This window comes from Castor canadensis, chromosome 1, assembly GCF_047511655.1.
Source record: "Castor canadensis chromosome 1, mCasCan1.hap1v2, whole genome shotgun sequence".
In the NCBI taxonomy this organism is placed as follows: Eukaryota; Metazoa; Chordata; class Mammalia; order Rodentia; family Castoridae; genus Castor; species Castor canadensis.
In genome coordinates, this window is record NC_133386.1 from 118,216,349 (window position 1) to 118,278,087 (window position 61,739).

General features: G+C 36.1%; 1 protein-coding gene across 1 annotated transcript; it reads left to right on the forward strand.

The window, feature by feature from the left end:
* The first annotated feature begins 36,057 nt into the window (after positions 1–36,057).
* Chordc1 (cysteine and histidine rich domain containing 1) lies at positions 36,058–60,493 on the forward strand. Its single transcript, XM_020184548.2, has 11 exons — positions 36,058–36,270; positions 39,183–39,232; positions 48,048–48,104; positions 48,766–48,923; positions 50,430–50,533; positions 51,460–51,518; positions 55,513–55,583; positions 56,595–56,700; positions 58,498–58,617; positions 59,074–59,136; positions 59,387–60,493. Exons 1-11 carry the CDS (start codon positions 36,207–36,209, stop codon positions 59,531–59,533), a joined length of 999 nt encoding a protein of 332 aa, XP_020040137.1. The 5' UTR covers positions 36,058–36,206; the 3' UTR covers positions 59,534–60,493.
* The last annotated feature ends 1,246 nt before the right edge of the window (positions 60,494–61,739 follow it).

Consider the following 61,739-nt stretch of genomic DNA (forward strand, 5'->3'; position numbering starts at 1 on the left):
CACAATGCTGGAGTTTGAATTAGATCTTTGCAATCTACCAGCTATGATAACTTAAGCAAGTTGATTGAATATTATGCCTCACCTTCCTAACCTAAAATAATCAGGGTAATTATGTATTTGTGCCAGCTTTTGTGAGGGTTAGATGCAGAGCATGGACAATGGTATGCACTGAATTTTCCTTTTTTTTCTTTGTTATTAGTCTATATTAATTGTACAAAGGGGTTTCGTTGTGGTATTTCTTTTTCTCCTTCCCTTTTCTTAAAAGAATTTTGAACAGGCTTCATTATCTATTTTCACACATGAGTATAAATTACTTCTATCATGTTCACACCCCCTTTGCCCTCTCCTTTCACTCTCCCTCCTGCTGGTCTCCATTCCCAGACAACCCCTCCCCCACCTCCTGTCTTATCCTCATATCATTCTTGTGTGTGTGTGTGTGTGTGTGTGTGTGTGTGTGTGTGTGTGTATGTGATACTGGAGTTTGAACTCAAGGCCTCACACTCTACCACTTTAGTCATACCCTCAATCCTTTTTTGCTTCAATTATTTTTTTTTGTATAGGGTCTCAAGTTTTTGCCCACAGCCAGCTTGGATGGAGATCCTCTTACCTAGGACTCCCCAGTAGCTTGGATCACAGGTACATGCCACCAAGCCTACCTTGTTTGTTGAGATGGGGACTCTGATTTTTTGAATGGGCTGGTCTTGGACTGTAATTCTGTCTCTGACTCCTGAGTAGCTGAGATTACAGATGTGAACCACCACAGCTAGCAATCATTTAAAAATTATTTTCAGTTATAGATTCCACATATGAGAGAAAACATACACTATTTTTTTCTCAGTCTGGCTTATTTCACTTAACATGATGATTTCCAGTTCCATCTATTTTCTGCAAATGACACAATTTCATTCTTTCTGATTGAATAATACCCCACCAAGTATATATACTCTATTTGCTTCATTCATTCATCAGTTGATGGGCACCTAGGCTGATTCCATATTTTGGCTACTGTGAATACTATTAGAGTAAACATGGGTATATAGGCTTCTTTACGGTATGTTGAAATACATTCCTGTGGAGATAAGCCCAGGGTGCATTGAGTTTTTCTTGTTTTCACATATAGTAATAAATATAAATGAAAAGAATAGTCTTATGTTCTCAGCTATTATTAATATATATATTTACATTACATTATAATCATATTATGTATTATAATATTATATATTATTCTTATAGTATAGATTCAATAATATAGGACAATATGCAACATAATTACTTGGAAATAACTTTAAATGATCAAGTGAATCATACACATGTATGTATTTAGACATTTCAGTTGACTTGCTTTTAAAGTGCTCTCTATTTTTATTTTTTTCAAGTGTAAAAACCAGAAATATTATAGAAAGATATGTTGATTAAACTATCTTTAACTTTTGAAGTTGTAGTTTACATCACTATCTTTCAGAGACATTTGCTTATTTTGATGTCAAAAAACTAAACAAATATTATGAAGCAGGTGTCCAAGAGTTTAATGAAGGAAGCGCTCATCACCTGAGTCCTTGAAACTTGCAATGCTGCCGGGATTCAGAAAGACAGCAAGAGTCAACTTAAGCTTCTTTACACTTTTGCAACAGAAACATCTGGAATTCTTTCCTATTTTAACGTGAATGAATGCTTCTTGAGCTGGTCTTGGTAAAGCCTGATGCCCTTTACACTACTGAGCAGATGTTTTCTGCTTTTCCTCCATGCACACTTTTTTTCATTATATTAGCCCCCTTCCTTTCCCACTTTTCATTTGTAGAATTATTTTCCCAGAGAAGTAATATGTGTGAATAAAGTATGTAACAGAGCCTGACAACACTTCATAACACTTTTTATTTTCAAAATTCTTTGCAAGTCATCATTACTTCTATTGCTTGATAGGTTAGCCAAACGTGAGTGTGTTTTATTAAAAGAGAATCATGTTTCCTGCACTAGTCACATTATTTTTGAATTTCTTCTTTCCAATGGCAAATACTATATAAAATTGCCATTTTGCTTCAGTGCTACAAAGTAGATGTGGTAAAAGCCTATTAGGCTCCTAGTTCATTCTGCCATGTGTAATATTACTCCCAAGAGTAGAGTTTTTAATGCTATTTCCAGGCTGGGTTTGAAGACCTGAAATTTTCACACTTCCAATGGGACTATATTTCATAGCTTGATTTTAGTAGCACATTCTTCCTGAAACTATACTTATTTAAAATTTCTTATGTTACAATATAACATCTATTCAGTCCTTTAAACACACTGTCCACTGTTTTCATGAATTCTTCATCCATGTATCTGTGACCATCACATGAGTGTTTTGTCACTATTTCCCATGAAATAATTTAAAATAACTCAATTAGTCAAAGCAATAGAGGAAAACCTAAGCATATTTTATTCCAATCACAGGTAACTGACCAAATATGTGATTTCTTCATTCCTATTTAAGTGGTATTTATTATGCTGCCTAATTTTGAATGGATTATGAGAAGAAAATGTACATAATAATTATAAGAAATAAAAATGCTTGAATTGAAAACATTGCTAGGACACGGAATTATTGATAAAACAAGGAATAATCAACCATACAACAAATCAAGCCTTTGTATTAGCAAAATCCTAAATTATCTCAAAGCAATTGCTCTAACTTATTTCCTAAGTTAGTTAACAAATAAATATGAATATTCACTGATGAATATCACTTATACAAATAATCAAAAAATTTATTGACAAATAAAACAATTTGTAGAAATACATAAGCAGTCTCATGCAAGCACATTGAATTTGGTAGAAACAGTTGTCACCAAAGAAAATTCCCAGTAGTTATAAATTATTATATTTTACAGAGCTAAAGTAGATCAATGGACCAAATCTTAGTTAAGAACTTAATAATGAGAAGCTGGTGGAGTGGCTCAAGTGGTAAGAGCACCTGCCTAGCAACTGTGAGGCCCTCAGCTCAATCCCCAGTGCCACCAAAAAAAAAAGAAAAACTTAATAAGAAAAAAGTTTATATTGATGAAAATATTTTTAGTAAATTTAAAATGAAAAGAGTAAGAATGAATAACTCTGTAGGGAAAATTAATGAATAGATTAGGTAACCATTTATTCCTACAAATATTATTTTCATGAAAAATAATCAATTTTGTTATACTTCTGATTAAAATATTTTATATGCATGAAGAAACAGCAAAATGGCCTTAGGAATAAAACCCAAAGTTAAAGTCCATTAACTAAAAACAGTGAGATCAAAATACCCTATACCTATATTTAAAACAATGAAGACCTTCTGATATTTAAAACTAAATTAGTTTGGAATGATCCATTATTCACTATTCATTCGTTTAGCAAACACTTACTGATGGAGTGTTAGTAACCAAATTGTGCTTAGTAATTATGACCAAATTGAGTCAACATGAAGATCAAAATTTGTGAAATTTACAGAAGACTGTATATTGTAATTACAGTAAACCTTCTTAAATAAAAGGCATGACTGATATACTTTAATATGCATGCTTCTGAAAAGTTTACTGATATTTTTAATTGTCTGTGACTCACAAAACACTTTCACAAATGGACATTTTCAACTGATATTCCTAACAATCTGTTTTTAGGCACATGGGTCAGGGAAGTTAGTTTATGCTCCAAATTACACACTTGTATTCAGGGCTAATTCTTATTTCAAATTCTGGCTGTTCTCATTACTTGGTTTTTCTTGTCACATTAATACATGACTGCTTTTATCATGTTTTCTAAGTTTATTCTTCTTTTATATTAATAAAAATTCACATGAAATTTACCATCAGCAAACTCAAACAAAAATAAAAATTAAACACCCATTTCCTTAATGACAACTCTAATATACATCTTGCTTTCAATAAGAGGGGAGACTTCAAATGATGAAGGAGTAAATGACACTAACCTTCATCCCCCTTTAAAAAGCAACAACTAGCAATCTGTAAATGAAAATAGCACTGAGATGCTTCAGGAGTGCAGTTAAGACATTGTGGCAGCAAACACTGGGGGTGTAGCTCAAGTGGTACAGGTCTTGCCTGGCAAGCAGGAGGCCCGAGTTCAATCCTCAGTACCACTAAAAGAAGAAGCAGCAACAAAATGAAGAGAAAGGAGAAAAAAAGAGAATAACCTCACAGAAAATACACAAAAAGTATTTGCTTTTTTTTCACCAATCCATTCCACAGGTCAACACCAAGAAGAATCTCCTAGGTCCTGGAATCCCCCTCAGGAAAAAAAGGAGCGCAGCATGAGTGACCAGCCACCCACCCAATGAGGGCACTGCTTGAAGGGCTATGTTTTTCATCACATCAGGATCAGTGAGGAGACAGGCATAGAAAAGAGCCACTTCTGAGCAAAAGAAGAAGGAAAGTACTTCAATAGAACCCGACATGCCAAAGAACATCATAGAACCATAAAAGTATAAATCTCACTGAAAAAGGTAAACATGCAGGAAAATAATAATATTAATGGTGGTACACAAATTAACTACAGTCCTAATATAACAAAAAAGACAAAAACATTACCTATAAACACATAAATTTAAAAAATGATTTATGATATAGAAAAAAGTAGTAAACTCTGACTCAACACATAATGTGCAGCAGAGTGTAAAAGTGCAGAGTTTTTGGTGCAATTGAACTTAAGTTGTTGTAAATTAAAGCAGACTACTGCAAACAGAATAGAGAGACTCCAAGTAAACCCACACATCCACAGCCTACCAATCTGACAAAAGTGAGGAAGGTGCTAAGAATATGCATTAGAGAAAGGACAGTCTTGTCATTGCTGACACTGAAACAGTTGGATAGAGTCATGCAAAAGGATGAAACTAGACCTTGGTCTCTCAACAGTAAGAAAGATCAGCTCAAAATAAAAAGAGCTAAATGTGAACTTGAAACTGACCCTTGTGTCTTCTCATGAAAACCTAGGAGAAATACTTCAGAATGTTGGAATTGGCAAGAGTATTTTGGATAACCCCACGAGCAAAGGAAGCAAAAGCAAAAGTAGACCAGTAGGATAAGGTCAAACTAAAAATTTCTGTATAGAAAAGAAACAATTAATGGAGTGAGAAAAACTGGTAAAATGAGAAAAAACATTTGCAAACTGTATATCTGACAATTGGTTAATATTTAGAATGTATAAGAAACTCAACTCAAAAGGAAAAAAAAATCCACAAATAATCTGATGAAAAATGGCCAATAGATCTAAATAGATAATTCTCCAAGAAAGACATGCAAATGACCAAATGACCAACAGATCCAGGAAAAAAAAAGTTTTGATATCAATATATTCATCAGGGAAATGCTAACGAAAATCGCAGTGAAATATGACTTCACTCCAGTAAAAATGGCTGTTACCAAGAGGACAAAAGAACAATGGGATATGATCTCACCCCAGTGAGAATGACTACTATTAAAAAAAATACTAAGGATAACAAGTGCTGGTGAGGATGTAGAGGAAAGGAAACTGTTGTTGACAATGTAAATTAGTGCAGTTGTTAAGGATAACATTATAGAAGTTATTAAAAATTAAAAATAGAAGCACATATGATTTTGTAATCTATTCCTGGGTATATATCCAAAAGAAATAAAATCATTATATTAAAAAGACATCTGCACTCCCATGTTCATTGTGGCACTATTCACAACAGCCAAGAAATGGAAGCATCCTAAGTGCCTATCAACTGAGGAATGGATAAAAAAGACATTCTGCATAAGCACAACAGAATATGATTTAGATATGAAACACAGTCACTGTGACAATGGGATTGGAGATCATTGCATTAAATGAAATAAGCAAGGCACAGAGAGACTAGAACTGTCTAACCTCACTCGTGTGGAATCTAAAAAAATTGCCCTCACTGAAGTTAGAGTAGAGTGGTGGTCACAGGATGCCAAGAAGAGCCAGTAGGGAGAGGGGAAAGGTTAATTGATGGGCATTAAATTGAAATTAAGTCAGAGAAAGAAGTTCTAGTGTTCTATTGCACAGGAGGGTAACTATAAATAATGATAATGTACTATATAGTTTTAAAAAGCTAGAAGAAATGATTTTGAGTGCTTTTACCATAATGAACTAACAAATGTTTGAGGGGATAAACACATTTACCCTGGTTTGAACATTATACAATGATATATACACATCAAAACACAAGATACCTCATAAATATGTACAAGTTTTATACATTAGTTCAAAATTTTAAGTTAGTCCATTATAACTACATGATATATTCAAGCCTCAGGAAAAATATACATTAGGTACACAAAAGGAAAAGTGACAGTACCACCAAAAAAAAATGAAAAGGTGAATCAATCTAAATCCCTATGAAAAATCAGCAAGTACCAAAACTGAAAGAAAGGGAAAAAAAAGAGCTGCAATTTAAAAAAAAAGAAAACAATTAACAAAATGGCAATAGTAAGTATTTACAAAATAGAAATATGTCTTTACCTGTTAATCATTATTTGATACAAATGAATTAAAATCCCAATCAAAAACATAAATTGGTCAAATTGCCAGAAACCAGTGGCCACTCAGGAGGCAGAGATCAGGAAGATCATGGTTCAAAGCCAGCCCTGGCAAATAGTTCTCAAGACCCTATCTCGTAAAGACCCATCACAAAAAAGGGCTGGTGAAATGGCTCAAAGTGAAGGCCCTGAATTCAAATCCCAGTATGGAAAAAAAAAGACATAAATTGTCCAAATGGAGTCCCAAATCCAGCTATATACTATATGCAAAGGACTCATTTTAGACATAAGGACATACATAGCCTGAAAGTACAGGAACAGAAAAAGATACTCCATGCAAATAGTAATCATAAGGGATTAGGGTGATGGTATCTACATCAGACAAAATAAATTTCATGTACAAAAATTACTAGAAATTAAAAAGTTAATTATATGATGATAAAATGTTTAATTCAACATGAAAACAACAATTGTAAGCACCTAAATATATATAAAACAAAAAGGACATATCTGAAAAGAAAAATTGACACAATACACCACTTGCAATTATGGATAAAATATTCAAGTAGCAAGGAAAGAGCTAATTAACCTCTAGAGCTAACAATCTAACCCTACCTGCAGCAGAATATAAGCTCTACTCAAGCACATACAGGATGTGTTTCCAGACAGGTCACATGTAAGGTCACAGCACAAGTATTAGAAAACTTAAGAAGACTGAAATAATACTAATTATCTTCTCAGACCACAGAGGAATGAAGCCAGAAATTAATAACAAAAATATAATGGAAAATTCACAAACATGGAATTAAACAATATACTCTCAGTCACTTGAAAAGAGAGGAAACACCTCAAGACAAACAAAACTGAAATGACAGTTTATCCAAACTTACGGGCTGCAGCAAAAGTAGTAGCAAGAGGAAAATTTATTGTGTAAAATGTAATGTCAACAATGAAAAAAGAAAGACTCAAGTGAACTCTCTACCTTTATAACTCCAGGAAAAAGAAACAGATGAAACTAAACCCAAAACTAGAAAAAGAAATGATAAAAATCTGAGCAAAAATAAAACAGAAACTAGAAAAACAACAGAAATAATGAAACTGAGCTGATTTTTGGAAAAGATAACAAATTTGACAAACCATTGGTTAAAATAAGAAAAAAAGACTAATTATAAAGTCAGAAATGAAAAAGAAGATAAAAATGATGATAAGGGACTATAACATATAATTACATGTGAAAAAATTTGATAACCTAGAAATAGATATATTCCTAGAAACATAAGACCTACCAAGGCTGAATTAAGAAGTAATAACCTGAATAAACCACTAACAAACAAGGAGATTGAATCAGCAATCAGATTACTTCTAGCAAGTGAAAGCTGAATACCAGATGGTTTAACAGGTAAATTCAAACAGACATTCAAGTAAGAACTAATGCCAACCCTTCCTGAAGGCTTCCAAAAAGTAGAAGCGATTACTTCCAGTAATTCTATGAGGCCAGGCAAAGACAATACAAGAAATCTCAGATTCATGACAAACCTAGATGTGAAAGTTCTCAAGAAAATATTATCAAGGGCCAGCCAAGTGGCTCAAGTAGTGGAGTGCTTGCTTAGCAAGCATGAGGCCCTGAGTTCCAACCCCAGTACCACCAACACCCCCCAATAAAAGGACCATACATCACAATCAATTGTAATTTATCCCAGGAATCAAAAGAGAGTTCAACATATGAGACTCATGTAAGGTGATACACTACAATTAACAGAATGGAAGAACAGAAAGAAAAATAAAAGATCATCTCAACTGATACAGAAAAATTTGGTGTCTTCTCATACTAGAAACTCTCAACAAAATAGATACAAGAAGCTTGCCTCAACACTATAAAAATCATATATGAAAATCCTGCAGATAACACCATAAACAATGGAGAAAAACTAAAGACTTTTCTCTAAAATCTGAAAAAAAGCAGGAATACCAGCTCTCATCACAGCTATTCACTATAGTACTAGAAGTTCTATCCAGAGCAAACAGGTAAGAAAATGATATCTAGACTCAGTGGCTTATATCTGGAATCCCAGCTACTCAGGAGGTGGAGATTATGAGGATCATAGTTCAAGGCCAGCCTAGGCAAAAAGTTATTAAGACACCCTCTCAGTAAACAAGCCAGGTGTGGTGGTACATATCTATGATCCCAGGTATGCAGGAGCATATGTAGGAAGATTGCAGGGTGACCCCAGCAAAAACCAAGATGTATCTGAAAAATAATCAAAAGCAAAAGGGCTAGAGTATGGCCCATGTGATAGAATGCCCGTCTAAGCAAGTACAAGGCTCTGAGTACAAACCCTGTACTTGGAAGGAAGGAAGGAAGGAAGGAAGTACTCAAATTGGAAGAGAAAAAGTAAAATTATCCATGTTTGCAGATGATATGATGACATGGAAAACTTAAAGACTCCACAAAAACTGTAAGTACTGATTAAAAAAAAAACAAACAATAACATTTCAGGATACAAACTAGACAAACAAAAATTGCTACTAATAAACTATCAGAAAGAGAAAGTAAGAAATTTTAAAACTGGTGTAGTATACACCTATAATCTCAGCACTCATGATTCTGAAGTAGAAGGATCCTACAGTCTGGGCTACATACCCAAAATATGTAAAAGTCTCATACAACTCTATACCAAAAATACAGATAACAGGATTTAAAAATGGCAAAAAAATTTAAATATACATGTCTCAAATAAATTCCAATGGCCAACAGACATATTTAAAAGTGTTCAACATCTTTAGGCTTTAGGGAAATGTAAGTAAAAACCACAATGATATATGTACCTCATGCCTGTTAGGATGGCTGTTATTAAAAAGACAAGGCATGGTGGTGCACACCTGTACTCTCAGCAGTTGGTAAGCTAAGGCAGGAAGATCACAAGTTTGAGGCCAGCCTGAATTATGTATCATGACCCTGTCAGAGAAAGAGAGAGAGAGAGAGGGAAGGAGGAGGGAAAAGGGGAAGGAAGGGAGGAAAGAAGGAAGGAAGGAAAGGAGGGAAGGAGGAAGGGAGGAAAGAAAGAAAGAAAACTACATAAGGCATTGGTGAGAATGTGGAGAAATGGGACGCTCATGGGTTGTCTTTTCAAAAGGACATTTCCATGGAAGCAGTCCACAAGTATTGCCACCTTTGTTTTTCTCTTTGCTGACTCCAGCAGCTGGATTTGTCCCTGTTGTGCCACTGAAGCTATTCTGTCAGAGGTCACCTCTGGGATACCAATTGCCAAATCCAACTGGTTGTGCTGAGTTCACTGAACAGTTAATAACTCAGCTTCATTGGACACTAAATTTTTCCATTCTTAAAAGTCTTTCGATTCTTTTCATATGTGGTACTGTTCCCCCAACTGTTATCCAGAGTCATGACCATTCTTTTTCAGTCTCATTTGCTGTCCCCTCCTCCTCCTCCTTCCTGACTTCCTATCTTGCAGTTACAAAAACAGGATGCACTATGTGATCTATATGTTATGAGGCAGTGGAGATAATTTGGATGAATTTCACTTTAACTATTTCTGTGGTTTCTAATTTTTTTTTTTACAATTATCCCATGTAAATTTAAAGCCAAAGAAACACTGGAGGTGTGGCTCAAGTGATAGAGCCCCTGACTAGCAAGCACAAAACCCTGAATTCAAACTCCAGTACTAAAAACAAACAAAAAATGGTCAATAAAACTGAAGAGTTAATAATAAATTCACCAGTTGTGCTCATCCACTCTTTATATTATATATTGTTAACTCCCAAAACTCTGGGTTCAAGCCCTGGTCTTTGCCCTAATATCCAGATCCAGATGCTCCATAATCAAATTCACCTTTCACATCATCCTTCTCTCAGTTTCCAAAGCATACTTTCCCTAGGTAAGTACTTTGTTGTAGTTGTATCTTTACAAGTTTATAATTCTCCAATGGAAAGATCCATGAATTATTCATGCTCTTAATCCTAGTGCCAATCTTATATAGTGTCTTGTAAACAGAACGTAGTTACTGATTTTAGTTGAGTGAATAAACTAAAGGAATTATTCTTTCTTCCTTATGGTTTATAGACTTGTTAAAGTATTTCTAAGTAAGGGAGTAGCCTGTTTGGGTTTTTAATTTAAGACATTTGTATGAACAGTCATGTGCCACTTAGCAATGGGGACACAGCCTGAGAAATGTGACACTAGGTGATTTCCTGGGTGTACTACCTAAGCCTAGGTGGCATAATCAACCTCTTGATGTGGCCTCTTGGTGCAAACAAGAGACATAGTAAGCCAAGATGTACAACACTGCTGCACACATAAAAGAACACTGTAAACATTGTTTCTAAGCAGAAGTCCATTCTAGGATATCGAAAAACACAATAGTAAGTGCATGAGCCAGTGTCATAGTTACTTCTATCACTGTCAAGTGCTATGTACTGCACACAATTGCCGACACTAGGCAGCTCACGTGTGTTTACGTCAGCATCGCTACAAGCTTGTGAGTGCTGTACTGCATTTCAGTGACATCATTGGAGAACAGGAACTTTTCTTCTTCATTATGGGTCTACTCTAACGTACATTATCCAAAATACTATTATGCAGTGCAGGCTATGTTTAAAGAATGAAACAGAAGTATTTAAAAGAGAGGGGGCAAGTACAAAAAGTCAGAAATTATAAGCATTGATGACAGAAACTTTCTTTTTTATAATGAAGAAAAGAAACCTTCAATATAATGCTGATAGCATAATTTTTTAAAAAGTGAGTGTGGGAAGTAAATATATGGAAACATTGAATGGGAAGATACTCACCAAATGTATGAGAGTGATGACCTTTGAAGAGAGAGAGGAGGGAAATCAACAGGATGGGACCATCTGTGATATTACATTTTTCTGTATTCTTCCACATTTAAAAATTTTAATGGAACTACAACAATTTTTTCATCATTATCTATTTCTCCAGATCTGATCTGTTGATTTCCTGGTCCAATCCAGGGAAATAGAAAACTGTTCTTTTCTCCATCTGATCAATCACCAGTCCTTCCAAACCAGCCCTTCAGAATCTCTAGATTTTATTTGACTTTTTTCTTGCTTTTAATCTTACTCCTCCTCCTATCTACAAAGCTATTTTCAAAGCTGAAGCAGAAATAACCTTTTAAAGGAACTATACCTGACATGTGGCTTCCCCACCTTAGCCTTGAGTCCTACTTCTGCCATCCTGATGGTCCCCTCCAGAATGGCAGAACCTATCTAATTTTTTTTAAAAAGTTTTTATTAGCATATGATACTTACACAAGGGGTTTCACTGTGACATTTCCATGTATTGCACCTTAGTTTGAGAACCTTTCTGATGAAATGGTACCTCTAAGAAACAGTGAAAAAAATCCTCCCTATTCCTTATACAGCTTTTAATGTTATATACGTGTACCAGGTACTAGTGGCTCACATCTATAATCCTAGCTTCTCAGGAGGCAGAGATCAGAAGGATCACAGTTTTAGGTCAGCCCAGGCAAAAAATAGACCCCATCTTAAAAACACCCAACACACATAGAAAAAAGGGCTGGCAGAATGGCTCAGGTGGTAGAACAGCTGTCCAGCAACTGTGAGGACCTGAGTTCAAACCCTAGAACTATCCCCCCCAAAAAAATCCCAAAAGAAAAATAAGATATTCATAATTTGGTATAATGACTGAAGTTGTTTAGTTACTCTAAAATAGATCTTTGCTGCCATCATGTGGAAAGAAATAATATTTATATTTTGTGTCAATGTTACAACTTTGCAAGATTTACTAAGTAAATAATTATTTCTACTCAGTTCTACACTTTTAAAGGAGACTTCAATTTACTGCTCACATCTGAAAGTACACTGCTGCTGTTTTCATGAACTTAGTCTTCAAGCCACATAGACTTTTAGCTATATACATTGGGACTCTAATATTGTTTTATTAATTACAACTATTTCTAAACTAATTTCTTTATTTAAGTATTTTGCTAAATGTTGCTCCAAATTCTACAAGCTGAAAAAAACTTTCAGTGACAATTGTGAATTTATCTCTTGTGAATTTACCTATTGAGTCTTGAATATTCCTGCTGAATATTCAACACATATTTATTGTTGTCTTTCTTTGTCAGTCATTACTCTATGTGCTAAGGATATGATAACATAATAATAATGAAGTAAAGAAAAAGAGAGAGAAACATTCCAGCCTTCTAGAAGGTACATTTTAATGAGAAATATAAAATAGTTTTGTATGTCCTGATATTCTATTTTGTTTCCCACTATAACAAAATGTGAAAGTTCCTAGTTTGGAAAATACAAAGAAACATTCTCTAAAGTAGGATTCTTTTGAGAAACATAGTTCAGAATATCAAAATTAGGATCTCACATACAATTTCTTTTTTACAAACTGCAAGACAATAATTTTCTGTATTGATGGGATCCCAGAAAAGCATAGTATAAGCAAATGAGTCAATAATAATTTTCAAATTTTGGGTAGTTTATTCTAATCTGAAGTTTAAAATTCATTTAGTATTACTATGTACCATCTAAAGAGTTGAAATTTAATGAAAACTGAAATGGTTTAGAAAAGCTAGCATTTTAGACAATAAGGAAATGTCATTTTGGAAAATATTGCACAAGGAAGTCATTCTTTCTAATCCATACTTCAAACACTATGTAAAGTGGTATTTTTTAGTAGAACTTGTAGTCAATTAAATCCTGAAATATGAAAAATTTCACTTTTTGAAGCTTTAAATTTAAAAAAGGATGTTCAATAAGAATGCATAACCTTGAACATACTTCAATTTGTCTTTGTCTGGTTCCTCTCTAAGCATAGCTGCAGACAAAAGCATGTAAGCAAATGATTTATTTTAAGAAATGATCTCAATGAAGAATGAAAAACTGGGAAGAAAAAGAAAGGAAGAAAAATCAAATCCTGGGATGTACCTGAGGCTTAGTCCTAAGTCTTATAGAAATCTTCTAAGGCTTATAGAAGTTGTTTAGCTATCGCCTTATGTACATTGTCCAGTTGGGACACAGAATCAGGGAGCACTTCTCTGCCTGTTCCTCACCCTAAGTTGGTGGAGGATTGCACCATTTTATATTTTCTCTTTTCACTTCCAGGTTGAAATAATAGGAAAGACTAGCTGGATTCTACCAGGCATTTTACATATTGACACCAGAGAAGTCTGGGAATACGAAAAGAAAGTTCATGATGCAGATGAAATGAGATGTCACACTCCACACAGATAGGAGGAAAGTTGTGGGTCACGAGAATGGGGGCTGGCTCAAAATGTGCGTGATTCCCACGTCTATTGTGAAGCTATTAAAACTAATAATAGGGCAAGAATTGTGGCTCAAGTGAGCACTTTCTTTGCCAGTACAAAGCCCTGAATTCAAATCCCAGTCTCACAAAAACCAGAAAACAAAAAACTAATAATGGGATGGAAAATTAAGCTCTTACTCACTATGTAGCCCAGTATGGATCCAAATTCATGATGTCCTACCTCCACTTCACAAGTGCTGGGATTATGTCTGGTCATAAGTGAGATTTTTATCATGAGAAAACATATTTCAAATTTTTGACATGAGGATTTAATAAATTACAGCTATCAGGATGTCTATGTATGATGGAAATTCAAATATGGTAACAGAAAAAGTTGTATTCTTCAATTACCACATGTATGCTTCTGTGAAGGTACAGGTACATGTGCTAACAAGTACATATTAAATTTTTAGCATACAGCAACACCACCTCTAGTTTAAATTTCAGTTTCTTCATTTCTTCAAGGGATAAATTTCAAAGTAGTCTTATTTGTAATCCTTAGCTTTAAAAATTGCAACTTTAAAAAATTTGTGAAAGTTGAAGGTGTTCTGGCAATCCAAATTATTTGAACATGTTAAGCATTTAAAAAAACATGCAACCAAATTTTGGCAGAGTCATTTATAAAATATTCAAGAATACCACTAATGCAAGTAACAAGTGGAAGACATGCAAATGTCCAGCAGCTGCTCAAAGAAGCTCAGCATCAATTGCCACAAGGGAAATGCAACTTAAAACCTTATGCTATCACTTCACATCTCCTAGAACTGCGACTGCCAAAACTGCCACAAGATAACAAGTGCTGGTATGGGTTTGGAAAAATTAGAACCCTCATAAACTAATGGGGGAAATGCAAACTGGGGCAGCTGCAGTAGAAAACAGTATGGAGGTCCCCCAAAATTAAAACCAGAACCACTTTATGATCCATCAATCCCACTTCCATGGGTATAGCCACAGGAAATAAAATCACTGTATCAAAAACATACCTGTAGTTCCCATTTTACTGTAGCACTCACTATTCACAATAGCAAGAAATGATAAATTAAGGGTCCATTAACAACTGAATATATAAATAATAAACACACATACACACAATGGAGAATTATTTAGCCTTTGGATAAAAAGGAAATCTTGTCACTCATGGCAACATAAATGAACCTAAAGGATGTTACATTAAAAGAACAAATAAGGGAGGAAATCAAAAAGTTCCTTGAACTTAATGAAAATGAAAACACAACCTATCAGAACCTATGGGACACAGCAAAGGCAGTCCTAAGAGGAAAGTTTATAGCCAGGAGTGCATATATTAAAAACACAGAAAGATCTCAAATAAATGACCTAAGACTGCATCTCAAACTCCTAGAAAAAAAACACAACAAGCTAAACTAAACACAAGCAGAAGGAGAGAAATAATAAAGATAATCAATTATACAGAGATAAAAAGAATACAAAGAATCAACAAAACAAAAAACTGATTCTTTGAAAAAATAAATCAAATTGACAAACCCCTAGCAAATCTGATTAATATAAGGAGGAAAAGACCTAAATTAATAAAACCAGAAACAAAAAAGGGGAGATAGCAGCAAATACCAAGGAAATCCAGAGAATCATCAGGGACTACCTTGAAAACCTATATTCAAATAAACTGGAAAATCTAGAATTAATGGACAAATTTCTAGATACATATGACCATCAAAAACTGAAACAAGAGGATAGCAATCACCTAAACAGATCTATAACACTCAATGAAATTGAAGAAGCAATACTCTCCCAAAAAAGAAATGTCCAGGACCTGATGGATTCTCCACTGAATTCCACCAGACACATAAAGAAGAACTCATACCAATACTCCTTAAACTTTTCCAAGATATAGAAAGGAAAGGAACACTGCCTAATTCATTTTATGAAACCAGTGCTACACTCATCCCAAAACTGGACAAGGACACACCCAAAAAAGAGAACTACAGGCCAATCCCTTTAATGAACATCGATGCAAAAATCCTCAATAAAATAATGGCAAACTGAATTCAACAACATATCAGAAAGATCATACATCATGACCAAGTCGGCTTCATCCCAGGGATACAGGAACGGTTCAACATATTTAAATCACTAAATGTAATACAGAATATTAACAGAAATAAAGACAAAAACCACTTGATCATCTCAATAGATGCAGAAAGAGTCTTCTATAAAATTCGACACCATTTCATGATAAAACTTCTGATGCAACTAGGAATAGAAAGAATGTACCTCAACATAATAAAGGCTATATATGACAAATTTATAGCCAACATCACACTTAATGGGGAAAAACTGAAACCATATACCCTAAAGTCAGGAATGAGAAAAGGATGCCCACTCTCTCCACTCTTATTCAACATAGTCTTGGAATTCCAAGCCAGAACAATAAGACAGGAAGAACAAATAAAAGGAATACAAATAGATAAGAAAGAAGTCAAATGATCCCTATTCACAGATGACATGATCTTATACCTTAAAGACCCAAAAACATTCTACCCAAAAACTCCTAGACACTATAAACACCTTCAACAAAGTAGCAGGATACAAAATCAACTTAAAAAATAGTAGCCTTTCTTTACACCAACAATGAACAAATTGAGAAAGAATAGAGGAAAACAATTCCATTTAGAATAGCTTCAAAAAAAAAATCAAATACTTGGAGTAAATTTAACAAAGGATGTGAATGACCTCTACAAAGAAAACTACAAATCATTGTAGAAAGAAATTGAAGAAAACTACAGAAGGTAGAAAGATCTGCCATGATCATGGACTGGCAGAATCAACATAGTAAAAATGGCTATACTACCAAGAGCAATCTACATGTTCAACACAATTCTAATCAAAATCCCAATGACATTCATCACAGAGATTGAAAATCAACCCTAAAGTTCATCTGAAAGCACAAAGGCCACAAATAGCCAAAGCAATTCTGAGCAAAAAGAACAATGCTAGAGGTATCACAATACCTGACTTCAAACTATTATACAGAGCCATAGCAATAAAAACAGCATGGTACTGTCACAAAAACAGATAGGAAAACCAGTGGAACAGAATAGAAGACCCAGATATGAATCCACAAAGCTACACCCATGTAATTTTTGACAAAAGCGCCAAAAACATACGATGGAGAAATGACAGCCTCTTTGACAAATGTTGCTGGGAAAACTGGATATCTGCCTGCAGAAAACTAAACTGAATCCATGTTTGTCATTCTGAACAAGTACCAACTCAAAGCAGACTAAAGACCTTAATATAGGACCTGAAACCTTGACGCTCGTACAAGAAAGAGCAGGGAAAATACTGGAAGCAGTAGGTATAGGCAAGGACTTCTTCAGTAGAACTCAAGTGACTCAGCAACTAAAAGAAAGGATCGACAAATGAGACTACAGGAAATAAAAAAGCTTCTGCACAACAAAAGAAATGGTCTCTAAATTGAAGAGACCACCCACAGAATGGGAAAAAATCTCTGCCAGCTATACATCTGACCAGGGGTTCATAACCAGAATACATAGGAAGCTGAAAAAACTAAACTCCCCAAAAATCAATGACCCAATGAAGAAATGGGCAAATGAACTGAACAGATGCTTTTTAAAGGAAGAATTTCAAATAGCTAAAAAACACATGAAAAAAATGCTCACTCTCCCTGACCATAAAGGAAAGGCAAATCAAAACCACATTAAGATTCCACCTTACTCCTATTACAATGGCTACCATCAGGAACACAAATGACAACAAATGTTTGTGAGAATGCAGGGGGAAAGAAGCCCTCATACGCAGCTGGTAGAAATGTAAGCTAGTACAACTACTGTGGAAAACAGTATGGTGGCTTCTTAAATAACTAAAAATAGACTTGCCATATGACCCAGCTACCACTCCGAGCAATACCACGACTAGGATTGTGAGTCAACTTACAACAAAACACCTGTACACCCATGTTTATTGCAGCACCATTTACAATAGCTAAGTTATGAAAACAGCCAAGATGCCCCACTACTGATGAATGGATTAAGAAAACATGTATTTATATACAATGGAATTTTACTCAGCCACAAAGAAGAGTGAAATTTTGTCATTCGCAGGTAAATGGATGGAACTGGAGAACATCAGCTTAAGTGATGGTAGCCAGACTCAGAAGGTCAAAAGTTGCATGTTCTTATATGTGGAATATAGACCTAACAGAAATGCAGTAATATTATGAAACACTGGCCATTTAAAGGGAGGTCACATACAAGGAAACTAAGAACTTGAATATGGTTGATATACTTTTTATACAAGAATGAATACAGAAATCTTAAATCGACTGAAACTACCATTTAAAAAGGGACTAAGGTAAAATGAAGAAAATTAGAGTAGATAAGCCAATTGGGGTTATAATACGTATATACACAAAAATATCACAAGGAAACTCCCTGTGTAGCCGCCTTTATCTCAAACAAGCTAAAATGACATGCTTTTTTGTTTTATCTTTTCCTTTTTTTCTTCTACAAAATCAGAGAACAGGAGGGTGGAACAGGTCCTGCCCAGGGTGGAGTGCTGGTACCAGTGGGAGGGAGAAGGTGTTGAGGAAAGGGGTGAATATGGTGCAAAAAATGTGTACACATGTATGTAATGCAAAAATGATAACTTGAAACTACTCTAGAAGTTGTGGCGGGGGAGAAGGAAGAAGAATAGGAGAGGAGGTAAATTCATGTATAGAATAAAATAAAAATAATAAAAAAGAATGTTACATCAAAGTAAAACAAGAAAAGAATATTACATTAAAAGAAATTTTAAAAGCACAAAAAGACAAATATTGGGGCTAGGGCAATGGCTCAGTAGTAGAGCACTTGCCTCGCAAACAAAAGGCCTTGGATTTAATCTCCAGCACTACAAAAACAAACAAACAGTACAAAAACTGCATGATCTAACATGTGGAATGTTATGTGGTGAAACTCTCAGAAGCAGAAAGTAGGATGGCAGATATTAGGGGCTGGGGTTGAGGGAAGTGAAGGAGTGTTGGTCAAAAAGTGCAGTTTCAGATATGCAAGATTGATTTCTGAAAACTGGGGATGTAGTTCAAATGGTAGGTAAGCACAAGGACTTAAGTTCAATACCTAGTACCAGAAAAAAAAAAGATAAATTTCTGAGCTTTAATGTACAGCATGGTGGCTATATTTAGCAATATTGTGATGCATACTTGAAACTTGCTCACACATAATGATATGTATATACCATGTTGCTGGACGTGGTGCTACATTTCTGTAATCCCAGCACCTGAGAGGCAAGGCAGGAAGATATTATTTATTTTTACATTTTTTTATTGTTGTGCTGGGGGTACATTGTAGCATAAAAGTTTTTACAATATGTCAAATATATCGTACTTGAATCCACTCCCCATCAGCATTCTCCTTTATTCTCTCCTCTCCCCATTCCTGGAATAGTTTCAACAGATCTCATTTTTCTATTTACATGCATGTGTACACCGTATTTGTACCATATTCACCCTCCTACACCTTTTCACCACCTCCTCCTGCCTCCCACTGGTATGAATGCCCCCCAGGCAGGACCTGTTCTGCCCTCCTTTTCTCTTATTTTGTAAAAGAAAAAAAATGACATTTTTGTTTGTTTATGATAGTTTAAGTTTGAGGTCAGGGTGGGCTACATAACAAGACTCTGTCTCAAAAACAAAACAAAACAAAACAAAACAAAAAAACCAGGGCTGTAGGTGTGGCTCAGGTGGTAGACTGCCTACTAAGTGCAAGGTCCTGAGTTCAAACCCAAGTACTGCTAAGAAAAAATACTGTTCACTTTAAATACATAAAATTTTTATTTGGCAAGTAAGCCTTAATAAAAGTGATTTTAAAAAATTCCTAAAAAGTGAACTTCAGACCCAGAAGACTTCATTGGTGAAGTCTACAAAACATTTCAGAATGAATTAAGGCCAATTGTTATAAACCCTTCCAAAACTGGAATACTTTCAACTCATTCTGTACGTTTACTATTACCCAATTAGGAAAACAGAACACATTATAAGAAAATAAGACTATAGATCAATATCCCTCATGTACATAAATACAATAATTGTTCAACACGTTAGTGAATCACGTTCAAATACATATAAAAGAGGACCAAGAGACATTTATCCTAGGAAATTGGAGTTTATCATAAGATGAAAGGTTGGTATAACATTCAAAAATCGCCAGTGATTTTGGAGGTATAGCTCAGAGATGGAGCACTTGCCTAGTATATGGTTAAGGTGTGCATTTTAAGGGGAAAAAGTTTCAGCAACAATAAATCACTGACATCACCATACTCACAAATGAGAAAAGCAAATCCAGATGGTCATGTCAATATATGCAGAAAGGCATTTCACACAATGCAGTATCCATTCACAATAAAGTCTCTGACAAATAAGGGCTGCTGGAGAGAAATTCCTCAACTTGTTAAAGAATAACTACCAACAACCTACAGTAAATATGGTAATCAACAATGAAAGATTAAAGTTTTCATTAAGACCATAATGAAGTAAGTGTTATCAGGTCTTGCCACTTTTTTTCAACATTAAGATAGAGATTTTAGCTTGTGAGATAGCAGAAGAGAAGTAAAAGGACATCCATATTAGGAGAAAAGATACTTTTCTCTATTTGCAAATGATACAATTGTTAAAGAAGAAAATCCAATCCAACAGAATGTATAAAAAGTAACTGCAATTAATGAGTGAGGTGAGGTTTCAGGACAACAGATCAAACCACAAAAATCAATTACATTTCTAATTCTATCAAAAAATAATTAGAAATGGAAATTATAAAAAATTTATCTTTATAATGACATTCAAAAATTTGGAATACTCGGGAATAAATCTTACCAAAAATACACAAGATTTGTCAAATGAGAACTTCAAAATGTTGCTAAGAGTAATTAAAGACTACCTAAATAAATGGAGGGCTATAGCCTCCACTTATGGAGGAAGTCTACTGATGTTATGGTATTAACTCACTCCAAGTTGATCCAAGATTGAACACAGCCAATTAAAAATCTCAGCAGGCTACTTTGTAGTCATTGAAATCAAATTCTCAAATTTATGTGAAAATGTAACAGATCTAGATTAGGCAAAATCATTCATAAGGAAAAACATTAAAGAACTAACATTATGTGATTCAAAATGTATTATAATTGCATAGGTATCAGAATGGCTAAAATTTTAAAAATATAGTGAGAACATATAATGCTGGCAATGATGTGGAGAAACCAAATTACTTATTTGTGTAGGAATATAAAATGGTCCAGTACTCTTGAAAAGTGTGGCACTTTCTTACTTAACTAAATGTGTGCTTACCATATGACCCAGGAACTGCATTCCTAGCCATTTATTCTAGAGAAATAAAAACCTGTGTTCACACAAATACCTGTATTTAAATGTGCATAGCAGCTTATTTGTAACAACCAAAAAGTAAAATAATCCCAGATATATTTCAACAGATGACAGGTTAAATGCACTTCAATGTGAGCATACCGTGGTATACAACTTAGAAATGAAAGGACATGGACACATAAATTGGATTATTTCCAGGAAATTATGACCATTATATAATTATGTTATATTCAGGGAATCATTTCCAATGAAAAAGCCAGTTTCAAAAGGTTAATTATTACATAATTCCAAATATTTATGATTCAATTTACATAATGTTAAAAATTTAGAAATAAAGTAGTTCCTTGCGTGTGGGAACAGTGGGGAGGGTAGACAAGCAGGTGTGGTTATAAAATCTCTTTTATAACCTTGAGGAATGCTTGAGATGCTGAAGCCATTCCGTGTCTTGACTGTAGTGGTAAATAAAAATGCCCAGCTATTAAATTGCATAGAACTTAATACACTTGTGAATGTACCCCAAGTACAACCATAATATGATAATGTGCAATGATAATAAAAAATTAATTAAAAAAAAGAAAATTTGCAGAAGGAAAAATAAGGGGGAATTTACAAGAAATGTATGACTAGAATAGTGATAATGAAAACACAATAAGATATGTTAGAATGTACAAAACAGCTCTAGAGAAATAAACAGCAATTTAATGTAAGCAAAAATGTGGGGAAAGAATGATTTTTTTAAACTGGGAAAATGGTCATTCATTCAGAAAAAATAAAATTAGATTCCAAAATCACACCATACTAACAAAACATTCCTAATCTATTAAGTAACACAAAATTTAAATATGTAGAAGAACCAGGAAACATAAGGGACTATTCTATAACCTTGTGATTAAGGAAAGCCTTTCCCAGCATGAAGCTCAACACAGATAACATAAAGAGAAAGACTAACAGTTAATTATAATTAAAGATGTCACTAATAGAATTAGAAAACAAGTGACACAAAATGGAAGAAGTTGCAATGGGTTAATATTCACAACTAATTAAGTGTTCTGGTAAAAAAAATAATAAATCCATCTGGAAAAATCATCAAATGATATGAACAGGCAAGCCACAGAAGAAAAAAATGAAAATGTCAAACAAATATAAGCAAAAAAGAACTACCAAACTAGTAGAAAATAAAAGAAAATTGTTAAAGAAGAGAGAAACCATGTTCTATCCAAACAATGAGAAAAGATTAACATTTAGTGTTAAGAGAACAGGAAAATGTGCAGTTATATACTATTGATGAAAATGTAAGTACAACAAACCTTGGAGGAAAGTAATTTATCATTATCGAAAAAAAATTCACTTGCCACACATTATGATCCAGAAATTTTACTTCAAAGACCTTCCCACAGCAATAGTAATAACAAAAGCTTAAGAATATGTGTGCACATACATGTTACAAGGCATGTGGGTGTTGCAACCAATCAAACCCAGGGCCTTAAACATCTACTGAGCTACATCCTCAGCCCTAAAATGAAGATCTCTATGCATAACTTAGCTTATTTATTTATTTAAAGTAAATAACTGGAAATAGGATTACTGTTTTCATTTTTTTTTTCTTTTTGCAGTACTGGAGCTTAAACTCAGGTGCCTACACCTTGAGCCACTCCACCAGCCCTTTTTCATGTTGGGGTTTTTTGAGATAGGGTCTCACAAACTATTTGCCCAGGCTGGCTTCAAACTGCAATCCTCTGATCTCTGCCTCCTGAGTAGCTAGGATTACAGGCATGAGCCACCAGTGCCTGGCTGTTTTCAATTCTTGATGCAAATTGTGCCAAATTGCCTTCCAGAAAAATGTCCTTACCATCATTTCTGTAGAAGAGGATAGCATTAAAGTATCCTGAAGACTCGGTAAGTTCAAATATTACTAGAATGGTACACATTAAACATGGAAAATCCTCATGTTCAGTCAATAGTTACTATTAATGGCTGTAATAAATAATAAAACTTTAAAAAAGAATATGTGTGCACAAAGCCTGTGTCACACTGCTTTTAGTAACCGTGTGGAAATCCCTAGTATCCATCAATAGGTTTAAAGAAATTATGTTACAAAATCTAAAAAAAAATACGTTTGTGAATGCAAACACACACAATGTATAAGTAAAACTGGAGAAATTTAAATATGATCAATGGATTGTATCAATATCAATATCCTGATTGTGATGCTATAATTTTGTGAAAATTTGGGGAAATGGGGAAAAACTGAAAAGTTTAGAAAGGACTATTCTATATATTTCTTACAACTGCCTGTGAATCTAGAATTACCTCAATAATAATTTCAATTAAAAATACCATGCAGCTGCACTAACCAACATAGTTTGAACTTTGCCATGCTTATCTAAAGTTAGGTAAACAGATCAATGTAACTCTTTTAATGTACAACATATACACTATTTATAGTCAATTTAATTAGAAATATAGTTTTTATCATCTCTATGTTTCTACTTGCCTCATCTGCTGTAGGTTTTATTTTCTCCCCTTCTTGCATTCTTCTGGATTTTTTGTATTATTTCAATTTTCCTTCTCTGAAGAAGTTGGATACTCTTTTATAATTCTTTAGTGGTCATTCTAGAACCTTTATCTCCAACTTTTCAAAGTACTTTACCCTCACTTAGAGTGTGCAGGGGGCTGAGATGGTGTTAACTCCCTTCTGATGTATATGTTATTCTTATCTGGAATGCTAATTCAATACACTTATTTTATGCTTCACAAGACTATGTAATTATTTCTTCATGATCAATACTCATTTTGTTTACTCATGAGATTGTTATTTGATTGCTCTTCTTTGTGCAGATCTGATGTTCCCCAGGAATGCATTGATTCTGTCTCAGGGCCTCCTTCCCTTTATTTTAGTATGGAACTGCTTTTACTAAAGAGCAGAACATGCATTTGCAGGGCACCAATAACATTTGTTGTGGATGTTGTGAACATTATTTTATGTTTCATGTTTCTCTGAGGTACGCTTTTAATATGGAGCTTCTATGTGGTACATGTCTTCATCTTCAAGTTGACTTCATAAACTCAAATACTTTTGAAATTATTTGTATGAATTTATTTCCACCAGCAGCTGGTAAGTATTCCAATTGTTCCATATTCTCCCAAAATATATTGTAGATTTGATTTTTTCAAATTAAATCAAACAAGTAAGTCAATGTGATTTTAATTTCCCTTGCCATAAACAAGCTGAAAACCTTTTACTGAACTCTATCTTGGCATTGCTTATTACAAATCCTTTCATAGGTAGACAAGCTGCTCTTTCCATTTGCTTAAAATCCCTGTTCCCTTTCTAATTCAGGAAACTTTTCTGGAACTGCAAGTTTTAGCTTTATTTCTATTCCCTTGGTTGGGGTTTTCTTTTCTGGAAATTTTGTTCTTATCTTTAATATTGGACAGTTTCTCACAAATTGTTTGAATGTCTTCTTTCACTTTTTTATTTTTAAGTTTTTTCATCTTTTCAACTTTTATTTTCTTAAGGCATTATTAGTTCTGTTTACTTGTTTATGAGTTCCTTCTTGTTAAGTGTGGAGGGGTTTTATTTGTTTTTGTTTGTTTGTTTCATTTTGTTTTGCAGTGCTAGGGCTCCAACCTAGGGCCTCACACACACTAGGTTAATGTTCTACCACTAAGCATTTGTTGTGGATGTTCACAACATCATTAGCCCTCATTAAGTGTTTTAAAATGTTATTTTCAATTTCTCTGTGTCTGTGTGTGTGTGTGTGTGTTACACTGGGACTTGAACTCAGGGCCCCACACTTGCTAGGCATGTGTTCTACCACTTGAGCCACTCCACCAGCCCTTCAATTCTTAACAATCATCAAATCCCTCAGTTTTATGGTTCTGATTTTTGTTGCTTTGTTGCTTTGAAATATACTAAAGTTTTCTTCATTTCTAATGTCTTTCCACTTAGTAAGGATATTTTGCTTCTTCACATTTTTTTTTCTCATGGTAGCTTTATATGAGATTTGGTCTTGATAGCTTTGATATTTGTTTTCATGAAAAATTAATTTTCCTAGACTATGAGAAAGGATCTTGATTTAGAAAGTTGCTAAAACTTTACAGTATAGTGTCTTGCATTATCTTTTGGTTTTGTTAAAGAATCGACAGTTTGGTTCTGGAATTCTCCAGCTCTAACACTTTTATGGAGACTGTCTTCTTTATTGTGTTCTGTCATCCTGTCATCCAATTTTAATTCTACTCCAAGCAGTTCCTACTCCCATCAGTTGTAGTTCTGCATTGTCCAACTGTGCTTCTCAGCTAATATATGTTGCTTATCTTACGGTTCTCCTAGTCTCAGGTCTGTCAGTATCTCGTCACTTCCCTCTGCACACAGGCTGATAGCACACAGATCTTATGGGTTTTAATGGTTTGCCCTGTCCCACCTATATTTTGGGGTTCATAAGGATATATCATCACCTAAGGTATTTTTTTGCTTTGTTTTTGCTAAGTATCATCCATAGGATTTTGATTTTCCTGTCTAAATGTCCTGTGTTCCATGTGGTGATTTGGGAAGACACAAAATCTATCCTGCCATCAATGCCACCATGTTCTTCCAGTCCGTCTAGCCTTCATTTTTGGAGAATTCTCCCTCTCCTTTGACAGCTCTAAAAATGTCACTGTATTGTTTTCTGACATCCAGTGTTCTACTTCAAACTACGTTGAACATCAAATAGCAAAGGACTAATCACATTAATTCAATCATGAATTTAGCTGATACATGGATATAAGTAGTCTCTTTTGTCAAATGTTTCAAAGATAAATTTTGTCTTGTATTTTTTGATTTGTTTGTTTTTCTGACCATTTCCTGTAGTGGGACTTTGAATTACAAGTATTGTGAGACCACAGGAACCCTTTACTCTGCCTTTCTGGTTTAGTTCCAAGATTCTTGTTCCACCTTACCACTTCGTGCCTTGGGGAAACATGAATGTGTGTCTTTGGCTTCTCTATGTTCCAATTTGGCAAGCCAGCTCATGCAGTAGCTTTTAAAAAACTCTGCTAGATGCCTTACTGCACCTGAAAAAGAAGGTTAATTAGCAGATCAACTAAGAGAGTTCTTTCAAATTTGGTGTCTACACCCGTCCAATGTCTTCAAAATGTAATCATGTAACATTCCTTTTTATACTTGTTAAAATAATAGAAATGGCTTGCCACTACTATATCTTAGTACAGAATAAGAAGTAAAATTTTCTATGACCCTTCTTTTCTGTTAATTTTAGGAGCGTTCTATTTTATTAACATGTATTAATTATACAAATGAATGAGGTTCAGTGTGGTATTTCAATGCACGCAGACACCGCATGTACTGATCAAATCCAGTCTCCCTTTATCCACACTCTGCTCCCATTTTTCAACTTCTAGTAGTTGTCATTCTACTATTTCATCTGTCAAAGCTGAGGGATGTACTAATGTAATCCACCATTCATGTGCTTCTGTTGATAGCATGTTTATAAACATTTTGGGTTAATTTGTTTTGATGTATTTTGGAGCATATAAATGTAATGAGAAAGTAAATAATTTTTTTCAGCCATTATTAGTAAAATGTACTATTTACAGGTTTTCCTTGTCATATGCTAGGTATTCTGTACTTTCTCTATGGCTCCTTTTAAGGGCTCCTCTCTGGTTTGGTACTTTACAAGTTTTTTTTAAAAAATGCATCTTGGATTCATTGAGAATGTTGAATCTGAACCTAGCTATCATTCCTGGAAAAGTTTCAGCAACTATACTCCGTTGTCCTCTACTTCTTCTCTCATTGAACAAATGTTTGACTTTTTTCATTGTTTTTTACTTCTTTTCTATATTTTCAATTTATCATCCATTAAGCTCATTTCCAAAATTTTAAATTTTAACTGTATTATTTCTGGAGGTTCAAATTCTTTTTCAAATTGTTTGTTCATTTCTAAAATTTGTTTTTCTTATGTTATCAGCCCTTTTCAATTTCTTTAAATACATCGAACCTGATAAATTTAAACCCTTTTCAGATTTAGCTTTCAATGTTTTGTTTACTTTCTTTCATGGTACTTTCTTTTGTGGCATGGAGGTTTGAACTCAGGGCTTCATGAGTTCATGCTTGCTAGGTAGGTGCTCTTATCACTTGAGCCACTCTGCCAGCCTTCTTTCATTATTACTTGGTTTTGTTACTGTGAGCTCACATTTCTTACAATTGTATGAATTTGGTATTTATTAAGGTCTAGGACTAAAGTAGATGAATCTAACAAGAATGTATTTTGTTTTTATTCAGGCAATAAGAACAGTACTTTAAATTCTTACTTCAATGGTTTGTTGTTACTATGTTGCTGTTGTTGGTGGTGTTAACATATCCTGGTTAGTGTGAATCTGAACTACAAGTTTGGCTTTTTTTCTTCTACACTCACCCAAAATTTTAGGCAACTTTTGAAAATTGCCATACCCAGAAAAAATTATAGCTGCAAAATTATGATGAAGTTGAGCTCATTCCTGCCCATCAATAATATATCAAGGTCTTTCTAAAAACACCACAAGACATCTCTTCATGTTCTAAACATACCTCGTACTTTTCACGCTTTGCCTGTATATACATGGTATTCCTTTGTGACAAATACTTAAGAGAAACAACTTAAAGGAAGGAAAGATTTCTTTTGTTTCACATTTCAGAGGTTTCAGCCCATAGTTCGGTTTTCTGGCTCCATTGCCTTGGAACTAAGGTGAAGCAGAAAGTCATCATGGCAAGAGTATGTGGTGGAACCAGGCAGCTTTCCTCATGGTGGCCAGGAAGCAGAGAAAAGAGACAGGAATTGGAAGATTCAAGTATACATACCCTTCAAAGCATGCCTCTGTGACCTACTATGTCCAGGTACACCCAACCACCTGAAGTTTCCACCACCTCCCAATAGCTCCACCAGCTGGGAATACCACTATTCAACACATGAGCCTGTGGGGAGCATCGCATAGTCAAACCATAACACATATTTCTAAGCAAAGATTATCTTTAACATTCTTTAATACTGCAACAATTAAATAAGATGCTCTTCACAAGAACGCTAGCCCAACAATGGTACTTCCATCAGTGAGATGCCAACTTCTGCCCCCCATCTCCAAGACCAATGAACTCTGTATATAGTTTAAGCATGTTATGTGAATTTCTTTCTACCCACCCATCTTCTGGGTAATAAAAATTTCTTCTTGCTAAACCTCTTTGAACACACCCTACACAGGAAGCCATAGGAAGGAGGATGTGAGACTCTATTTGAAAAATAATTAAAGCAAAAAAGAGTTGGGGATGTGGCTCAAGTGGTAGAGCACCTGTCTAACAAGCACAGGCCCTGAGTTCAAATCCCATACAAACAAAAAATGGGTAAAATATGGCAGATTATCAAAGCAAGTAATACATTTTCTTTACACATTCTGCAATTGATGAGCACTTGAGTTGATTTCTTATCTTGGCTATTGTGGTTAATGCTGCAATAACATGGGAGTGCAAATATCTTTTGGGCATTAATTTGCTTTGGCTATTCAGCAGTAAGAATGCTGAATCATATGGAGATTCTATTTTTTAAAAACCACCATGCAAGTTTTCATGAAGTTATACTAATTTACATTCACACCAACAGTGTACAAGGGTTCTCTTCTATATTTCACCAGACTTTCATATTTTGATAAAATATACAATAGGTATGAAAGGTAGATATTTAATTGTGGTTTTACTTTGTAGTTCCTTAATGGTCAATGGTATGGACATTTTTGTGAATCTGTTAGACATTCATATGTTTTATTTTGAGGAATTTCTAGTAAGTTTCTTTATTTTAATCAGGTTATTTTTTCTTCCCTCTAAATTCTTTAAGTATGTTGTGTATTTTAGATTTTAATCTTTTATGGCATGTATGATTTAAAAATACTTTTATTCTTCATTCTGTTGTTTTCTTTGCTATACACAAGCATTTTTGGTTTGGTACAGCCCTGTTTGTAAATTTTGGTTTTATAGCCTGTGCTTATAGTGTTAAACAATCATGTTACTTACCAATGGAAAAAGAAAATATATAGAAATATTGAAAATGTGATTATTTTCAATGTCCATTTTAGTATTAAATTCCTTATATTAACATGAGAGGTAGAAAGATAAATCAGAGGAATATGAATTTCCTGTCACTGGGCTGAAAGCAGTATGTACAATATTTTAATTTAATCCTTGTAACAACCCTATTAAGGTGTATTTTCTCTCATTGCTCTATTATCTCAATCACAGTGGCTTGAAAACACACAAATTTATTATCTGACTGTATGGGTCTATATGCCAAAACACTGCTCCAACACTGAGCAACACTGGTCTCACTGTGCTCAATTCAATGTGCGAGAGGACTATACCCTTTCTGGAGATGCTAGAGAAAAATCTGACTTTGTTGATTCTCTGGTTGTTTTTCCTTCACTCACTTTCCCCCCCCTGTTCTTAGGCACACTACTGACATATTTTCAAATTCACTGATTTTTTTTTTAAACCAGGTCTAATCTGCTTTCAAACCTCTATAGTTAATATTCCTATTATTGTGCTTCTTATCCAAGAATTTTTACATGACTTTCAAAAATAATTGTATCCTCTTACTGATATTTCCTATGATATCAGTCACATCTTTTCTATTAGTTCTTTAGACATGGTTTCCTCCATTTCTGTGAATATTTCTATAATTTTTGTTTCAATGACTTTGTCTAGCAAGTCCAATGTCTTCCTCAAGGTCAGTTTGTAATTCATGCTTCCTACCCCCTGAATATGGGCCATTCTTCCTATTCACTTACATTTCATAATTTCTTATTGAAAACTATGTATTTGTATAATAAAATGTGTCAACTCTAGAAATCAGATCCTTCCCTCCTAGGGTTTCTTTTGATTGTCGTTTGTTGTAGCTGCTGCTGCTACCATTTCGTTTCTTTCCTGGACTAATTCTATAGTCTTCATTTTGTTATGTGTAGTCACTGTGTCCTCTTCTCAGTGAGCTTTGAAATTAGTTGTTGATTGGACAGAGATTACCTCATATGGCCTGAATGAATAAGCCTTGCATTCTTTGCTGAGACACTATCTATGTACACAACATGTGGTGGCAAATCGGGACTTTGTTTAAACTCTCTTTCACAAACACATAGTTCTGTCCAAGCTTGTAGCTTGTTTAGAGTTCCTCAGGAATATGTCAGTGCTCCTCATATTCCTGAGTAATCTCACTCCTTATGCCTGTTTTCTACTGGCTAGCCTCTTACTTGTTTGAACTAGTACAGTCTCCTCAGGAAGTATCATGTAAAACAATCACTTCTTACTATAGACAGCAAGCATCTGGAGTCAGGATTTTTCCTCATCAGTGAGCTTTGAGTAAGTCAGAAAATCCTAAGCATAGAATTGGAGTTTGTCCAAGGAGTTGTGAGACAGTGACAATGACTGGGGGTGTAGCTTTGAGAGGAGCTCTAAAGCCATTTTAGGCTGCTGAATTTCGAAGCTATTGTGAGGGCTAATTTTGTCAACTTGACTACATGAAGAAATGCCCAGGAGATTAGTAAACTACACTTCTAGGAGTGTCTGTGGAGGAGTTTCCAGAAACAATGAGATCACAAGGGCTCTGACCCACTGAATGGTTAATCCACTGATGGATTCGAACTTTGAATAGATTGTTGGGTGGTGGTGGAAGATCCTGCTTGGTTGGAAGAAGTAGGTCAGTGAGGATATGTCCCTGGGGATTATTTCTCACCTTAGCTTCTTCCTGTATTCCATTTTCTCTGCTTCCTGGCTGCCATAATGTGAACTACTTGTCTGTCCTGCCTGCCCACCATGATGGATTGAGCCTCAGAAACTGTGAGCCAAAACATATCTTTCCTCTTTTAAGTTATTATGACAAGCATTATCACAATGACACAAATGCCTTACTGTACAGCTACAATTTCACTATAGAGAATGAAAATAGGGCAAACTAATATGTCACACATCTTATTGTTCTTACCAACATTTAGCTCTTATTTATTTTTTGTGTAGCACTAGGGATTCAACAGAGGCCTCATGCATGCTAGGCAAGCATTCTACCCTTTGAGCTATGCCATCAGCCCTTTGTTTGTATTTTGTTTTTGAGATAGGGTTTTGTCTTCATCTCCAGCCTCATCTGGCATTTCCTTTTACTGAGCTATGGAGTTTTAATTTCCTTAATGTTATACCACCTTCCATCTTAGGACCTTTGTCTACACAATTACCTATGCCTGCACTCCCATAGCAGGTAAATTCTCTTCTGCCCTAACTTAGCATAATGTACTTTCTATTCATAGCACTTATAGCAATTACCAGAGACTGAATTAACATGTGGGTGGTATTTGATTCATGCCTAATTTTTTCACAGAGTTTAAACATAATCAGAACAGGTGAAGTATCATTTTGGTTGCCAAGTCTACCCTGCATTTAATGTATTACCATCATACCTTTACTACTTAATATTTGCTAAAATGAATTATAACAAAGATGCATATTTTGAAAATAACAATTAAAAAATTTAAAACCATGTTACCTCACAAATAGTATAAAATAAGGAAGCAGGCACAGCCCAATACACACAAAAGGAAAACATAACTGAGAGTATAAACTAAATATTTTATTCTTGATCATTTTATGGTAATGTTTTATGTGTGTTGCTTATACTATAGTATGTATTTTATGTGCATTGTTTAATCTTCGAAACACCCTACTATTATCAATGTTTTACAGTTAAGAAAACAGGTTTGTATACTCCTGGAATCAAAGTCAACATACAATATAAATAACTGAACACCCATGTTAATTGTGGTACTATTTACAATAGCCAAGAAATGGAGTCAGCTAAGGTGCCTACCAAAGGATATATGGATGAAGAGAATGTGATACACACACACACACAAGTATTATTTAGAATTATGTCATTTGCAGGAAAATGGATGAAACTAGTAATCATATTAAGCACAATAGGTCAGACTCAGAACGAGAATATCCCATATTTTCTCTCATATGTGGAATCTAGATATTTAAATACATGAAAATAAAAGGAGGACTATCTAGGATGAGGAAGGGGACCAGTGGTGGGGGGGTGGGGGACAGAGAAGATAACAGGGGAAAAAAGAAAACTGAGGCTTATAGATGTTAAGTAACTTTAAAAGTCATTTTCTGGGCACTTGGGAATTAAACTTTCAGTTACTAATCAAAAGGAAAAAGAGAGCATGGAGATATGTCTCAAGTGGTAGAGCTCCTGCCTAGCAAGCCTGAAGCCCCGAGTTCAAACGCCAGCACTACCAGAAAAAAAGGAAGAAAAAGTTAAAGTTCTCTACAAAAAAAAAAAATTCTCATATTTGAGTCATAAAAAAACAAAACAAAACAAAACAAAACATGAAACAACCCATCCGCTCCTAACAAAAGAAACCCTCAACAAAATGACCCAGGTTAAATATAAATGGATGGCCTAAGGTTTATTAGGCAAAATCAAAACCAAACCAAAACAAAATTACAGTAAAAGTTAAAGCATTAACATAAGAAGAAGGTAACATTCTAAATGATACAAAAAACCTTTTCTTAGGCTGAAACATAAGCTATATAATTATAAAAGCCATATACCTTTATAGGATGAATGTAAAGTCAAAATACATAAACCACCAACTGCTAAAAACATAATGAGTGAAATGACACACCTTTATAAGGATTAAATAGATCATATAAAAAAGGTCTTCATATTCAGTTACATAATAAATATGTGCTAATATTTTAAGAAATCTGTGTATAGAATAAAAACTAAAATATTAACTCTGCTGCTTTAAATTCATCTGTCATTACAAGGTCACTGTTATCAAAGATTAGTGCATTATCTTTTCAAACATCTTATGTATTTACACAGACACATGTATAACATATTCATAACTGATTTTAAGGAAATGAAGCTTAAACTTACATTTTCACTTTTTTCTAACATACATATTTTTCTAGGTCGATCACCCTTACTATAATAGATCTACATTTATATTCACTTTTAATGGCTTATTAATTCATTCAGTCACTTTAAAAATAACTGTCTCGGTAAAAAATAATCTGACTGATTGGCAGCCTAATTTTGCCCAATATGGTATCCACTAGCAACCTGTGACTATTATGCAACTAAAATGTGGCTAGGCCAAGCTGTAAGTCTAAAATATACACCACATTCTGGATACTGTGCAAAAATGCAAAATATCTCATCAATAATTTTGTATCGATTATATTAAAATATTTTTGGCTCATTGCAATAATATTTCATTAATTTTACCCATATCTTTTTATTTTAGTATAAGTCCTTGTATTTGTAGCTCATATTATGTTTCTAGAATAATGCTGTCCTAGTTCAGAAAGATACAGAAGTGACCCACAGCCCAGCACTCAAGGAGGGGAATACTTAGTCTGGTGAGTGAAAACAATGAACATAAAACCATGTATGTTCACATACAGACACACATGAACAATACTACCACATATAAGTATTTCGTTTGCTTAGAAAACAAACCACTCAAGTGATTTTTTTTCTATTGATGGAAACTTTATTCATAAAATACTGCTACAAAATTTAAGTAATGTTGAATTCATTTTATAGATGGATGCAACTTTGTCTGTTATTTACTTTGACAAGTACTTTAAAATGAGAAATGTAATGAGAGTATTATAGTAATTACCAACTTCCCTTCAAGAAGAATTGACAATTGTAGTGTGTTAAAATGTTTAAGTCTTTTGGTAATAACAAATAACATATTCAAAGTTAAAGCACCTTTTGATATGTTTGGGGCTGGGAGAGAAAGTGAAGCTGGATTTAACTTCTGTGTAAGTTATACACCTGAGTAAGTTTGTTAGATGATGGCATTTGGCACTCAAGCAGGAATGGGCATGGAAGTAGAGTGCACTGTTTCTGTACTGATTTTTTTTAATCACAAGAACGATTAAATTTTATAGTTTATTAAGACACACGAACATTAACTTCCACAAATACTTGACTCTACTTTCTCTTTCTCTTATTCTCTTTTAAACATCTATATTTATTAATGCTTGGGGGGAACATTGAAAATAAATTCACCAGTTATTTTAACTATTCATTATTTACTGCTGGGTAATAGAATTACTGATTGTTACTTTTGCTTTTAACATGTTTCTACATTTTCAATTTCTCAACTATAAGCAATTATTTTCTGACACTAAACTTTGAAACTATTTAAAATATTTTGCTTAATAACAATCCTTGTAATATGGCAGTGATGCTAGCTATTGAGACAATGGATTTGGCCATTACAAAGCTTTTTAGAGCTCTTAACCCTTCCATTTTTAATTATGTTTGGTTAATTGCCAAGGTATGTTACATCCATGGCTTGTGAAAGCAAAAATTAGTGACATTTGGAAAGTGGTTGGCATATATTGTCTCTAAAAGCTTAAAATTATTTAAAACGTCTTATGCCCTTTGCCCCCAGTATTGCCCCTTCTTATAAAGAAGAAAACATATAGTAAGTTGATCACTGAATCTTAACTATAGTTGAGAAAGATGGTGAGATTAGAAAAAGGTTCAAATTACAGTGCATTAGTCAACAGAATACTCTTATTTGTAACAATGATTGTGAAATAAAAAAGCATTCATGTTAGGTTAAATAAAGAGTACAACATTGTATACATCTATGTTGGGACTGGTATATAAAACTTTGGTATTTCTAGGCATAAGGATAGGAAGGATATATAGAAAAATAAGTCTTTTTTTATTTAGGTATGAGAGGATTGTGAGTAGAACTCTCATTAACAAACGAGGTCACTAGAAACATTGTACAACTTTTTAATTTTACTTACCAGCTGCTGGTAGTATTATTTAAGACTATTTAGTGTATCTATTATTAAAAGCGTTGCTTTTATTTCAAACGCCCCGCCTTTTGGGAAATACACAAGTTGGGGCCAGTGTTGTTTGCACACACCTGCTCATGTAATACTGTACTTTTTATAGTGCACTTGTAATTCTACTAGAAGTTCCAGAATTAAAGAACTCAGTATCGACAAACTAGTTAAGTGGTGGCTAATACGAAATGTCAACTATTCCCCCACGATCTTAAAGCAATTATGACCATTTCTACAATGTTTTTTATTCATAATTTTTTTTGGTAATCCAAGTTTTAAGAGCCATATATTTCCAAAGTAGTGCTTCATATTTTCAAAGTGATTAGACCGCAAATTACTGAATTATTTAAAATTCCTCAGATGCCTGCACTTTTTTTTTTTTCTGTGCCGCAGATGCAGCAGTGGAGGGACAGGCAGACAGACAGACGGACACACCCCCTTCCCCCCCCTTGCTCTAGACGCCTCCACTTCTTCCGTGCCGCAGATGCAGCAGTGCAAGGACAGGCAGACACACAGACAGACGGATACAGCCCCCTTCCCCCCCTTGCTCTAGACGCCTGCACTTCTTCCGTGCTGTAGATGCAGCAGTACAAGGACAGACAGACACACAGCCCCTTCCCCCCTTGCTCTAGACGCCCGTACTTCTGCAGCGCCGCAGCGGCGGGCAGTGGGGACCGCGCGGGTCCTCACGGTCTCCGAGGCCCGCGGGGGCGGGAACCGCACGCCTCTGCAGCCCGGCGGTGTACGGACGCCGCCGCGTCTGACTGCCCCGGAGGAAGGGTGCGGGGCGCCGGGGCTCGGGAGGCCGCGGCGGACGGTGGGCAGTGACCCTACGCCGTCGCGTCCCACTCTTTGCTTATTCCCCGCAGGATCCGGGCTCTGTCCCCGCTTCCGGGGTCCCTCCGCGACCCCGCCAGTCCCCGGCGGCTGCAGCCCCACCGGCCCCACCGCCTCGTCCCGTCTCTTCTGCGCCTGCGCGACCGGAAAATTCGCGAAGCTTCCTGAAGCCGAGCCGGTCGTTTCCGGAAGCCGGTAGCCGCCGGGCCATCAGACCGCTGCTTGCTACCGGGGAGCTGTAGCCTCGCTGTGTGTGCAGTCCTGGGTGACTGGGCCGTGCCGGTAACGGCGGGAAAGAAAATGGCCTTGCTTTGCTACAACCGGGGCTGCGGCCAGCGCTTCGACCCCGAGACCAACTCCGACGGTGAGGGACGCGCGCCCCCCTCCTCTCCCCCCTCTCCCCCCGTCCCCCCTCCCCCCTCTCCCCCCCGCACCTCCCGCCCCCCCCACCTCCCGCCCCCCTCGCCCCCCTCCTCTTCCCCGCCCCCCCTTCTCCCCGCCCCGGCGGCTCGGGAGACCCCGGGGCCGCGCCCACGTGCTCGCGCCCCTCGGCGCCGCGCCGACCCCCGCCCGGGGACGACGCGGGGTGCGGCGGGGTCGGGGCGGCCCGGCGTGTCCCGGGCAGACGTCTCTCGCCCCGTTTTAAAGACGGTCGTGGTGAGGGAAGTGAGCGGGTTCCTTTATGCCTCGCGGCGCGGCGCAGCGTCCACAGCCATCTCGCGTGAGGTGACCCCTCTGCGCGTCTTTGAGCACCGCGCCCGCGAGTGTCCCTAGGCCACCTGAGTCCAGCCCAGGGCGGGGAGCGAGTGGGCGACCGCGCCAGGTGGGCGATGGGAGGTCACAGCGGACTCGTGCTCACGGGTGAATGGATGGAGTGTGTGCCAAGTGACACAACTTTCCCAAAGTCACCGAGCCGGGCCGTGGTGTGTCACCTGGTCATCCGACTTGACCTTCCCAGCAGCCTGCGATGTGTGCATGGCAGAGCCCTCGGAGAGCAGCCTCTCACCTCTGGGGACTTGAAGGAGAAAACAAATCTAGTTCAGGCCATACCTGTTACTGTCGCTGACGTTTTTATGATATGAGTAAGATACCACTCGGGGACAAATTGAGACATGAAGCACTTTAAAGCCCTTTGGTGTTGGTGGTCTGTATAAAAAATCAATTGCCTTGGTATGCACATGTGTTTTAATATAACACTCAGGAAAATACTGATGCTTTGTTGGATGGGACGATATTTTTAGGGTATTATATTTGGGTCCAAAGTTGAAGGGAGATTAGAGCCATTTGGGAAGTCAGCGTATAAAATGGTGCAGTGCCCAGAAGAGAAAGAAGGTGAGGCCAGGGTAACCACAGCAGGAACCCGTCTCTGGGGTTGGGTGGTCAGCAATCTCAGACAAAGCAGGGAACTCCAAGAAGGTCATTCAAAGTTTATTCATTTCGGAAAAGTAAATAAAAGGAATTATTTTAGACGCTTAGACTAGCTATGTCAAGCAAATAGGTTGAGTGAATGGAAAATGAAGAAGACGGAGATACGGAGAAGACAGCTAATAGCAAACTGTGGACTTGGCTAGAGAGGTTTGACCTTGTATATTGACTAAAGTAACAAGGAGTTAAAAGTTGAAGGTGTCAATCTACAAGTTCTGTTTTGCATGGAATGGAGCTTCATGCTCCCTATCTTGGTGGCATGATAGAATTACCATGCTTATTTACTTATTTCATTTCCTTATGATTTTTTTCCCTGTAAACAGAAATTAAACTCTCTTCTATAATACATTTTCATTTGTAATACAACTGTTTTACAGGAAGCATGGTTGGTAATTTGCGTATGTTAAACACTCCAGAAGCAGCACAGCTTAAACAGTACATTATTTAATCCACACATAAGAGACAACTGAAGCAGCTACTAGTAACAAAGTGCCCTTGGCACTCAGTTACCACAGTGTTGTTGCTTTTCACCAATAATACACTGAGCAAAACTGTTCAGCCTGATAAAGGCTAGAGAAGATGTCCATCTGCTTGCCGTGTGCAGTGATTTTCAAATGTTGTTCATGCTAGTTATATGGTTAAGATCTGACTGGCTCTTGCCACCTTTTTGCCAAAAATAACCACTTTTAGGACTGTTTTGTACCCCAGTTTTATACATTGTACACTTTATTCCTGTGACTATGTTAAATCTAGTTATTAGCTAACACTGTATCCTCTACTTTTATTTCCATCTCAACTTCATGTCCTTGCATATACATTTCTACATTCAACCTGTTTTTATCAGCTCTCAATTCCATTACCATGAGTTTACTTGCTGTTCTAGGAAAATACCTAACACTTTATTATTATTATATTAGCTAATTTAGTAACTGTATAACACATGGTCACTAAGTAAGGAAGTAATAATACTGACTTAATACAGGGTAGGGAGATTTCTCTGAGTTCTAGGAATTAATCACTTGAAGGCAAAACCAAGAATCAGGCTATAAAGAATTAAGTTACACAGACTTGAGCAGTTGATTTGATGTAGATTTGTAAGAAATTTTCAGGAACGTGGAGCTGACCTTTTTTCTCTGGGCTTTAACTATCTTTTTCCTGATTTTTAAAAACAAAATATTCCACATTGCTAATTATAATGAACTTATTTTAAAGAGAGAAGTTAAGTAAGTTAAAATTGATGGTGTAATGAGGAGGGAAAAGCGAAGTGAAGAAGGATGATCAGTGTCAATCCTGAAAATGAACTGTAGAGTTTGGACTCTTTAATGAGGTTTGTACCTAGAAACTGATCCTTTCTAGGAACGTTGTATTAGCAATTAGATGTTACAGCAATTTTTAGAATGGGAGTCTCAGGCAGCTTTTATAAATCAGTGCACATAAGCATCCGCAAAAATTCTGGGAATTTGCTTTCCTTTACAACCATTTGGTTTTTTTCTTATTGTACCTTTTTCTTTCTTTTTTCTCCCTAGACTGAACTTTCACCTATTAATTTTAATGAGAGTTAAAATGTCAAACTCTTAGGGCTCAAAGTTTCAGTACTAAACAAATTTTAGTTTTGAAAGATTGAAGGAATATAGCAGATAATTGTTATTCTTGCACTGTCCTGTATTTTTATCTAGTGTCGTATTTTTGAATTTGAGTTTTGACTTAAGGCCGTTCGTATTGTGCATCAAACACAAGTATTAGTGAATTTTTAACAAAAAGATTGAATCTTAAGGCCTGAAGGAAGTAGTGTTGTATCATTCCTCTTCTTTTAAGGAGTTGTGTGTTTTTTTCTTTCTATTTTTTGACCAGATGCTTGCACATATCACCCGGGTGTTCCAGTCTTTCATGATGCTCTGAAGGTAGGAACTGGATTATATTTCCATTTTTTTCGTATTTATTTGTATGGTAAATTTAGAGTTATATTAAATCTGTGTTTTCTCATCTCTTTTTCTTGGGCTATGAGATTTTGCTTCCTTAATGATCATTTCAGGGTGCTTTTAGCATGTATTCCACTAAAGGCAAAGATGAGTGTATGGGTGAGGAGGTGGGCCAAACAGTGTATACACATGAGTAAATATAAAAATGATTAAAAAAAAGGTAGATGGTGATACTTCCTAGTTATAAAATTATTTTGTTTCCATTCCAAATCAGTTTCCTAATGATTCTTCACTTCCTGATTTTGAAGGGAAATTGAAGCAGTTATATTGAATCTTGGTCTTAAGTCTGTCACTTTTGCCTAATAAAACAGCTGTGATATTAGGGTGATTGTTGTAAATATTTGATGGTGCCAATTTCATGGTGGACATTATTTTAGAATACCTTTACTGAAGAGGGATGTTATGGGTTTTGTGTATGTTTCATTGATGTTCTGAAATGTTTTTGACCAAGTTTTTGATGATCTTTTAAGAAGATTCATGATGATAGGGTAAAAATGAAAAAGTTTCCTTTGGCTATCAAAAGAAAGTGCTGTAGTGGGTTGCCATGGTCTTAGATACTTATATTTTTGTTCTCAGGAACTTAAACAGTCTTATGTCTAAATATTACCACCATTTGAATTTTCAGAGAGTAGTTTGACTCTTGGCATTTAACTGATATACAATCAGCTGTAAATAAAGTTGTGCAGTAAGTAACAGTTTATGTTAGTTTGCTTAGTTCTGAGTAAGGAAAATAACATTCAATAGGGCCTTTAGAGATCTGATTCCTGTTTACATCTTTTTAGCCTCTTTACAGACTTTATGACACTGATTTTATAGTGATGTTTCTTTTCTCTTGGGGGGAATTTTCTCTTTTCTGCACTAGCATTTATTCATTATTTTTCATACTTTACCTTTTTCTTTTTTTTTTGTTCCCCCCTCCCAATTCTTTGTCCTATCTCCCAGCCATATGTGGACACTTCTCAGACTTTAGCTTCCCATTTTCTCTTTCTAATATGTTCATTTGTTTGTGTTCTCAAATATCACCTCTATACCAATGATTCTTACATCATATTTCCATTTTTGTGTCTCCTTGGCAACATCAAGCTAGTTTCTAAAGTTAAGTATTCATTCTTTTCACTTCTGCAGTTCTTCTGTTTTTTTATTGTTGCTATTCTGTAAACATTTCTTGTAGAACTAGACTTTCTAAGACTGTTGACTTTCATAGCTCAGTGAATTTCAGATGAAACATGTACACCAGTATAAGATCACCACTTTTCTATTTGATTAAGAAGTTAAACTTATATTAACAAAGGAAAAGTTGGTTCATCTATACTTCAGTTCATAGTAAGAGTGAATTAAATTTTAAAATCAAGAATACTTTGAGTTATAAGATACTTAATTTTCCTTAAAAGAACAAAAAAGAAAACTGTATGTGTATATTGTATTAAAAAAAAATCACCACCAAATTTTTATTGTAGTATAATGAGAAACAGTGAAGCCCAAGAGGATATATATACGATGTTGGTCCTTAATCTGAATTTGTGCCCCAGAACCCCTGTATTTCTGTTCCCTTATTCTGTATAGTATACTGTAACTTAAGAAAATAACTTACAGCCAGGTTTTGGTAAGCAACTTGATAGTTTGTTCAAAAATGACTATTTTTTAGTACAGTTTCTGTACTTTATGTGTCTGGCTGAAAGGATCACATCACCTTCAAAGATGGATGGATGCCTAAGCTGTTGTGTTAATCAGCCTGTGGTTTTCTGAAAATAAGAGTATTACTTTTGAGCTACAAAAGATTTTGTAGCTAGATTAATTATAATTAATTTAGAAACTAGATTAATTACAATTGTTCTTAATAAAGTTTTTAAAGTTAGATACATTCACCTACTCCCAGATCCTTTAAATGTGTGTTATTTTTGTGGTGCAGGGTAATGAATTTAGTGTCTTGCAAACATTCTACCACTGAGCTGCATCCCCAACTCAAATAATACTATATTTTTATAATTTCTAAGATTTTTTCTATACCTCCTGTGTAGCTAGGATCACAGATGAGCAAGACCCAGCCAAATATTATCTTAAACAGAAGCAATTTCTGTTTTGTTTTTTCTTTTTCTTCTCTTTTTTTTTCTTTTTTTTTTTGGCAGTACTCAGGGTTTGAACTCAGGACCTCATGCTTGCTAAGCCGGCACTATTATCACTTGAGCCATTGCACCAGCATCTATTTTTTCTCTTTTGAGGTGCTGCATTTAAAATTTTTTTTGCAATACTGGGGCTTGAACTCAGGGCCTGCACCTTGAGCCACTCCACCAGCCCTTTTTTTTGTGATGGGTTTTTCAGGACAGGGTCTCTCGAACTGTTTTGTCAGGCTGACTTTGAACCGTGATCCTCCTGATCTCTGCACCCTGAGTAGGTAGTGGTAGGAAAAACACCGCTCACAAAGAACGCTCACAAGAACAGTCTCACGTCCATAGAGCAAAGTTTAATGGCAGGCCCAAACTGCCAGGCTAGCCAGGAAAAGATGGTGCAGCAGCTTCTCTCGGAGGGAAAGGCCTTAAGTAGCATTTGGGAGAAAGCAAGGGCTAGGGGCGGGCAAAGGGAGGTGGCAGGAGATAAGGTACAGTGGGGCTTTGTTCTGCAAGGGATGAGACCAGCTGCGGCTCAGGCTGCAGAATGGTGGTAAGGGGCAGTTCTTATCATTCCCCCATTTTTTCTTTAATAATGATGAGGATAGGGGCTGAGGATCAGGAATTGAGGTGAAGCATCGGTCTCTTTAGCTGCTTCCTGCTGGCAGGGGGCATTGTATGGGGCAGGATTCTCAGGCTCCTGTGTCCTGGTGGGGGCCCTCATAGCAGTCCTCTGGATGGTTTTGGAGAGGTTGATATCCCTGGAGGTACAACTGATTAAACTTTTTGATTAACAATAGCAGACATGTAGTATGATACAAAGGAGGAAGCTTAAGAATAGGAGAGCAAGAAACATAGGCATTAGGATGGGCATTGGCCAGAAGAACCACTGTGAAATGTTGTTCCCTAGACAATTTTAAGAGTTCTCCAATTTCCTTTTCCTTTTTTTTTAACTGTTCCTTGAGAGGTGCTGCCACTGGGGGATACCATTGAGCTTCACAGCACTGGGTGTCATGAGAATGACTAGAGGAGGGCTGGTCCACCGAAGTCCTAATGGAGAGGGTAGATGATCCTTTTAGGAGAACAAGATCCCCTGGTTTAACAGAAATTGTTATAGGATGGGGCAGGATCTGGTCTGCATGCTCTCCAAGAAGTTCTCTGAGAAGGTTAAGGTAAGGCAGGTAGTTAACCAGAGGAGCAGAGTCTGTTGGAGGCAAGTTTTCTAAGAGAAATGGGTGACCATACATTATTTAAGACCCAAATAGGAATATTAGGAGGAGCATAAAAAGGCGTCTGCTAAGGGAGTGCATACCTCGGGATCTAAATTCTGCAAAATCCTGTAACTCCCAAGAAAGCTGTAAGCTGCTTATGGTATGGGGGAAGGAAACAGAAGATTGGGTCGATGCACTCATGACTCAGGGAGTGAGTCTGTCCCTTTAAGGCCACATCTAGTTAGGTGACCTGTGGGAGGCAGGGGCTGTCAAGATTTAGGTTAAGTGTAGCACCTTTGGATAAAAGAGAGTTTTAGCTCATTTTGTACATAACTTACAAAAGTTTGTACCATATTTAGATAAAGTATAGATACAACACTGTTACAAGGTGGTAATTTAAGACACATAAGTAAAGATGTAAACAATTTTTTTGATAAAATCTTTTTGTAACGGTTTTTTGTAGATGTTACTCAGAGCAGAACAAGATAAGATAACCTTGTTATTTTATAGACATAGAGAATTTGATTTTAGTTTGACATGACCCTAAAAATCTTTTAGGCAACTCTTAGAGTATACTCAACTTTAACTTTATTACACATCAAAGCTTTTTATTACACATTTTAAAAATTTACTCAGACCTTTATATATTTGAAATAATCTTTCTTATCTAAAAACATTTTTTAACTTCTCAAAATACATTTACTACCTATCTATATCTTTTTTAGTTGTTTACTTTGTACCTTGTATTTTAAAATTAACTTTTATAAGAATTTTAAATTTATTATATGGGCTTTAGCAACTAATTAGTAGCCCTTGTTTTTTAAGAAATTTATGATAGGCATAAGGCCTTATCATTCCTCAGAGAGGCTTAGGGGATATTATTTTTGGTGTGGAAATTGTGAGGGATTTTTGAGTTTTATTTGAATAGGGAGGGCTGTCCTGGCCCCCCCTACACTAATCTCATCAGTCCACACTGTGGAATCTTTTTGTTCCTGAAGGAGGGGCAGCAGAAATAGCTGCCTGGGGGAAGGAGAATTTGAGTTTTTAATTGAAATAGTAACTCTTGTCCCAGCAGGGACATTGGAGTTTTAGATACTATGAGGAAAGGGTGACAGAAGAGGAGGTCTCCCAAAGAGCAGGTCAGAGGCTGGGTAAAATAGTGCTCTAGGGGCTTACCAGATTTGCCCTGAATGATAACTTCTGTCGTTGGACTGGGGACCCGGAGAGAAAGGTAAAACAGAGAAATGAGTTCTACTGTCTAGCTGGAAAATGATCTTTTTTTTTTTTTTTTGTCATAATGTCTACCGTGAGGCTCCTCAACATTGATGCCAAGAAGTGGAGTGTGGACAGGGGGCCGGGACCCATCAATCCATAGGCGGTGGCACCTCGCCTTCCATCTGGAGGTGGGGTCACTTAGACCTCCAGTGGTTACCCTTGCAGAGAGGGCAGGGTCCTGGTTGGGGGTGGGCTGTCTTCTGGGCTGTCCCCTCTTAAGCATTCTCTGCAGAAATGTCCTTCCTGTCCACCATGGTAGCAAACTCAAGATGTAGGCCCCAGTCAGGTGGGGGTAACAATGAGGTCATGTCTCTTGTTTTTGTATCTGTTAGTAATGTCCTGGTTATAATATACAGACATGGCTAGTTGTATTAGTTAATCCAGTGACTTTTCTCCTTCAGTCATAGACTGAGTTTTCTACAAATATCAGGGGCTGACTGTTAGAAATTTATCTTTGAGGAGAACCTCTCACCTGTGACTCTGGGTCCACCATGGTATGCTTTTTGATAGCATTCTTAAGATGTTGTAGAAAGGTAAGGGGATTTTCTTTAGGGGGTTGCTGTAAAGCAAAGTTGTTATTTTACATTGACATCTCACATTCTGGAGAGCAGGTCTCTGAACTGTTCTGGGCCTCAGTTTCTTCACTTGAAGAATGAGGGATCTGGTCTAGGTTAAATTACTTTCTTCCACTATGAGATGGCTGAAGTGACATTAATGACAGTTATCTTTTTGATTTTTTTTTTTTTTGATTTAGCAATGTTGGGGAATTGAACCCAGGGCTTTTGTACATGTTGGGTAGACATTTTCCCATTGAGCTACTTTCTCAGCCCCAAATATTTTTTTTTTGGTCTTTGGCTTTATGCCTGCAAAGTGGCACTCTACTGCTTGAGTTATATCCCTTTTAGTGTGGATCAGTTAAGGGGACTGTCTGTGCCCCTGTAGGTAGGTGTATTTATTTTCTCATTTTTAGGTGTCACTAGTATTGGGGCTTATTGTAAATGGTAATCATTTTTAACCTGAGTGGCCTGGGCCACACCCATTGTTTTTCTAATGAGAAAAGATTCTGGTCTAGTAGAAGGTTTGGATCACAGAGATAAAGGCTTGAATGTATTTGTCTGGGCATCAGTATAGCTGTCCAGATGTTTTTAAATTTTCCTTAGATCTGATAACTGGAAGGAGACATAAGATTTGCCCTCTCACTATCATTACCTGTTGAAGGGGGAAGCACCCATTAGGAGGTTCTGGGTATTAAGGTGGCTTAGAAGGTAGAAATTTGTGTAGGGGACCTTAATTTACTTTTTTTATTTTTATAGAAAAGGTCTAATTGGAGTATGGTATTGTAATTTAAGGAACCCTGTGAAGGCCACTTCTCTTGGTCACCAAGGCATGTTGAGGCCAGGCCTCAGTACAAAGCTTCCAACATCTACCAGCCAGAAGACTGGAAGATGCAGGTCCCATCTAGAAAGAACAATACGTTAGGATCCTGCCTTTTAGCTAACAGCAGGCAGCCTCTTTAATAAAGGCTACTTTTTAAACAAAGGAATAAATTGTCAGTAAAGTTAGAGAAGGGCATTCAGAGGGCATCCTGGGCCACTAACAGTACCATACTGTCCATTTTGAGATTTTTTGGGACTATAACCTTGAGCTAACAATTGGCTTACAAGGGCTGGGTCTGGTGCTCCGAGGTGTGAGGTGGGGCTGGGAGCAAGGCATGCTCAAGGCACTGATCCCCTACACACACACACACACACCCCCCCCCCAAAGCCTGACTGCCTAGGCCTGATCCTGCGGCCTGTCGCCCCTCCCTGCTTCCTGTGTACTCTGCACGTGTTTATTCTAGGGGAAGTGGCGATGGGCTGCAGCCATCGCCATGTGTGGCGACCCAGGATGTGCTGGGTCCTCTATGGATTTTCTTAGCTACGGCAGGTATTTTTGCTGTGTCCAGGAGCCAGCATCCCTGTGCATGCGCGCACCTGTTTGTTTTCCCTCCTCCCCTTGTGGGGGCAGAGTTACGGCATGAGCATGGCAGCCGCAAGTTTTTGTAAGTGTTTTTGTAAAGCGGCTGACTTAAAGTTATTTTAGACTGAGGGGCCTGGCAAACTAGTTGGAATAACTTAAGTCATAAGGTACCATGCTACAAGTTTTTCATGGGAGGCAGGGTCCCAGTAAGCCCAGGGAGGGGAAGGCAGACAGAGACAAAGGACATGCGGTGAGACCATGGAGGAAGCAGAAAAGGTGTGCTGACATCTTAGTTAAGGGAGGGGAAGACAGAGCCTGGAGACATGAAACGCCTGATGGATTAGCCATCACCTGTTCCTCTAGGTTGCTCCCATTGACTGGTACTGGAATGCTTTCAGCAAAATGAGACCTCCATTCTCAGGTCGCTGTCTCAGGAAAAAGGGACATTAGATGGGGGAGGGAGGGACAAGCAGTCATCAGATAATCAAACAGGACTCCCACAGTGTAGCATGAGGCATACCTGAATAAACCCCAAGCTTGGTCTCAGCCCACAGGGAGGGAGCACGAGCTCCCCAGAGCTGGAATCGCCTTGAGGCCAGAGTTGGCAAGGAGTGGCTGGTTTAACACCATGATGTGAAAGTCCCTCAGGAAGATAGGAAGAGACAGGCATGGTAAGCAGTGCAAGAAGTCTGTTTACATGGGGAAGGAGGAGGTTCAGGAGAGGAATTGGTTGATTTAGAAACTGGTTTACAGGCCAATAGAATCTGCACAGGGGAACAGAAAGTACAGAAAGAGGGTTTGGTGCAGAGATAGGGAAAGGAATGGACGTAGGAAAGTTCCTTCCATTTACCAGTGCATTCGCAGAAGTAATAGAGATCCCTGAGAATGTTATGGTCAAGTGTGCCGTTAAGTAGCCATTTTGAGTCATTGTCCAATTGGTATTGTGGCCAAGCCTGATTGGAAAGAAAAATGAGTTTTTGGGCTTTGAGATCAGGTGAGAGCTGTAAGGGCTCGAGGTTGGCCAATAGGCAGCCCAGAGGAGTGTCTGAGGGAATTTTGGAAGGTCCAGTCCCCATGGTGAGACCCGGTCCGAGGAAGAATATGGTGGGCGTCCCCAGTATATTTCTTTCCTGGACGAAACAGAGGAGTGGAGTACCTCAAGGGAACATCTTCACTGAGAGGATCATCTACGCCACAGGAACCCGGTTCCTGGGGGGGAGTGAGCCCTGGACCTAGTACTAGAATTTTGACCAACTGAGAGAGAGAGAGAACCACGACATGGCACGACAGCGTGAGGGAACTCACCAAGGGAGGACTGAGGAAATCAACTGGTGGTGTGCGAGTAATGGGAGAGCACTGGCCTTGAGGAGGTTCCCTGTGAGTGAGAGTAGCGATGGTGGCACTAGTCTGGGGTCAGGGGTCCTGGCAAAGCAGCTTAAATCCCAGTAAGTTTATCCAGGCTTAAGGAAGGCATCTCCCACCTATGTGGCTTTGACTGGCCAGTATAACCTCCCTGGCCAAACACCCCTGTATAGGGATGTCTGCCTTGTGGCCAAAGTCCACTTGGGAGCACAGAGTGTATCAGGAGGGCTTGAATTTACTGACCAGGAGAGCAAGATCGATGCTGGAAGCTCACCTGAATCCAAGTCACAGCACCAAAATGTTAGGAAAAATGCTGCTCACAAAGAACGCTTACAAGAAAAGTCTCACGTCCATAAAGCAAAGTTTAATGGCAGGCCCAAACTGCCAGGCTGGCAGGGAAAAGATGGTGCAGCAGCATTTGGGAAGAAGGCAAGGGCTAGGGGAGGGCAAAGGGAGGTGGGAGGAGATAAGGGACAGTGGGGCTTTGTTCTGCAAGGGATTCAACCATCTGCGGCTCAGGCTGCAGAATGGTGGCAAGGGGCAGGTCTTATCATGTAGGATTACAGGCATGAGCCACCAGTGCCCAGCGAGGTGCTGCTTTTGATTACAGGCCACAAACAATTATTTCATTTTAACATTGGGTAAATTTTTTAAATCAAACAAAAATTATCTCATTTGGTCAGGAAAACTATTCACAGTACTTTAAAACTAAAATCTTATATATATGGAACTTGCTTCATGGTTCCAGGAAATAACTGCCAAGAATATTTTAGTGGTTCATAGTTCTTAATGAAATGCAGTTTTCAGAGGTTTTTTGTTTTATAGGGTTGGTCTTGCTGTAAGAGAAGAACAACTGATTTTTCTGATTTCTTAAGCATTGTAGTAAGTACTATTTTTTTCTTGACTGTCTCTCTAAAAGTGCATATTACAGGAAACTTCCAATTAGAGGAGTCTGATTTCTGATTTATTGATTGATCCTCATCAGCTATCAGATATTAACTTACTATTAAAATGGAGTTTATCTGCTTTCTCATGTCTGCCTTGGAGATTAAAGTTTTAAGAATGTAATTGCTCATTTGTCATTTTAGCTTGTTGATTTTATTGGTTTTGTAAAAAGCAGTAAGAACTGGCAGACAGCAACACATTTTCAGTTAGGAATAAATTTTTTATCAAGTCTGTGTTAACCATTGAGTTACACCTTTATTTTATATACCATTAACTGTTACCATTTCCATTTTATAGCTGGAGAAACAGTTTTAAGTGATTATCTTTCTCAAGGTCATAGCTACTAAGTAGTAGAATTGGTGTTCAGGTGTAAACCTTTTTGAGTAAAGAACTTTTGTATATAAAGAATTTGTAAAGGCTTTTTGAAAAAGTCTTGAAAAGCATTTTAAAAAGCATGAGAGTTAAAAACTCATGAATAATGGCGAATTTGGATTCCCACTTTTACTTTCTTTTAATAATCAACATTATGAAAGTATTTCTTACCATGTCATATAAGTACATGATAGGATAGTTCATAATGAATACCTTTTACTAACAGGGTTGTACAAAAGGTAGGCATAATAGTGAGAAGCCACCCGAGCCAGTCAAGCCTGAAGTCAAGACTACTGAGAAGAAAGAACTCTCTGAATTGAAACCCAAATTTCAGGAGCACATTATTCAAGCCCCTAAACCAGTGGAAGCAATAAAAAGGCCAAGGTATACTCTACGTAGATGCTTATATTTGTCATAATTGAGTAATAGCATTTATTCATGATATTTTTATCATCTTGTATAAGCATTTAAGCTACTGTATAGGTTATTTTTCACTTAGATAAGTCTTTAACTTTTTTATTCCCCCTCAGCACATACTTAAAAATGTCATTGTAGATTTTCTTATTGTGCCATCATGATTACAGTGCATACTTCACGAGGGTGGGGAAGTCACATCATGGCTGTTGAAGTGCTGTGAAGGAGTTGTCCTTCATGAATTTTATACTCAGAAATAATTGACAACCCCTTGAAGTTCTTACTCACACTATGAACTTAGTGTTTCCAACTTTTTCCTTTATTCTTAAATAAATTTATAGAGTATTAAATAATAGAGGACAAAGATAAGAACCCTAAGAGAGTTTGGTATTTGTTAGGTTATTAACATTCTGAGTTACAGTCACAGGTCATTGTTAAGGAAACTACTCAAAATGGTTTTGTCGGTCTCCAGGTATTCTTTAGAGACTTACCAAATAAACTTCTTGTCCTATTAAGAAAATATTGAAGAAAGATAAGAATTCTATCATAGCTCTTAGTGTCTTCTGTTACTGTAGAATCTACTGTAAAAAGCATAATAACTGTAAGTTAAGATTGCTTTCTTTACATGATAGACTACTAATAGTTTTACTTAAGAGTCAGTAAGAGAAATTAAACATTTTATCTTTTTTTTGTTTGAGGTAGGGTCTCGCTTTGTAGCTCAGCTGTCCTGAAATTTGATGTTGTAGCCCAGGCTGGCTTTGGAACTTGTGATTTTCCTGCCTCAGCCAGGTGCTGGGAGGTGTTGGCTGTGCATCACTACCCACAGCTCTAAATATTTTATCTTAAATTCATTTGATGGTGATTTTGAGATACACGTTTTTATGTGCTTTGTTAATACCAGTTTTTCATTGAATGTAGTATAAGTAACTTAGGATTCTTACTGTCATAGCTGCATTTATTAATACTCTTAATACTGATTTGTTCAATAGACTTAGACAAATTGTACATTCAAAACTTAACCATTATGAATATTAAAGGATGTTCTTACTTTTTAGTCCCACAGAAATTGCCTTGCATACAATTGTATCTGAATTTATAGATCCATTTACCAGTTGTCCACATAAAATAAATTATCTCAACTAGTAGGAATGAATAGGGTAGGGATTCATTAGTGCATTCTTCTTGCCTATTGGGTATGTGTTCAGTATTTTGCTTGGGCATGGAATGTAAAAGTATTTTATGGTCCTTCCTCAGAAAAACTTGGATGCCTTGTTTTTACTCCCTCCCGTTAACCCTAGTAATAATTGAATATGTACTGGCATATGAGACATACAAGAGCTTTTTTTTTGTTAAAATGTAAAATGTAGGTAGATTATAACAACTCTCTTTTCATAAAGAAGGTTTTGACATTATTTTTAGGTACAAAGAAATATTTTGGTATGTTAATAATAATAATAAGATTTCAAAATTCAACAGCCCAGATGAACCAATGACAAATTTGGAGTTAAAAATATCTGCTTCCCTAAAACAAGCACTGGATAAACTTAAACTGTCAACAGGGAATGAAGAAGATAAGAAAGGTAAGTGTTTGTTTTATGTTAATTTCTTTCTATGTAAGTAAGCAGTCATTTAAAACAATTAGCAGTAGTTTATTGACTATAAGGATGAAAATGTAGCACCTTGTGGTAAAGAGCTTGGTTTTTTTCTGCTAGAATGCCAGAGAACGAATGTTCTCTGAATGTGTGATTCATTCCAATAAGTCTGTATTGAAAATGAAAATCTGCTAAAATGTTTTTCTTTTCTGGTATATTTTTTATTGTTTTGGTAGGACTGCAGTTTGAACTCAGGGGTTTGCACATGCAATGCAGGCACTCTGCCATGTGAGCCACGCCTCTAGTCCATTTTTCTCTGGTTACCTGGGAGATGCGATCTCACAAACTGTTTACTTGTGCTGACCTTGAACCACAGTCCTCCTGATCTCAGTCTGCCAAGTAGCTAGGATTACTGGTATGATAATCAATAATTGAAAATGACAAATTTCTTTGATGATTGAAAATATTTCTTAATGTTAAATATACATAATATTCTCTGACCTATGCCTGATACCTTGGGATGGAAACACCCTTTCAGGATTTCTCTTTTATGAGATAATGCTATTGGATAAAACATTGTATTATACAATAGAAATATGGTATAGGGCTAGCAAAATGGCTCAAGCATAAGAGTGCCTGCCTAGCATGTGTGAGGCCCTGAGTTCAAAACCAGTGCTGCCGAAAGAAAAAAAAGATAGTGTATATTAGTATATACCATTTTGGGGGATTCAGGTAAGACAAAGCCTTATTAAAGTAGTTGGCTTTTTTATAAGACTTATTTTATAGAAAAGTTACTTTTTAAGAGTATCACTACAATGAAGTTATATTGTGATGCTTTAATTTGGTTGTTTTTTCCTTTGTTTCAAATACGACAATTATGACATTTAATCTGATTTTTTTTTTCTTCATTGTAGAAGAAGACAGTGATGAAATTAAGATTGGGACATCATGTAAAAATGGAGGGTGTTCAAAGGTACATACAAGAACTTGTGTTTTAATTTTGAAGCAGAGAAAGTGCAGTTCACTCAAGATAAGCTGATACTGCAGTGCCTATTGTAGGTGGGGCTCTATGTTGAAGACTAGGGCTACAAACATGGATAAGAAACTGAGAAAACACTAGAGTCTGATAATTGTGGGAATATATCTAATTTAGTCAGCATTTATTTATGTGCTAGATATTGTCTTAGAGGCTGGGGATAGTAGTATCAAATAAAATCTGTTCCTGGGGACCAGATTCTTCTAGTAGGGTCAGGACAACAAACAGGCAATTAAATACTATGAATTCAGCAGACATAAACCAAATAAAGCACACTAAGGACCTAGAACGGTCAGGTTGAGAGCCATTTAAGATAGTGAAGTTGTTTTGATGTGGTGACACTAGAGGAGAATTCCAGATAATGTAGGATGAGTTGTGAACCTGGAGGGAAGAGCTATAGATAGAGGGAGCAACAAGAGTAGAGAGAGCTTGGCGATTCCGGGAGTACCAGGTCAGTGGAGCTTGGGCAAAAGTAGTGCATGAAGAAGTAGACAAGGTTATGGAGGTCCTGTGAACCATGATTGATGGGTTGATCTTTCTTCTAAGTATAATAATAAGACATTACCTGTTCTAGGGAGGGTTGGGGTTTTTTGTTTTGAAATAGGCTTTCACTGTGTAATTCAGGCTAGCCTCTTAACTTGCTATATCTCCTAGGCTGCCTCCAACTCTTGATCCTCCTGCCTCAGCCTCCACAGTGCTGGGATTACAGTGTGAACCACCATGTCCAACTTGAGGATAGTTAAAAAGATTTCTTTGGAGAATAGGAACTACGTGCTGATGGAACATGAGTAGAATTGAAGGAAAAGAGGAAACAACTTGGATGCTATTGTGGAAGACCAGGCTGTGGGATTGGAGACTAGAAGTTTATTGAGAAGTGATTAAATATGGGATATAACAGATTTTCATGAGACCTCTCCTGCCTACTCTGCTTACATATCCTCCAACATTTCCTCTCTCCCTCTCCTTCCCCCGCCATGGCACCTTTAGCCTTATTTGACTCATTTTGCTACCAACTACCCCATCCCCCATCATAAGGTTTATAATAGTAGCATTTGGTTTTGTTCTTTGTTGTATCTTGAATGTTTAGAATAATGTCCAACACATAGCAAATACACGTAAAATGAATTGTATAATTTGGAAGTATTGTCGAGCCTTCTTTGGGTTATATATGCATGGAATTTTGGCTGTAGCATCCAGGTGACTGGTGGTGACATGAACTGAGAAAGGAAAGATGGGTGGGCACAGGTTTTTAGGTTTTTCTCCTGTTCAGTTTGAGATTACCTTGCATATTAGGGGATGGAAATATGAGTATATTCACATGTATATGAGAGACGTGTAGATAAAAGGGAATAATTAATACTGATTGAGAAAATGCAAATAGAGTAATGGATGAGGGTCAAAGAGAAGTCATCAGATGAGTTTTGAAAAATGAATGACAGTTCTCAAAATGACAAAGAAGGAAATTATTCCTAGTAGAGGTCATAGCAGTAGAATAAAGAAAACAGTAGTCAGTAAGAATACTGTAGGATTTGCTAGAATTGAAATTGAAAGAGATAAGTGGCAGGCAAATCTCATAGTCTTTAGTAGTGTTGTGAAGTTAAATCATACTTTAGATTATGCAGGCCATGAAAGAAACTTTTAATCTTTTTTCATTGAAATAAAACTTGGAGATTTGTTGAAACATGTACAAATTCAAGTTTATAGGTAAGGGACTTTCACAGCACTCACATAAGTATTGTAGAGCCCTATGCCTCTTACAGTGTAATTTTCCCTACCCCAAATGTAGCCCCATTTTTCTGTTAATCTCGAATATTTTTGTCTGTAAATTTAATGTAATTGGAATCATAGAAATGAACTTCTTGTGTTTATCCTCTTTTGCTTATTAGGTTTATTTTTGTTGGATTGTAAATGTGGTTTCCCTTTTAATTGTTTTAAGGTATGCTGTTGTTCAGATGTGCTAGTTAATTTTTTCTTTCTGATGTCCTTTAAGGATTTGCTTTGTTTTGTTTTTATAGTACTGAGGTTTTAAACACAGGGCCTTAAGCTTACTAGGCATGTCATTACTAGGCTCTGTCATTTGAGCCATGCCGCCAGCCCTTTTTGCTTTCTTTATTTTTGGTGTACTGCTTGTGTTTTTGTTGCACCAGAATCATCCCAGTTATGCTTCCCACATACAACAGGCAAGGGCCAGCCACCATGCCTAATGTGATTGGTTGAGATGGGTCTAAGTTTTTGCCTGGCTGACTTTAAACTAAGATCCTTCCCAATCTCTGCCCCCTAAGTACCTGGGATTGTAGGCAGTAGACATGTGCCCAGCTCTTAGTTTTTTGTATAGTGCTATGAACATTTATATATGTGACTTTTAGAATAGGTTCACATTTCTATTGGTTATGTTACTTAACATTTTTGTCAGCAGTGCATCAGTGTATGACGCTGAATTCACTTGTCCGAGTTTTGGTCACACTTTGTGTATCAGTCTTTTGGTTGGGTAGTGTTCTTGTGGTTTTCATTTGTACTTTCTTGATGGGGAGGTTAAGTGCCCTTTTGTATGTTTACTACCCAGTTCTGTAACCTCTAGGCTAAAATGTCCAAAATATCTTCCCTATCTTTCTGACGTTGTCTTTTTGCTACTGATTTGTAGGAATTCTTTATTTTACCTACAAGTCCCTTGTTACAGAGATTGTGCTTTTTTACACTGTCCTAATGATGGCTTCGATAAACAGGAACACTTCAGTTTTCATGAAATACATTTCCTTTATGAGTAGTGCTTTTTATGTCTTACTAAAGAAGTATGTATTTCCATGCCATGAATTTTTTTTTTCACACAAAGGCACATTTAAGTATGCAAAGTGCCTGAATCTGATTGTTATATAAGGGATGAGGTACCTTATGTAATTCAAGGACTTTTAAAAAAGAGTGATAGCATTTAGATAATTACAAGATCATAGAGAAGAGAAATTAAAGGGAGAGAAATGAGAAAGCAATATATTCTTATTGGCTAAAAACTGCTAGTTTATTTGTATGGTTCAAAAATTAAATTTACAGCTATTTCCAGGTCAAATTTATAGAATTTCATAATAAACTACATATAGGTAGACAGATAAAAAACTGGAGAGGACCATAGGATTTTGCTTTGAACCACTGAGTGGATATGGTACCATCAAATAAGATGGGAAGAAGAGAATTAGGGGGACGTAGTGATTCCATTCAGAATCTAACAAACTGGGATTTATATATTCATGCAGTATCTTTAGGAGATACACACTGTTAGTACTTTGGACTTGAAAGCAGCCCCACCAAATTTTATTTTCTATAATTTCAGTGACTATGAATACAAAAATTTTCTACTGGCCGCATCCATGTTTTGATTAACATAACTTTTTGTGAATTCATCTGTAGAGCTTAATTTACCTACATCAGCTGTGGGGCCAAGATCTTCCAGACAGCTCGTTTTACCATTTGTAGGATAAAAAATCACCATCACTGTAAACTTTCCAAATTGCCTGTTAGACTTCCCATAATTGGTACTGCCCAAAGAGTTTACTATGCACATAAATCATGCTGTAGCTGCGATCTTTTAGAGTACTCATCCCTTGATTTCAACATGCTTCTGTTTCTGTTTATCTAGATGCCTGAAAATGGTGAATGGACCTCAGACCCAAAAGGCTGAAAGCACCTTAATTTACAGTCTGTGGCCGCCTTTTCCATTTGCCTTTCTTGCAGGGACTTGAAATTTAACCATGTCCAAAGGGGATCAGTTTTCATTCCTTAATGGAATGGCCTGAACTGAACCTATCAGTGTTCTAGGTAGCTGTTGTTATTTCTTTGCTGTTTTGCAAAGTTCATAAGGGTAACCAGGACTACAGATATGGATGAGATGTAACTGACAGATACACAGCTAAATTTTTTTCTCTTTATTTTTCTTTTTCAGACATACCAAGGTCTACAAAGTTTAGAAGAAGTCTGTGTATATCATTCAGGAGTACCTATTTTCCATGAGGGGTAACTTATGCTTGATTAATTAAAATACTTTACAGTAGAGGTTAAAAATGTTAAGTCTTTATATTTTTAATCGTTTATCATGCAGTATTATTTACCTACATTGTCATATAATCTTTATAGTAAAATGGGATTTTCTTCTTTTAATACCAAAAAAAGCTAGGTTATAGTCATTAAGTGGCTATAGTGACTCAAATCTTACATTTTTCATTTTATGCTCTATTTCAATGTGACTCTTTTTTTTTTTCCCTGAGGCAGTGTCTCATGAAGTTGCACAGACTAAACTCAAATCTGTAACTGTCAGGCCTTAGCCTCTCGAGTAGTTGGGGTGATAGGTGTGCACAACTGTGCTCAGCCTAAATTCATTTTTTGTTTGAAAGACTGTCTTACATATTAAAGGATATTTATATATTTTCGTCCTGGGGCAGTTAAGGTACCAAAGTCCAGAAGAACTGCTACTTTTCCATAGCGTTCACTCAGCAGGTTATTTTACATTATGATGTAGTTCAATAAACGGTACCATATGAAAATCTCCCACTGTTTCCATATGCTTCAAGACTCAAATACAGAATTCTTTCTGCTGCAATTGTTAGACTCTTGTGTCCAATTGTTCTGAAGTAAATAATAGTAGTTTCACTTACTTTGACTATCTCAGGTATGTAAACACTAGGTTTTGTTATAAATCTTTCATTTTTTTGGTAGAAGTCATTTCACTTTTTGGTAGCTTCATGGGAAAATCCGAGTGTGACCTGACAGTGAAAAGCTGAATAGGAATTTGTTGATGTTTTTTTCAGGTCTTTACTCAAGAGCTCCAACATCGCTATAATAAATAGCACTGGCTTTTAAGTTATTAGTCTTCCTGATGTGTATCCATTTTTAACTGCTTGGTAATTTAAACACTTGTAAGATACTACAGTTAAAGTTGTTTACTTTTTTAAAAATTTCATGTCACTATAATACTTCTGGGTTTAATTAAGAGTTTAATTCTGAAATTTTTTTTATAATAATTTAAAGGATGAAATACTGGAGCTGTTGTAGAAGAAAAACTTCTGATTTTAATACATTCTTAGCCCAAGAAGGCTGCACAACAGGGAAACATATGTGGACTAAAAAGGATGCTGTAAGTAAACTTTTCCAAGTAACAAACTGAGTTGTATTCATTTAAGTCTTGAAGAAATCTGAGGTGAATATCTTTCACATTTTAAAAAAATTCTCCATCACACAGTAAAGCATTGACATGCCTGCAAAACAAAATTAACCTGAATCAAGCTCTTAAACTGCATTCAAAATAGTCATTGTGTTTGTTGGCACTGGTTTGTGGAGTTTTGTGAAATATTTAAGTATGCCCAAATTGAAATATCTTTCTTTTAATTATTAAAATTAGCATCACAGCATGTTTCTAATTTTTAAAAATTACTAATTTGATGTAATTAAACTAAAATTTAGAACTTTGAATGTGTTTTAGCCACTTAAGTTCAGCCTCTTCTACTGGCAGAAATCTGCCATCTAGCGTCCAGCAAGGAAGATTGTAGGGTTGTTTCAGTGGAATTGTTTTGAATGTCCCAAAAGAATGAGTTCCTACTTCTTTGAACAGGGTTAGTTTTATTGTTGCTTTTTGTTTGGAGGTACTGGGGTTTGAACTCAGGGCCTCATGCTATCACTAGAACACCCCCTGCGAGCACTTGTTTTGTTTTTTAGTATTGTAAAGTTCTTCCAATTAAAAACTAATTAAACAGATACTGTTCCCCTTAGTTTCATTACAGCCAAGTGATACAATGAGATAATGAAAGAAATGTCCCTTAGCTGTTTTTAAAATAGGTTTTCTTGGACAACTTTTTAAAAAAGACTTGGCTGTGCGGATGATTCCCTAAAAAACCCTTTAAATTATAAGAAGGAAAACAATTTATTGCTAAATAAGGTTTTGTGTGTTAGCTATTACTATTTAGTAATGTGCCACTTAATTTTTGTGTTGCATTGGCACTAATGACCCCAATGCAGAAAACCTTTCTGTGAACCTAAAAGGTTCATAAAACTTACACCTTTTTAAAAAAAAATTGTAAACAATATTTGAGTGTTATATAGTTGTTGCTTTTTGTAGTCTCCCAAGTTGAAATAATTCACTAACCACAGAACTTTCAGGAATGTTTTATTAAAGTGAGGTTTGCCTATGGGTTTTGTCCAAGGTTCAGAAGCTTAAAAGTTTTAATTTGAAAAAATAAAATGATGCAGTCTATTATGTAAAAGCTTCTAGAGTATAACCCTTGGTGAAACAATGTGCTTTTTGTTGTCATTGCTTTTATGATAGTAGTTTCACAGAGTTTCCTGAATTGTGTGACTAAATATTTCTTATTTATAAAACAAATCACTTTTTAAAAAATGTATTGATGTTGGCACCATATCACTGGTACATAAAAAGTCAGTTCCACAATAGCAATCAAAGGATTACTTCTATAAATTCCCTCTTTTTTCTGCATGTTAATATAAAGGACAAGAAGATTCAGCAATAACAGAATATGGCTGTAAGTTTCCAGTTATTTTCCAAATTCCCCTGGGAATTGAATTGAAGGTTTGAAGTTGGTGTACTGTGTGGCTTATCCCACTGAACAAATGCCTTTCTCATTTCTGTTTTCAAAGAATGCTTTTGTGACAGTACTCAGTTTATTATAGAATATTAAAATTGAGTTTAGTATGGCTTCTTAAATTGTTATTTCCAATGTTTAATTACATCATGGCCCGAGGAGAGAAAAACCACATAGGAGGAATAAGCATATTCCCAAATCATAAAATTAATAAGATACTTTTTATTTTATTCTTTGAACCTCTTAAGGAACCTCAGAAGTTGGTTGCCATAAAAACCAACCAATAGTCCTCTTTTGAAAAGCTGTTTTAAACTTACAGAGTTTCTCTTATGTTACAGGGGAAAAAGGTTGTCCCGTGTAGACATGACTGGCATCAGACGGGGGGTGAAGTCACCATTTCAGTATATGCTAAAAATTCACTTCCTGAACTTAGTCGAGTAGAAGCAAATAGTACTTTGGTAAGTACACTTAGTAACTGAGTGAAGGTTGTCTTAAATACAGTAGCTTTTTGTTAATGTCTTATATAATATTCTTATTTCTATATGAAAATTTTAAATATCTTTTGTAGAACCTATTTAAATGAAAATCCCCATGAATTTTTTTTTGCAGCAATCTGAAAATTTAGTAGCTTATGAGAGCTATCATATAATACGTATTTAGTTCTCAGTGTGAAACTTCAAATCAGTTTTTCTTTTTTTAATGGTTTTCTTAAGTAAAAGCATCGCATAACATTGGCACCTTCTTACAGCTTAATTTCTATCAGTGTCTTACTTTTATAATTAGTGTTCGGTTTCATTAACCTTTAGCTGGGGTTGTATCAGTGCAGAAGATGCGTGCTTAGCACATGTGAGGCCCTAGGTTTGATCCCCAGCACCAAAATAATCGTGATAATCAGTTTTCTATATCTTTTTTAGTTAAATGTGCACATTGTGTTTGAAGGAGAGAAGGAATTTCATCAAAATGTGAAATTATGGGGTGTAAGTATTATGCTTTCATCAAATTTTTTTTCTGATGAAGTACCATTTAAAATAGAAGATAACTGTGTAGTAAGTACTGATGGAAAGTTCAGGTGTATGATTTAACATATCTTACCAAGAAATTTTAATCTAAAAGTCAAAATAGCCTTACAAGCATGAGTCTGGGATTAACGTAAGCAAGACTGATGTTTTCCTGTGAGACTCATAAAAGCACCCCAGGTTTATTCTAATTCTGCTTCATACGTTACAGGTGATTGATGTGAAGCGAAGCTATGTAACCATGACTGCGACAAAGATTGAGATTACCATGAGGAAAGCTGAACCCATGCAGTGGGCAAGTCTTGAATTGCCTACAACCAAAAAGCAGGAAAAACAAAAAGAGAATAATGCAGATTAATGGGAAATAGAAAAACAGAGCTAATACAATTTCAGATTTCTTAGAAATGTGTGATGAATTGGTCGCTTGTTGCTGTAATCTTCTTGGTTGTTGTTTTTGAATCTGGCATTTCAGGGTCAACATGAGGTTCTTAAAAGCCAAAGTTAGTTTATCTTTCTGTGCCTCCCATCTTCTTTTTGAGTTCTGTAATACTGATTATTCATTCATTTCTCCTCACTGTTAGAACCATAGTTGGACCCCATACTTGAAGAAGCTGGATAATAGCTCATAAACACAAGTGCAGTATTTCTTAGTATATTTTGTTAAGTAGAGGAATAAAGGGACTTTTTTTTTTCTGATCTCTGTTATCCCATGATTAGGAAAGCAAGATGAAATGTCAAATTTTTAATCAGTTTTTTTCATGAAGTTTTGTTCCTATGATACTTGAAAATCTTTAAGGAAAAGATGAAGCTCTGCATTGTTTTTTCCCCATGGGATGGTTACTTTTTCTAGGAGGACTGATTCTGACATAGTGCAGTAGGTAATTAAAGGGGATATATGCATTGGCTAACAACTTAGAATTTATTTACCATTTATTTAATCTAAAATTACATCAGTTGCCTGTATTACTTGCCAGGTGGTATGATTTAAGAGAATAGGAAACATAATTAAGGTAATAGAGGTATCAGGTTGGTTAAAATTCACCATTTTATAAGACTAAGCAATAATGTTAAGAATCTCTTTCCTGATTATTTAAAGGTCTTCATATGGTCGTCTGACTAAATTGTATCTGATTTACAGTCTAAACCTTTTTAATTAGTTACATATAAAAAAGAAATTATATGTATCTGGTCTCCCTGATGATAAAACTATATAAAATTGTAAAGTTAATGGTTTGTGAAAATACATGGGAAAGCTAAATGTATAAACTTTGCTTTACGACAACTGTCTATTTACATGTTAAATAAATAAGATAGCTTACTTCTTTTGGAGTTATTTTTTTAAGGCTTTCATGAAGAGCTTGACCATTTCAGTGATATGCTGTTTATTTTATATGTCTTATGTATATTAAATACAGGTGAAACAATTCAACTGTTTATGCCAATTATACCCATTAAGGTAGTGCAGAACTTGAGAAGAAAATTTAAATTTGGAAATATTATAATGGTTAAAACCGTGGCAGAACTTAATAAAATGTCTAGCTCTGTCAAAATTATAAAGACAAAACTTCTGGTAAGCAAGCTTTCATGACATGGCTGAAATTTTTTGCAGTGAAAGTTCAGTCCATTAAGTATCTAGTACTGAGAGATGTATTTAAAGATTTTACAGTTATCTTAACCTGATTTAGAAACCTAGGTTCATCTGTAAACATGAAATCTTATTTATTGTTTGGCAAAGAAGTTGATGCTTAATTTGATTTAAAATAATTACCAGACCTTTTTAATGCTTCCTTCTTGAGGCTGGTTTCTCCTGAACAGTATCTTAATTTCTTATGATTGAACTATTTACTAAATGCAAGTTATGACTTGCCTTTCTAACTTTTTAACTTTAGACGTAGATGCAAAGCATTGATTTTTTTTCTTTTGATACTGCTATGTAGTGTAATTAACTAGTGACCATTTAATTTGTTTCTTATTCCTAAGAACCTCTGAATGTGTTGCCCATGTAATAAAGTGAATTTTACTTTAGACTCCTACATAGAGGGACAGTTGTTATTAGATTGAATGTATTTTACTCTATTAATGTTTCCAAAAATATTAATGAAAATTGCTTCTTAGCATTTTTCTGAAAATAGCATTTTTCTTTGTTAGCATTGAAAGTATTTACTGTAACAAAGCAGTCAAGCAAGTATATGATATACCAACCTTAACACAGGAAACTTAAGATGCTGTAATTCTTGCCTAGTGCATTTGCTAGTGTAAAGGAAGAAATGTTCTAAGAAATTGAGCTTCCTTTTTCAGCCTCTAACTTTGAGATACTTTTATATTTATAGAAGAATTCTAAAATGAAAAACAAGGTGCATGAGTTCTTTGTATTCTCTATTACTATGTCCCCTGTGTTAAAATCTCACATAACCTTAGGACACTTAGAAAACTCAGATTTTAACCTTGGTACAATACTGTTTACTGAAATAGAACTTTGATTTTGTTTTATTTTTATTCTTTTTGAGACAGGGTCTCCTAGCCCAGGCTGGCCTTATACTCTTGATCCTCCTGCCTCTGCCTCC

Bases quoted from the DNA above. Each gene is read 5' to 3' on its own strand.
- Chordc1 (XM_020184548.2), top strand. From the start codon at position 36,207: ATGGCCTTGCTTTGCTACAACCGGGGCTGCGGCCAGCGCTTCGACCCC. The intron at 50,534-51,459 runs GTAAGTGTTTGT...TCTTCATTGTAG, and splicing joins GAATGAAGAAGATAAGAAAG to AAGAAGACAGTGATGAAATT. The intron at 56,701-58,497 runs GTAAGTAAACTT...CTTATGTTACAG, and splicing joins TGTGGACTAAAAAGGATGCT to GGGAAAAAGGTTGTCCCGTG.